This window comes from Triticum urartu, chromosome 7 (assembly GCF_003073215.2).
Source record: "Triticum urartu cultivar G1812 chromosome 7, Tu2.1, whole genome shotgun sequence".
Lineage (NCBI taxonomy): Eukaryota > Viridiplantae > Streptophyta > Magnoliopsida > Poales > Poaceae > Triticum > Triticum urartu.
This window is the reverse complement of record NC_053028.1, coordinates 508,787,507-508,859,595: the sequence shown is the minus strand read 5'-3', so window position 1 is coordinate 508,859,595 and position 72,089 is coordinate 508,787,507. Positions and strand designations below refer to the sequence as shown.

The following is a 72,089-nucleotide window of genomic DNA, read 5'->3' as shown; positions in this document are numbered from 1 at the left end:
CCCAAGGGAAAAAGAGGCTAGGTGGCAAATGTTAAAACCAAGGTTGGGCGTTGCTGGAGGAGTTTTATTCAAGGCGAACTGTCAAGGGGTTCCCATTATAACCCAACCGCGTAAGGAACGCAAAATCCGGGAACATAACACCGATATGACGGAAACTAGGGCGGCAAGAGTGGAACAAAACACTAGGCAAAAAGACCGAGCCTTCCACCCTTTACCAAGTATATAGATGCATTAAGATAACAAGATAATATGGTGATATCCCAACAATAAACAATATTACAACAAGGAACGATCTCCAAGCTTCACCTGCAACTAGCAATGCTATAAGAGGGGCTGAGCAAAGCAGTAATATAGCCAATCAACGGTTTGCTAGGACATGGTGGGTTATAGGTTTGACATGGCAATTTGGGAGGCATGATAAGCAAATGGTAGGTATCGTAGCATAGGCATAGCAAAAGAGCGAGCATCTAGCAAGCAAAGATAGAAGTGATTTCAAGGGTATGATCATCTTGCCTGCAAAGTTGTTAGTGTTGACTTGATCCTCGTAAGCGAACTCAACGGGCTCCTCGTTCACGAACTCGTCTCCCGGCTCTACCCAAATAAGAACAACAAGCAAACGGAACACAATCAACCACGTGCAATGCTCAAACAACATGATGCAAACATGGTATGATATGCGGGATGCGGTATGTGATGCATATGCAAGATTTGACAAGGAATGATTGAACCTGGCCTCAACTTGGAAATCCAAGAGTGCCACTGGAAAGGTGAGGTGATTTTGGTTGAAATCGATATGAAGATCACCGGAATCGGATGCACGGTTTGGAAATGGCAAGCAAAACAAATATGGCACCGGTCTGCGATAATCAGCAAATGACCAACTAAATACATCAAGATAAATATGCTACAACACTCAAACATGACAACAAAATACATGGCAGGGATCCACTCATGAAGCTTGACAAAAGATGAACACTGATCTACGGCTAATTCATCCCTTGACAGGTTCAAACAAGCATGGCAAAAGTGCAAATGATAACATGTTTCAGACTTGGTGAAATTAACACAAGTCTAGAATTTATCATCAGGAAGCACATTTTAGAGCATGAAAACTACATGCTACAGGAACTTAACATGGCAAAGCAAGGCATGGCATGAAGCTACTCAAAGCATTTAAGAAAAGTCATTTAGTGACCTTGAGCCAAAAGGGACTAGAAAATGCAATTGCAAGCATGTGAACATGGCAAAAACATAAACAGATTCAGACTTGGTGCAAATCAGTTAACGAGTAGGCATGTTTACGAGCTCGATGCACTCACTACAAAGCATGTCATGACAAACTAAGCATACACCCATCAAGAATACATGGCATAGAATCTAGACATGGCAAGAACAACAACATAGCATGCATGGATCAATAGCAACATCCTCGGCAAAATCGCTAAACATGTCAACAATCTGCTAGGATTCACTTTATAGCAAAAGTAGAGCTCGATTGACTCAAGCTAGCTTGCTCCATAAATGCAAACAAAGGCATGGATGGATAGAGCACCAGAATGTTAACAAAACATCCTTACTGATCATCCTCAAAAGAGGCACGTATCACTAGGAAACAACATGAACATATGGCATAACGACAAGAACAGAACAAGGACTTAGTGAAATTCTAAGTCCCTGAAAACAGCGTTACCGATTACGCTACTTTGCAAGCTTGTGCTAGTCACCACAAATATCACACAAATACATGGCAAGCACCTCTTTAAAGATGGCATGGCATATAACAGAACACATGTAAAGCTCAGGAGCATAGCATGCACACATTAAACATGGCAAAAATGACAAATAGCTATTTGCTGAAACAGATCTGACAAATTCACCACATAGCCCTCTTCCAACAGCATTTCGGGAATCAAGATGAGCTCAAATGAAAATGATCCAATGAGATGAAATGATGTACTCGTCTATACGAACATTTTGATATGCTACACGCACAAAGCAGAGCTACGGATGCAGAGTTATAGCATGCCAAAGTTTGCAAAAAATTAGGGTTCGGGGATGAAAAAGTCAACCGGGTGATACTCCAGATCCAGATCCGGATCGGCGCGGATTACGAGGTTCGCTGGAGCTGCACTATAGTGGACTTGCCGAGGTCGTCGACGGCGGCCGGAGGAGAGGGGTTCGCCGGAGGGCTCGACGCCGGCGATGGGGCGAGGGCGGCGCTGGCCGAGTGCGGTGGGGCGCGTGAAGGTCTCCGGCGCCCGAGGCGACGGGGTCGCGGGGCCGCGGCGGCTGGGCGCGGCGAGGTGGCGGCCGCCGTCGAGAGAGGAGATGGGCGGCGCGGCGAGGAGCTAGGCGGCGAGGCGCGTCGATGGCCGAGCGGCGCGGCGGTGGAGGCGAAGTGGGCCGGGAGGGCCCGCGGCGGGTTCCGGCGGACTGCGTGGGTGAGGAGGTGGCCGGGCCATGTGTCACACCTTGGTTGGGCGCGGACGGCAGCGGCGGTCCGTCCGGCGCGGAGCGGACACGTCCGGCGCACGGAGAGACGAAATTTAGGGTTAGGGTAGGAAGAGACCCGGGATTTTTGTGAGGGGATCTATTTATAGGCATAGAGGGAGCTAGGAAGCTCCAAATGAGGTGCGGTTTTTGGCCACGCGATCGTGATCGAACGCTCTAGACGATGGAGGGATTTTAGGTGGGTTTTGGGCCAAATTGGAAGGGTGTTGGGCTGCAACACAAACGAGGCCTTTTCGGTCCCTCGGTTAACCGTTGGAGTATCAAACGAAGTCCAAATGGCATGAAACTTGACAGGCGGTCTACCGGTAGTAAATCAAGGCCGCATGGCAAGTCTCGGTCCAATCCGGAAATTTTTAACCCCCACACACGAAAAAAGGTAGAAAGGACCACCGGAGGAGATACGAGAGCCGGAATGCAAAACGGACAACAGAGAAAATGCTCGGATGCATGAGACGAACACGTATGCGAATGCAATGCACATGATGACATGATATGAGATGCATGACAACGACAACAACACACAGAGACAAAAACCCAACACCGAGGAAAATAAAATAACTTATGCCGGAAACGGCAAGAGTTGGGATACATATAAGGTAAATTACATCTAGGGTGTTACAACACTCCACCACTACGAAAGGATCTCGTCCCGAGATCTAGGACTGAAAAAACGCCGGGTACTCAGAACGAAGGTGATCCTCGTGTTCCCAGGTGGCTTCACGGTCGAAATGATGTGACCACTTGACTTTGAGGAATTTGATAGACTTATTGCGAGTCTTGCGCTTAGTTTCTTCAAGAATTGCAACGGGGTGCTCATGATAAGAAAGGTCTTATTGGAGATCAATGTCTTCGAAGTTGACGGTGCGGTCAGGAGTCTTGAAGCACTTGCGGAGCTGAGAGACATGGAACACGTCATGCACGTTTGCAAAGTTGGAGGGAAGCTCGAGTTGATAGGCGAGATCGCCTCTCTTGCTGACGATCTTGAAAGGACCCACGTATCTAGGGGCAAGCTTCCCTTTGATACCAAAGCGACGAGTACCTTTCATTGGAGAGACGCGGAGGTAAACATGGTCTCCGATCTCGAAAGCCAAATCACGATGCTTACTATCATAGTAGCTCTTCTGGCGCGATTGCGCTGCTTTGAGGTTATCACGAATGACTTTGCACATCTCTTCTACCTCTGTGATCAAGTCATTTCCAAGAAGTTGACGTTCACCGGTCTCTGACCAGTTAAGAGGAGTAAGGCACTTCCTGCCATAGAAAATTTCAAATGGGGCCTTGCCCGAACTCGCTTGAAAGTTGTTGTTGTAGGAGAACTCGGCATATGGAAGACAATCTTCCCACTTCATACCGAAAGAGATAACGCAAGCCCTGAGCATATCTTCAAGAATCTGATTGACACGCTCGACTTGACCGCTAGTTTAAGGATGAAAAGTTGTGCTGAAACGGATGTTGGTGCCCATGGCCTTCTTAAAAGAATCCCAAAACTCCGAGGTGAAGATGCTGCCACGATCTGAAGAAATCAACTGCGGAATGCCGTGTAGAGAGATAATCCGAGAGGTATACAGCTCCGCCAATTGAGCTGCAGTGATAGACTCTTTGATAGGCAGAAAGTGAGCCACTTTAATGAGTTTGTCGATGACAACGAATATAGCATCATTTCCACGCTTGGACTTTGGAAAACCCATCACGAAGTCCATCTCAATGTGGTCAAACTTCCATTCTGTAATGGCAAGAGGTTGAAGGAGACCAGCTGGTCATTGGTGTTCTGCCTTCACTCTTCTGCAGACATCACATTCATTCACGAACTGAGCAATCTCGCGCTTCATTCGAGTCCACCAATACGCCTGCTTGAGGTCATGGTACATCTTTGTACTTCCAGGGTGGATAGAGAGGAGTGAATTGTGAGCCTTGTTCATAATGACTTTACGAAGGTCACATTTAGGCACAACAATGCGATCCTCAAAGAAGAGAGTATCCTTGTCATCAAGGCGATAGCACTTGTACTTGGATTAACTCTTGGCAATCCCAATCTTCACCTTCTTCACCATAGCATCAAGAAGTTGAGCCTCGCGAATCTGATCTTCCAAAGTAGGAGATACTTGAAGGTTGGCGAGGAAACCTTGAGGAACAACTTGCAGATTGAGTTTGCGGAAAGCTTCACAAAGCTCGGGTTGGTAAGGCTTGAGAATCAAACTGTTGCAGTAAGCCTTCCTGCTCAATGCGTCAGCAATTACATTGACCTTTCCTGGAGTATATTCGATACTCAGATTATACTCTTGAATCATTTCGACCCAACGAGTCTGTCTGAGGTTGAGATTAGGCTGAGTGAAGATGTACTTGAGACTCTTGTGGTCAGTGAAGATGTCCACTTTTCTTCCCAATAAGAGATGTCTCCAAGTCAAAAGGGCATGAACAACAGCCGCCAACTCAAGGTCATGAGTGGGGTAGTTCTTTTCATTGGGCTTCAACTGGCGAGAGGTATAAGCCACAACTCTCTTCTCTTGCATCAACACTGCACCGATACCTTGAAGAGAGGCATCACAGAAGACCTCGAACGGTTTGGATTCATCAGGAGGAGTCAGAACTGGAGCAGTGACTAATTTCTCTTTCAGGGTGTTGAAAGCGATGTCACATTCTGGAGACCAAACGTACTTGACGTGCTTCTGGAGAAGGTTGGAAAGAGGCTTCGTGATCTTTGAGAAGTTCTCAACGAACCTTCGACAGTAGCTTGCAAGACCAAGGAAACTGCGGAGTTGCTTCACGTTCTGAGGTGGTTCCCAATTCACAATTGCAGACACCTTCTCAGGATTCACCGTTATGCCCTTGGCAGAGATGATATGCCCAAGATAGAGAACCTCATCGAGCCAAACTCGCACTTTGAAAACTTGGCATAGAACTGATGTTCTCTGAGTTTATCGAGCACCAAACGCAAGTGCTTGGCATGATCTTTCTTGTTCTTGGAAAAGACCAAAATGTCATCGAGGTAGACCAAGACGAAATCATTTGTGTAGGGGTTGAAGATGAATTTCATCATGCGAGAGAAAGTCGGCGGAGCGTTGACAAGGCCAAAAGACATGACAGTGTATTCATATGAACCATAGCTTGTTCTGAATGCCGTCTTGGGGATATCTTGCTCACGAATTCGGATCTGGTGATAGCCCATACGGAGATCAAGCTTGGAGAATACTTGACCACCTTTGAGTTGTTCAAATAGCTCGTTGATGTTGGGAAGTGGGTACTTGTTCTTTATAGTCTTCTTGTTCAATGGACGGTAGTCAACACAAAGTCGGTCTGTTCCATCCTTCTTCTTCACAAAAAGAACTCCACAACCCCACGGAGAAGAACTAGGTCGGATGAGACCCATACGCTCTTGTTCATCGAGTTGTTTCTTCAGCTCCTTCAACTCTTTGGGTCCCAGCTTGTAAGGACGTTTGCAAACAGGTTCCGTTCCAGGCTCAAGATCAATGACGAATTCAACTGGCCGGTGCGGAGGCATTCCTAGAAGCTCTTCTGGAAAGACGTCTTGATATTCGCAAACGACTGGAATTTGAGAGATGGCATCCAGTTCATCCTTCCCATTGAGAGAAAACAGACGGATTGTATCATCCCTTGCGGCAAAGACAATTACATCCTTAGACGAATGAGTCAATTGAATCTGCCTGGCAGCACAATCAAGCTGAGCCTTGTGCTTAGAAAGCCAATCCATTCTGAGAATAAGATCAATATCTGAGTCACCAAGAACATTTGGAGAAGATAAGAACTTATAGTCACCCAATGTGATTGAAACATCCGGAACGCATACTCGAGAAGTCATCTGACGGGCCGGAGAGACAATAGCCAACGGTTTCGGCAACACTTGAGTAACAAAATCATGCTTAGATGCAAAAGGTCTCGAGATGAAACAATGCGATGCACCAATGTCAAAAAGTACTTTTGCAGGAACATCGTTAACAGGAAGGTTACCCATGACGACATCTGACGAGTCCTCTGCCTGAGCTGCATTCATCAAATTGACCTTGGCATGCTCGGGGTTATGCTTGACCACAGCTATACTTGCCGATCTCACAAGAGGAGGAGGAGGGAGACGCCTCTGATTGAAGCATTTGTTGGCATAGTGACCCTTCTGTTGGCACTTGTTGCACGTGACCTCCGAGAGCGGACGGTGATACGGAGCACTTGATCTTGGAGCTTGAGATGAAGTCTTGTTCTGAAAGCCAGGGTTGGGTGGGTGGGAAGATCCACTGCCACCTTTGCTCTTCTGCTGATAAGGCTGACGGAACGGAGGAGGAGGAAGCCAATACTTCTGCTGCTTAGCCACTTGAGTTGAGGAAGAAGGAGTTGCATCTCTGACTCGCTTCTTGGAAGCATTGCACTTCAGTTGAGTAGTCTCTTGCTTCATTGCCATGTTGTAGAACTCACGCTGGTAGAAAAAGGGCCTTTAGTCCCGGTTTGTAAGGGCCTTTAGTCCCGGTTCTGGAACCGGGACTAAAGGGTCGGTACTAATGCCCTGACCCTTTAGTCCCGGTTCAATCCAGAACCGGGACTAAAGGCCCTCCACGTGGCCGGTCCACCTTTAGTCCCGGTTGGTAACACCAACCGGTACTAAAGGAAATTTTCTGATTTTTTTTTGAAATTTTTTTTGAAATTTTTTTTATTTTCAAATTTCTGAATTATTTTAATCTCTAATCACCCCTCATCGCTGCTCAATTTAATCTCTAATCACCCCTCATCATTCCAAATTATCTAACTTCCCGAATGGTCACCCATCCTCTCACTACTCCAGCCTGAGCATGCTTAACTTCCGGGTTCTATTCTCCCTCGTTTCCAAGTCTGCACTTGTTGTTTTCCTGACAATAGTAAGATGTCAATCCTATTAACCCTCAGGAATTTAGCTTGAGCATGAAGTCACATATTTCACTGTTTGAGTTTAAAACTATTGTTCTAAAAAACAATAATTTTTTAGTAACACTAATATTTCTTGAATAAGTAGTTTGACCATTGTTTGACCACAGTTTGACCATAGTTTGACCATACTTTGACCAGATTTGACCAAAATTCAAAAAAGGTGAAATAATTATTTAATAACACTAATATTCTTGAATAATTATTTAGTAACACTAATACTTCTTTGAATAAGTAGTTTGACCATAGTTTGACCAGATTTACTGAAAATTTAAAAAAACTGAAATTTGAGCATAACTTTTTTTCCTTTTGGAATTTGAGGATTCTACAAATTTGCAAACAGGCCATAGGCGTCTCCATCGGATGTAACTTTTCGAGTAGATGATTTTTCATATAAAAACTTTTTAATCCGAGTTCGTATGCAAAAGTTATGCCCATTTTACAAATTCCAGAGAGATTTTGTAAATAAAGTCGAAATTCATATTTGTAAATTTTCCCAACAAGTAGACCACATATCACATGGAAAACTTATTTTATTTTATTTTTATTGACATTTCCATCATTTTCTTTTGTTTTTTCTAAAACTGAAAAGGCGGTCCACGGGGGGGGGGAGTTTGAAAATGGGACCTTTAGTACCGGTTCGTGCCATGAACCGGTACTAATGCCTCAAAGCACATTAGTCCCAGTTGGTGGCACCAACCGGGACTAAAGGTCTAACCTTTAGTACCGATTGGTGCCACCAACCGGGACCAATGGGCATCGCACCCTTTAGTCCCGGTTCGTGGCACGAACCGGGACTAAAGGGCCCAGGTGAACCGGGACTAATGCCTTAGCCGCACGAACCGGGATAAATGCACCCATTGGTCCCGGTTCTGGACTGAACCGGGACTAATGGGCTTACCCGGCCTGGACCAAAGCCCCCTTTTCTACTAGTGTCATCGTACCTCTTGGGCTCAAAGAGGACGAGAGCTAGCTGGATTTCTTCTCTGAGACCACCCCTGAACTGATATATCATGCTCTTCTCGTCAGGGACGTCCTGCTTAGCAAAACGGGCGAGCTTCTAAAACATTTTGTTGTACTCGTAAACAGACATAGTGCCTTGCTTCAGGTTGCGGAATTCCTCACGCTTGCTTTCAACCACACTCTGAGGAATATGATGAGCTTTGAAGTCTTGACGGAATTCATCCCAAGTAATCACACGGCCTCCTCTGGAATCTTTGTACTGCTGAAACCATTCTGCAGCTTGGTCTTTGAGTTGGAAGGAAGCGAACTTGACAAAGTCCTCAGGCCTAACGTTACTACACTCGAAATGCTTGCATATGTCCATGAGCCAATCATCAGCGTCTGTTGCCTCAACACAATTGTTGAAGGTCTTTGGCTGGTTAGCAAGGAACTGGTTGAGTGTAGCAAACTGATTCTGATTGTTGCCATGACCCTGGTTCCCTTGGTTGCGCTATTGAAGAGGTTGCATGATCAGCTGCGTGTTTGCATTGGTAGCGGCCATCACAGCTTGCCATGCCTCTGGAGGTGGAGGTGGTGGTGGCGGATCAGGATTCGGAGTCGTGCGCGTTGGAGGAGCCATCCTGAAGAGGTTGACATCCGTTAGCACATTGACAGACAAATATTGAAGCTGAATCAAACGGGTTGAAATTGCAACATATAGTCTTCTCATCCGAACAAAATGAACGAATGCATTCCAATCGAAATGGTCACATATCCATAAATTGAGAAGCCACTTAGAGTTGAGGTAGAAGAAAAAAAAACAAGGTATGGACAAGAATGAATACTTGGTGAGGATTACCCAATCCCAAACCAAATATCCACGGAAGAAGAACTAGAGCTACAAGAATTCCCACCTATGAAACTCCCGAACCTTTCCGGTTATGCAATCAGGTGTTGGGGATACAGGGGAAGCATAATATCTCACCCAAATCTAGCAAATCCTACATCCAGATGTATCCATCCTTCAACACATAACCGAGAAACCTTCGGAAATCATTTACCTCAACCTTCGAAAAGCATCCGTTATACGAGTTATGGCAATACTCCCGAACTCCCGCCCCAGTACTGGGTGGCGTCGAGGTTATCTCACCAATAACTGCATAAAAGAGATTTTCGATGTCGGCAAAACTCAGGTATTCCAAAATCTCAACGATAAAATTGTGACGACAACACCTCGGAGCTCAACTCCCCGGGACACTGCCACAACCCCTAAATGACAGGAGGCACCAAGAACAATGTTCTCGCCACAAATCGATCGATGTTCTCGCCACAAATCGATCGAAACGATTCCAAGATACCCGCGTGATCCTAAAAAAAAATTAGTGAAATTTGAGAAGAGAAGAGTCAAAACTCTACGTCAGCATGCCTTACTAGAGCGATGAAGGGACTGGAGAGTAAAAATAATTCCTAACTCTCCGATATATAATTCCTAAATGACTCAAAACATTTTTCTAGACTCAACAACGCCAACGATTCGATCAAGCAGGGGGCTCCTAAGGTCGGGGAAGGCTCTGATTACCAACTTGTAACGCCCTCGATGCGCAAATATCTCCTACGTGTCGAAGCACGACTTAGAGGCATAACCGCATTGAAAGCAATGTCGCAAGTAAGGTAATCTTCACAACAACCCATGTAAATAGATAAAAGGGGAAAAGGTACATAGTTGGCTTATACTTGCCACGTCACACAAATACATGAATAACATTACAATCATCCAATAAACTCATGGTCCGACTACGGTACCAAAATAAATATCAACCCCCACATGTGACAAAATCCCCGATCGCCCCAACTGGGCACCACTACTGATCATCTGGGAAAGACACATAGTAACGACGAGAGTCTTCATCGAACTCCCACTTGAGCTCAAGCGCATCGTATGGAACGGTATCATCAGTCCCTGCATCTGGTTTTGGAAGTAAACTGTGAGTCACGGGGACTCAGCAATCTCACACCCTCACGATCAAGACTATTTAAGCTTATAGGTAAGGCAAGGTATGATGTGGAGCTGCAGCAAGCGACTAGCATATATGGTGGCTAACCTATTCGCAAAAGAGAGCGAGAAGAGAAGGCAAAGCACGGACGAACAACTATGATCAAGAAGTGATCCTAGAATAACCTACGTCAATCATTACTCCGACACCGTGTTCACTTCCCGGACTTCGCCGAGAAGAGACCATCATGGTTACACACGCGGTTGATTCATTTTAATTAAGTTAAGTTTCAAGTTATCTACAACCGGACATTAACAAATTCCCATCTGCCCATAACCGCGGGCACGGCTTTCGAAAGTTCAAATCCCTGCAGGGGAGTCCCAACTTAGCCCATCACAAGCTCTCACGATCAACGAAGGATATTCCTTCTCCCGAGACATTCCGGTCAGGCTCGGCATCCCGATTACAAGACATCCTCGACAATGGTAAAACAAGTCCAGTAACACCGCCCGAATGTGCCGACAAATCCCGATAGGAGCTGCACATATCTCATTCTCAGGGCACACTCAGATAAGCAATCCGTACAACTAAAACCAGCCCTCAAGTTTCCCCGAGGTGGCGCTGCAAGGGGCTCTAGTTTGGACCAACACTCAGAGTCAGAGGAGCACTGGCCCGGGGGGGTTTAAATAAAGATGACCCTCGGGCTCCGGAAACCCAAGGGAAAAAGAGGCTAGGTGGCAAATGGTAAAACCAAGGTTGGGCATTGCTGGAGGAGTTTTATTCAAGGCGAACTGTCAAGGGGTTCCCATTATAACCCAACCGCGTAAGGAACGCAAAATCCGGGAACATAACACCGATATGACGGAAACTAGGGCGGCAAGAGTGGAACAAAACACTAGGAAAAAAGACCGAGCCTTCCACCCTCTACCAAGTATATAGATGCATTAAGATAACAAGATAATATGGTGATATCCCAACAATAAACAATATTCCAACAAGGAACGATCTCCAAGCTTCACCTACAACTAGCAACGCTATAAGAGGGGCTGAGCGAAGCGGTAACATAGCCAATCAACGGTTTGCTAGGACATGGTGGGTTAGAGGTTTGACATGGCAATTTAGGAGGCATGATAAGCAAGTGGTAGGTATCGTAGCATAGGCATAGCAAAAGAGCGAGCATCTAGCAAGCAAAGATAGAAGTGATTTAGAGGGTATGATCATCTTGCCTGCAAAGTTGTCAGTGTTGACTTGATCCTCGTAAGCGAACTCAACGGGCTCCTCGTTCACGAACTCGTCTCCCGGCTCTACCCAAATAAGAACAACAAGCAAACGGAACACAATCAACCACGTGCAATGCTCAAACAACATGATGCAAACATGGTATGATATGCAGGATGCGGTATGTGATGCATATGCAAGATTTGACAAGGAATGATTGAACCTGACCTCAACTTGGAAATTCAAGAGTGCCACTGGAAAGGTGAGGTGATTTCAGTTGAAATCGATATGAAGATCACCGGAATCGGATGCACGGTTTGGAAATGGCAAGCAAAACAAATATGGCACAGGTCTGCGATAATCAGCAAATGACCAACTAAATGCATCAAGATAAATATTCTACGGCACTCAAACATGACAACAAAATACATGGCAGGGATCCACTCATGAATCTTGACAAAAGATGAACACTAAGCTACGGCTAATTCATCCCTTAACAGGTCCAAACAAGCATGGCAAAAGTGCAATGATAACAGGTTTCAGACTTAGTGAAATTAACACAAGTCTGGAATTTATCATCAGGAAGCACACTTTAGAGCATGAAAACTACATGCTACAGGAACTTAACATGGCAAAGCAAGGCATGGCATGAAGCTACTCAAAGCATTTAACAAAAGTCCTTTAGTGACCTTGAGCCAAAAGGGACTATAAAATGCAATTGAAAGCATGTGAACATGGCAAAAACATAAACAGATTCAGACTTAGTGAAAAACTGGAGCATGCAAATCAGTTAACGAGTAGGCATGTTTACGAGCTCAATGCACACACTACAGATCATGGCATGACATATTAATCATACACCCATCAAGAATACATGGCATAGAAGCTAGAAATGGTAAGAACAACAAAATAGCATGCACGGATCAATAGAACATCCTCGGCAAAATCGCTAAACATGTCAACAATCTGCCAGGATTCACTTTATAGAAAAAGTAGGGCTCGATTGACTCAAGCTAGGGTGCTCCATAAATGCAAACAAAGTCATGAATGGATAGTGCACCACAATGTTAACAAAACATCCTTACTAATCATCCTCAAAAGAGGTGCGAATCACTAGGAAACAACATGAACATATGGCATAACGACAAAAACAGAACAAGGACTTAGTGAAATTCTAAGTCCCTGAAAACAGCGTTACCGATTACGCTACTTTGCAAGCTTGTGCTAGTCACCACAAATATCACCCAAATACATGGCAAGCACCTCTTTAAAGATGGCATGGCATATAAAAAACACATGTAGAGCTCAGGAGCATAGCATGCACACATTAAACATGGAGAAAATGACAAATAGCTATTCGCTGAAACAGATCTGACAAATTCACCATATAGCCCTCTTCCAACAGCATTTCGGGCATCAAGATGAGCTCAAATGAAAATGATGCAGTGAGATGAAATGATGTATTTGTCGAGGCGAACATTTTGATATGCTACACGCACGAATCGGACCTACGGATGAAGACTTATAGCATGCCAAAGTTTGCAAAAAAAAATAGGGTTCGGGGATGAAAAAGTCAACCGGGTGATACTCCAGATCCAGATCCAGATCCGGATCGGCACGGATTACGAGGTTCACCGGAGCTGCACTGTAGCGGACTTGCCGAGGTTGTTGACGGCGGCCGGAGGAGAGGGGTTCACCGGAGGGCTTGACGCCGGCGATGGGGCGAGGGCGGCACTGGCCGCGGGCGGTGGGGCGCGTGGAGGTCTCCGACGCCCGAGGCGACGGGGTCGCGGGGCCGCCGCGGCGGGGCGCGGCAAGGTGGCGGCCGCCGGCGAGAGAGGAGATGGGCGGCGCGGCGAGGAGCTAGGCGGCGGGGCGCGTCGATGGCCGAGCGGCGCGGCGGTGGAGGCGAAGTGGGCCGGGAGGGCCCGCGGCGGGTTCCGGCGGGCCGCGCGGGTGAGGAGGTGGCCGAGCCACGTGTCATGCCCTGGTTGGGCGCGGACGGCGGCGGCGGTCCGTCCGGCGCGGAGCGGACACGTCCGGCACACGGAGAGACGAAATTTAGGGTTAGGGTAGGAAGAGACCCGGGATTTTTGTGAGGGGATCTATTTATAGGCATAGAGGGAGCTAGGAAGCTCCAAATGAGGTGCGGTTTTTGGCCACACGATCGTGATCGAACGCTCTAGACGACGGAGGGATTTTAGGTGGGTTTTGGGCCAAATTGGAAGGGTGTTGGGCTGCAACACAAACGAGGCCTTTTCGGTCCCTCGGTTAACCGTTGGAATATCAAACGAAGTCCAAATGGCACGAAACTTGACAGGCGGTCTACCGGTAGTAAACCAAGGCTGCATGGCAAGTCTCGGTCCAATCCGGAAATGTTTAACCCCCACACGCGAAAAAAAGGTAGAAAGGACCACCGGAGGAGATAGGAGCGCCGGAATGCAAAATGGACAACGGAGAAAATGCTTTGATGCATGAGACGAACACGTATGCGAATGCAATGCACATGATGACATGATATGAGATGCATGACAACGACAACAACACACGCAGACAAAAATCCGACACTAAGGAAAATAAAATAACTTAGGCCGGAAACAGCAAGAGTTGGGATACATATAAGGTAAATTACATCCGGGGTGTTACATTTTGTTAGGGTTTGATCCCTAGTATCCACTATGTTCTAAGATTGATGTTTCTATGACTTTGCTATGCTTAATTCTTGTCACTAGGGCCCGAGTGCCATGATTTCAGATCTGAACCTATTATGTTTTCATAAATATATGAGTGTTCTTGATCCTATCTTGCAAGTTTGTAGTCACCTATTATGTGTTATGATCCGTTAACCCCGAAGTGACAATAATCGGGATACTTACCGGTGATGACCGTAGTTTGAGGAGTTCATGTATTCACTATGTGTTAATGGTTTGTTCCGGTACTCTATTAAAAGGAGGCCTTAATATCCCTTAGTGTCCGTAAGGACCCTGCTGCCACGGGAGGGTAGGACAAAAGATGTCATGCAAGTTCTTTTCCATAAGCACGTCGGAATACATGCCTACATTATATCAATGAACTGGAGCTAGTTCTGTGTCACCCTAGGTTGTGACTGTTACATGATGAACCGCATCAGGCATAATTCTCCATCACCGATCCATTGCCTACGAGCTTTCCATATATTGTTCTCCGCTTATTTACTTTTCCGTTGCTATTGCTATCATCACTACAAAATACCAAAAACATTACTTTTACTGCTGTTACATTTTGCTACCGTTACCACTACTATCATATTACTTTGCTACTAAACACTTTGCTGCAGATATTAAGTTTCCAGGTGTGGTTGAATTGACAACTCAGCTGCTAATACTTGAGAATATTCTTTGGCTCCCCTTGTGTCGAATCAATAAATTTGGGTTGAATACTCTACCCTCGAAAACTGTTGCGATCCCCTATACTTGTGGGTTATCAACCCACAATTCATCATATCTCGACAAACACACCACAAAAAGAATTACATCGAATAGATCTCCAAGAGAATCGAGGAGAACTTTGTATTGAGATCAAAAGAGAGACAACAATCCATCTAGCTAATAACTATGGACCCGAAGGTCTGTGGTAAACTACTCACACATCATCGGAGAGGCTATGGTGTTGATATACAAGCCCTCCGTGATCGATTCCCCCTCCGGTGGAGCGCCTGAAAAGGCCCTAAGATGGGATCTCATGGGTACAGAAGGTTGCGGCAGTGGAAATAGGGTTTCGTGGTGCTCTTGGATGTTTTCGGGGTATATGAGTATATATAGGCGATAGAAGTAGGTCGGTGGAGCCACGAGGGGCCCACGAGGGTGGGGGCGCACCTACCCCCTGGGTGCGCCCTCCTGCCTCATGGCTACCTTGTTGCTTCCGTGACGTCCACTCCAAGTCTCCTGGATTGCGTTTGTTCCAAAAATAACTCTCCCGAAGGTTTCATTCCGTTTGGTATTCCTTTTTAGCGAAACACTGTAATAGGCAAAAAAGCAGCAATTTGCACTGGGCCTTTGGTTCGTAGGTTAGTCCCAAAAATAATATAAAAAGGTATATTAAAGCCCATTAAACATCCAAAATAGATAATATAATAGCATGGAACAATCAAAAATTGTAGATACGTTGGAGACATATCAAGCATCCCCAAGCTTAATTCCTGCTCGTCCTCGAGTAGGTAAATGATAAAAATAGAATTTTTGATGTGGAATGCTACCTAGCATAATTCTCAATGTAATTTTCTTTATTGTGGCATGAATGTTCAGATCCGAAAGATTCAAGACATAATTTGTATATTGACATAAAAATAATAATACTTCAAGCATACTAACAAAGCAATCATGTATTCTCAAAATAACATGGCCAAAGAAAGTTATCCCTACAAAATCATATAGTCTGGCTATGCTCTATCTTAATCACACAAAGTATTTAGTCATGCATAACCCCGATGACAAGCCAAGCAATTGTTTCATACTTTTGATGTTCTCAAACTTTTTCAATCTTCACGCAATATATGAGCGTGAGCCATGGACATAGCACTATATGTGGAATAGAATGTGGTTGTGGAGAAGACAAAAAAAGAGAAGATAGTCTCACATCAACTAGGAGTATCAACGGGCTATGGAGATGCACATCAATAGATATCAATGTGAGTGAGTAGGGATTGTCATGCAATGGATGCACTAGATCTCTAAGTGTATGAAAGATCAACAAAAGAAACTAAGTGGGTGTGCATCCAACTCGCTTGCTCACAAAGACCTAGGGCATTTTGAGGAAGTCCATCATTGGAATATACAAGCCAAGTTCTATAATATAAAATTCCCACTAGCATATGAAAGTGACAACATAGGAGACTCTCTATCATGAAGATCATAGTGATACTTTGAAGCACAAGTGTGGTAAAAGGATAGTAACATTTTCCCTTCTCTCTTTTTCTCTCATTTCTCTTTTTTCCTTTTTTTAGTTTGGGCCTTTTCCTATTTTTTATGGCCTCTTTTTTATGGCCTTTTTTTCTTTTCTCCCTTTTTTTTATTTTCATCCAGGGTCTCATCCCGACTTGTGGGGGAATCATAGTCTCCATCATCCTTTCCTCACTTGGGACAATGCTCTAATAATGATGATCATCACACTTTTATTTACTTACAACTCAAAAATTACAACTCGATACTAGAACAAAATATGACTCTATGTGAATGCCTCCGGCGGTGTACCGGGATGTGCAATGAATCAAGAGTGACATGTATGAAAGAATTATAAAGGTGGCTTTGCCACAAATACGATGTCAACTACATGATCATGCAAAGCAATATGACAATGATGTAACGTGTCATAACAAACGGAACGGTGGTAAGTTGCATGGCAATATATCTCGGAATGGCTATGGAAATGCCATAATTGGTAGGTATGGCGGTTGTTTTGACGAAGATATATGGTGGGTGTATGATACCGGCGAAAGGTGTGCGGTATTAGAGAGGCTAGCAATGGTGGAAGGGAGAGAGTGTGTATAATCCATGGACTCAACATTAGTCATAAAGAACTCACATACTTATTGCAAAAATCTATTAGTTATCGAAACGAAGTACTACGCACATGCTCCTAGGGGATAGATTGGTAGGAAAATACCACCGCTCGTCCCCGACCGCCACTCATAAGGAAGACAAACAATAAATAAAGCATGCTCCGACTTCATCACATAACGGTTCACCATACGTGCATGCTACGGGAATCACAAACTTTAGAACAAGTATTTCTCAAATTCACAACTACTCAACTAGCATGACTCTAATATCACCATCTTCATATCTCAAAACAATCATAAAGAATCAAACTTCTCATAGCATTCGATGCACTTTATATGATAGTTTTTATTATACCCAACTTGGATGTTCATCACATTAGGACTAATTTTATAGCCAAAGAAAATTACCATTCTGTTCTATAAGACTCTCAAAATAATATAAGTGAAGCATGAGAGATCAATAATTTCTATAAAATAAAACCACCACCATGCTCTTAAAAAGATATAAGTGAAGCACTAGAGCAAAATTATCTAGCTCAAAAGATATAAGTGAAGCACATAGAGTATTCTAATAAATTCCGATTCATCTATGTCTCTCCAAAAGGTGTGTACAGCAAGTATGATTGTGGTAAAATAATAAGCAAAGAATCAAATCATTCAAGACGCTCCAAGCAAAACACATATCATGTGGTAAATAAAAATATAGCCTCAAGTGAAGTTACCGATGGACGAAGACGAAAGAGGGGATGCCTTCCGGGGCATCCCCAAGCTTAGGCTTTTGGTTGTCCTTGAATTTTACCTTGGGGTTCCATGTACATCCCCAAGCTTAGGCTGTTGCCACTCCTTATTCCAAAATCCATCAAATCTTTACCCAAAACTTGAAAACTTCACAACACAAAAACTCAACAGAAAATCTCATGAGCTCCGTTACTATAAGAAAACAAACCACCACTTCAAGGCACTATAATGAACTCATTATTTATTTATATTGTTGTTAAACCTACTGTATTCCAACTTCTCTATGGTTCATACCCCCCGATACTAGCCATAGATTAATCAAAATAAGCAAACAACACATGAAAAACAGAATCTGTGAAAAACAGAATCTGTGAAAAACAGAACAGTCTGTAGTAATCTATAGGTTTCGAATACTTCTGTAAACCCAAAAATTCTTAAATAAGTTGGTGGACATGGGGAATTTGTCTATTAATCATCTGCAAAAAGAATCAACCTAATCGCACTCTCTAGTAAACAATGGCAGCTAATCTCGTGAGCGCTAAAGTTTTTGTTTTTTACAGCAAGATAGAAAAGACTTCCCCCAAGTCTTCCCAAAGGTTCTACTTGGCACAAACACTAATTAAAAACGTAAAACCCCATCTAAACAAAAGCTAGATCAATTATTTATTACTAAACGTGAACAAAAAGCAAGAAACAAAAGTGAAATTGGGTTGCCTCCCAACAAGCGCTATCGTTTAACGCCCCTAGCTAGGCATAAAAATAAGAATAGATCTAGGTATTGCCGTCTTTGGTATGCAATCTATAAGTGGCTCTCATAATAGATTCATAAGGTAATTTAATTTTATTTCTAGGGAATTGTTCCATGCCCTTCCTTAATGAAAATTGAAATCTAAAATTTCCTTCTTTCATATCAATAATTGCACCAATCATTCTAAGGAAAGGTCTACCAAGAATAATAGGACAAGTAGGATTGCAATCTATATCAAGAACAATGAAATCTATGGGCACACAATTCCTATTTTCAAAAATAAGAACATCATTAATCCTTCCCATAGGTCTCTTAATGGTAGAATCCGCAAGATGCAAATTTAAAGAACAATCATCAAATTCATGGAAACCTAACACATCACACAAAGTTTTTGGAATCGTGGAAACACTAGCACCCAAATCACATAAAGCATAGCATTCATGATCTCTAATTTTAATTTAATAGTAGGTTCCCACTCATCATAAAGTTTTCTAGGGATATAAACTTCTAATTCAAGCTTTTCTTCATAGGATTGCATTAAGGTATCAACGATATGTTTGGTAAAAGCTTTATTTTGATCATAAGCATGAGGAGAATTTAGCACGGATTGCAACAAGGAAATACAATCTATCAAAGAGCAATTATCATAATTAAATTCCTTGAAATCCAAAATAGTGGGTTCATTGCTATGTAAAGTTTTGACCTCTTCAATCCCACTTTTACCAATTTTTGCATCAAGATCTAAAAACTCTGAATCATTGGGACGCCTTTTAACTAAAGTTGGCTCATCACTACTAGGAAAAGGGCTATAGATAGAATTGACACTAATAACGCACCAGACATGTGGTGCGCCATTACTATATACTAATGGCGCACCATGTGTTGGTGCGCCATTAGTGTCCAAATACTAATGGCGCACCACATCCACGGTGCGCCATTAGTAAAAAAAATTAAATTTTTTCAAAACTACTAATGGCGCATCGTGGGAATGGTGCGCCATTACTAGTTGAACTAGTAATGGCGCACCAATCCCACGGTGCGCCATTAGTAACTTGGCCACCACTTTCACCGAATGCACCCCCCCCCCCCCGGACCGCCTTTTCAGTTTTAAAAAATAAAAAAATGATGGAAATGTCAAAAAAATAAAAGAAAATAAGTTTCCCATGTGATATGTGGTCTAGTTGTTGTGAAAATTTACAAATATGAATTTCGACTTTATTTGCGAAATCTCTCGAGAATTTGTAAAATAGGCATAACTTTTGCGTACGAACTCGGATGAAAAAGTTTTTTATATGAAAAATCATCTACTCAAAAAGTTACATCTGAATTTAACTGGGGGAACCTCGTTAAACATTTTCAAAATCCTCAAAAACCTAACAGAAAAAAAGATACGGGGCTTTTAAGATCTGGAGAGGCAAAAAAGTTCAAACTTACTAATGGCGCACCTACCCATGGTGCGACATTACTATCTTCCCACCTTCAAAATTCAAAATAAGTCAAAAAAATAAAAAATAAAAAGTTAGTGATGGTGCACCTGCCCGCGGTGCGCCATTACTATGCCGTATATATGGCTGGTCGTGGTCCTCTCCTCCTTACCTCTTCATTCTTCTCCTCCACTCCACCTCTCCTCCACTCCATCTCCTCCTCTCCTCCACTCCATCTTCCCTTCTCTCCTCCACCATACTATCCTCCTCTCAGGCGACCTCCTCCTCCTCCTCTCCGGCGACCTCCTCCTCCTTCCTCTCCTCCCCTTCCCTCCCCTCACGGTTTCTCCTCCCTCCTCTCCGGTGAGCTCCTCCTCCCTCCTCTCTGGTGAGCTCCTCCTCCCTCCTCTGCTCCCATCCCCTCATGGTTTCTCCATCCTCCTCTCCGATGCTCCGGTGAACTCCTCTTTAGCGACCTCCTCCTCCTCCTCTCTGGAGAACTCCTCCTCCTCCTCTCCGGCGATGTAGGCGAGCGCCTCTCCAGTGACCTCCTCCTCCTCCTCTCCGGCGAACTCCTCTCCGGCAAAAGAACACGACAAAAGAACGTACAAGATCCAAAAACAGAAACAAAATTTGAAATAATATCGTGCCAAAAAACGAGCAAAAAAATGAGCAAAAAATGGGCAAAAAAATCACGATCCAGATCCAAATTCAAAATTCAAAAATAGCAATGGCGCACGGTGGGGGTTAGACGGTGCACCACTACTATTTTCCCGACTTCAAAATTCAAAAATACTAATGACGCACCAGTGGCCTATACTAATGGCGCACCAGTGGTGCGCCATTAGTATACCAGATACTAATGACGCACCAGTGGTGCGCCATTAGTAAAAAATACTAGTGGCGTGATACTAATGGCGCACCAGTGATGCGCCATTAGTAGGCAAAACTGTTGCGTCATTAGTAGCCCTTTTCCTAGTAGTGCATCTCCAGTCTCATCATTATCAATATTCATATTGGCAAACAAATATTTAATAGGAGACACATCAATCACTTTTAGATCTTCATCATTGTTACCATGAAAACTAGAAGAACACGCTTTTACAAAACAATCTTTTTTAGCATGCATCCTAGCGGCTCTTTCTTTGCACTCATCAATGGAAATTCTCATAGATTTGAGAGACTCATTGATATCATGCTTAGGTGGAATGGATCTAAGTTTTAAAGAATCAACATCAAGAGAAATTCTATCCACGTTCCTAACCAACTCATCAATCTTAGGCAATTTTTCTTCAAGCAAAGCATTGAAATTCTTTTGCCAAATCATAAATTCTTTAATACTAGTATCAAAATCAGAGGGCATCTTATTAAAATTTGCAAAAGAGTTGTTGTAGGAATTACCATAATTATTATAAGAATTACTAGGAAACGGCCTAGGATTAAAGTTTCCTCTATATGCGTTGTTACCAAAATTGTTCCTACCAACAAAATTCACATCATATCCATAGATACATTATTATTCTCAATCAAAGTAGACAAAGGCATATCATTAGGATCAGAAGAAACACTCTTAGTAGCAAACAATTTCATAAGTTCATCCATCTTTCCACTTAAAACATTAATCTCTTCTATTGCATGAACCTTTTTACTAGTAGATCTTTCGGTGTGCCATTGAGAATAATTAACCATAATATTATCTAGGAGTTTAGTAGCTTCTCCTAAAGTGATTTCCATAAAAGTGCCTCCCACGGCCGAATCTAAAAAATTTCTAGAAGCAAAATTCAATTCAGCATAAAAAAACTTGTATGATCATCCATAAAATTTAATCCATGAGTAGGGAAATTACGTATCATTAATTTCATCCTCTCCCAAGCTTGTGCAACATGCTCATGATCAAGTTGCTTAAAATTCATAATATCGTTTCTAAGAGAGATGATCTTAGCGGGAGGAAAATACTTAGAGATAAAAGCATCTTTGCACTTATTCCATGAATCAATACTATTTTTAGGCAAAGACGAAAACCAAGTTTTAGCACGATCTCTAAGCGAAAACGAAAATAGCTTCAATTTAACAATATGATTATCCACATCTTTCTTCTTTTGCATATCACACAAATCAATAAAGTTGTTTAGATGTGTAGCGGCATCTTCATTAGGAAGGCCAGAGAATTGATGTTTCATGACAAGATTCACAAGATTTAGCATCGGTAATAGGAGAAATCAGAGTGCTAAGAAAATCATTGTTGTTGGTATTGGAAAAATCACACAATTTAGTATTGTCTTGAGCCATTGTGACAAACAATCCAACACACAAGCACAGAAGAAGCAAGAAAAAGAGGCGAATGAAAAAAGAGGGCGGATAAAACGGCAAAGGTGAAGTGGGGGAGAGGAAAACGAGAGGCAAATGGCAAATAATGTAATGCGAGGGATAAGAGTTTGTGATGGGTACTTGGTATGTCTTGACTTGTGCATATATCTTCCCGGCAACGGCGCCATAAATCCTTCTTGCTACCTCTTGAGTATGCGTTGGTTTTCCCTTGAAGAGGAAAGGGTGATGCAGCAAAGTAGTGTAAGTATTTCCCTCAGTTTTTGAGAACCAAGGTATCAATCCAGTAGGAGACTATACGCAAGTCCCTCGTACCTGCACAAACAATCAAGAACCTTGCAACCAACGCGATAAAGGGGTTGTCAGTCCCTTCACGGCCACTTGCAAAAGTGAGATCTGATAAAGATAATAAGATAAATATTTTTAATATTTTTGTTGTATAGATTGAAAATTAAAGATTGCAAAATAAACGGCGACAGAAATAGCAAGTAGATAGGAAAATAATATGATGGAAGATAGACCCGGGGGCCATAGGTTTCACTAGTGGCTTCTCTCAAGATAGCAAATTCTACGGTGGGTGAACAAATTACTGTCGAGCAATTGATAGAAAAGTGCATAGTTATGAGAATATCTAGGCATGATCATGTATATATGCATCACGTCCGCGACAAGTAGACCGAAATGATTCTGCATCTACTACTAGTACTCCACACATCGACCGCTATCCAACATGCCTCTAGAGTATTAAGTTCATAAGAACAGAGTAACGCATTAGGCAAGATGACATGATATAGAGGGATAAACTCAAGCAATATGTATAAACCCCATATTTTTATCCTCGATGGCAACAATACAATACGTGCCTTGCTGCCCCTGCTGTCACTGGGAAAGGACACCGCAAGATTGAACCCAAAGCTAAGCACTTCTTCCATTGCAAGAAAGATCAATCTAGTAGGCCAAACCAAACTGATAATTCAAATAGACTTGCAAAGATATTAAATCATGAATAAAAAATTCAAAGAAGAATCAAATATTGTTCATAGATAATCTTGATCATAAACCCACAATTTATCGGATCTCGACAAACACACCGCAAAAAGAATTACATCGAATAGATCTCCAAGAGAATCGAGGAGAACTTTGTATTGAGATTCAAAGAGAGAGAAGAAGCCATCTAGCTAATAAATATGGACTCGAAGGTCTGTGATAAATTATTCACACATCATCGAAGAGGCTATGGTGTTGATGTAGAAGCCCTCTGTGATCGATTCCCCCTCCGGCGGAGCGCCGGAAAAGGCTCCAAGATGGGATCTCACAGGTACAGAAGGTTGCAGCAGTGGAAATAGGGTTTCGTGGTGCTCTTGGATGTTTTCTAGGTATATGAGTATATATAGGCGAAAGAAGTAGGTCGGTGGAGCCACGAGGGGCCCACGAGGGTGGGGGCGTGCCTACCCCCCTGTGCGCGCCCTCCTGCCTCGTGGCCGCCTCGTTGCTTCCTTGACATCCACTCCAAATCTCCTGGATTGCGTTTGTTCCAAAAATAACTCTCCCGAAGGTTTCATTCTGTTTGGTATTCCTTTTCTGCGAAACACTGAAATAGGCAAAAAAACAGCAATTTGCATTGGGCCTTTGGTTAGTAGGTTAGTCCCAAAAATAATATAAAAGTGCATAACAAAGCCCATTAAACATCTAAAATAGATAATATAATAGCATGAAACAATCAAAAAGTATAGATATGTTGGAGACGTATCACGCCCTTGGAAGGGTTCCCCAACGCCGACCGATGCCACGGATAAGCAACTCTTCTCGAGCCGTTCCTCAATACAGTTGGGTGATGGCCGCCTCGCACTCTTCTGGATGGATCGCTGGCTACATGGCGAGGCTCCTGGTTCCGTAGCCCCGGGATTTTCAAGCTTGCCCTTTTCAAGAGACTAACGGTCAGGGAAGCGATCACAATTGGCTGGTGGATGCGAAGGATGCAGAGGATGCGCATCGAGGCTCAGCTGGCGAGTTCGTCAGATTGTGGAATGCGGTACAGCTGGTGGTGCTAGCTGACTCAAAGGATCATATTGGATGGTCTCTAACTCCAAACGCAAAGTACTCTGCCTCCTGTGCCTATGCAATTCAATTCGCGGCCAGGATCGAGCAGCCGGGATTGGTGAAGGTTTGAAAGTGCAGAATGGAAGGGAAGATCAAATTCTATATCTGGCTGTCCCCGCAGAACAGAAACTGGACTGTGGGTCGGCTGGACGCGAGAGGATGGCCACACAACGAAAAATGCAGACTATGCGATTGGGAAGAGGAAACCGTTGTGCACTTAACACTACAGTGCTCTTTCGCGAAGGAAATGTGGTTCTAATTCCAGGGAAATCACAACACAATGTGCGATGCTGCATCGTTAGCCTCCTCAATTGGGGACTGGTGGAGGAGGCTATGCGCTGCCCCTGGGGCGGGACAGGGCCCATGAGGAGATCACATTGGCGGCATACATAGCATGTCATTTGTGGAAGGAACGGAATCAGAATGTTTTTGAACAAAAGGAAGTAACTGCGGTCATGCTCTTAGCGATGATCAAGGAGGATGTTTAACTGTTCCAAGCAGCGAGGGATACACTACTAGTTGTTGAGATGTAACCTGCCTCCCCTCTTTTCCTTTTCTGTGTTGTTTTTGCTTCAGTGCTAGAGTGTGCGTGAAGCTTCAGAATGGAGTGTGTGTCTTGTACTCTGGGTGTTTAAACCCCTCCAATTCTACTATGTAACTTTTTTCACCACTATAATGCAAAGGCAAAGCTTCTGTTGTTCTCGTAAAAAAAAGTGCTCCAACAATCCAACTTGAATTATATCCTAGTCGGGACACCATTTTTTTGATGTGGCAGCATATTTAGTGTGGGAATAGATGCTACCATATCTTATTCTAGATATAGTTCTTCGCACCAAAACCAAGATAACTCATTTCTTTTCTCTCTCAAAACATATTAAATAAGATCTTTTTTAGGTACAACAATAATAAAAAGATACTCCATATATAAGCTAAGTATTGGAGTGCATTAGCAGTACAATGCATTGAAGGGGCTATATCGAAGTGTATATTTTTTTAATAAAGAAAGTGTATATTTAATGCGTATGATATACATTTGGAGTACCTTTATGCAGTTCCTCGTGTCTGGATAAGCACGCAATTGTTGCAAATAGGCACGAAATCGCCAAACAATTAATTGTTGTCAAATACAATAATTTCTACTCCCGCCGGGCGACCGCGGAAAAGCCATAAATAGAGGAAATCCAGATTTTTGGGACCATCGAACAACACCAGGCACTACAGACAGCGTTCCCTTGAGGCTTGAGTGAACTGAGCGGGCTGGGCATCACGAACCTAACTTGATCGCCATGGCTGGTCCTGCGTTGGTGCACTGCCTGCTCGCCGTCTCTCTCCTCTCCGCCGTTGCCCACGCAGAGCTCTCGACGAGTTTCTACGCCAGGTCCTGCCCCAGCCTGGAGAACACCGTGTGGGCGGTGATGAAAGAGGCCGTCGTCAAGGACCGGCGGATGGGCGCCTCGCTTCTCAGGCTCTTCTTCCACGACTGCTTCGTCCAGGTGATGACTCGTCGCAGTGCTTGACTACACAGTCTATACTTGAGCTCGCATGATGATAATTCTGACATGCATGTACTGCAGGGCTGTGACGGCTCGGTTCTTCTCGACGCCGGCGGCGAGAAGGCCGCCGGCCCGAACGCCAATTCCCTCCGTGGCTTCGAGGTCATCGACACCATCAAGGCGCGCGTGGAGGCCAGGTGCCCCGGCGTCGTCTCCTGCGCCGACATCCTCGCGCTCGCGGCGCGTGACGGAACGTTCCTGGTGCGTCCCCGTCCCGGCCGGCCAAACTTAGCCAGCGGCTCCCGGAGTGATTTGCTCCTTGCAACTTACCAATTTCCATTGTTAGAATCTGATTAATGTGTCTGCTTTGTTTGTAGCTGCACGGGCCGACCTGGGCAGTGCAGCTCGGCCGGCGAGACTCGACGACGGCGAGCCAGTCCCTCGCCAACAACAACCTTCCCTCGGTGAACTCCAGCCTGGCCACGCTCCTCTCCATGTTCGCGAGGCAAGGGCTCTCGCCGACCGACATGACGGCGCTGTCCGGCGCGCACACCATCGGCCAGGCCCGCTGCACCACCTTCCGCGACCGCATCTACCACACATCCAACTCCAACATCGACGCGGCATTCGCGAGGCGGCAGCAGCGGACCTGCCCCCTCGCCGGCGGGGACAACAACCTGGCGCCCCTGGACGTGCAGACCCCGAGGGCGTTCGACACCGCCTACTACCAGAACCTCATGGCTCATCGCGGCCTGTTCCGCTCCGACCAGGAGCTCTTCAACGGAGGATCGCAGGACGCGCTGGTGCGGCAGTACAGCGCCAACCCCGCGCTCTTCCGGAGCGACTTCGTCAAGGCGATGGTGAAGATGGGCAACATTAATCCTCTCACCGGCACCGCCGGACAGATCAGGAGAAACTGCAGATTCGTCAACAGCTAGATAGATGGAGAGCCGAGACGATGTGACGGAACTCTCAAATGTTGCGTCGTAGCAAAACATAGTATACCATGTTGGTGTAGAGAAACAAGTGATGCACTCTTACAATCGCAACAATTGCATGCATATTCAAATCGCCCTTTTGGTTTAGTCTTTTTTTTTTAAACAGTTCCTCCCACCGAATCGTGCATCACCGGAAAATTTAAAATAAATCCGAAATAAATACGAGCAACACGATTTGAACCCCGATGGGCTGGGGATACCACTTCCCTTCTAACTATCCAACCACACAGGTTAGTTCGCCGCATGTATTATAATTGTTGTACAAACTTATCACACAATGAGAGAAAAGGTAATCATATTTGAAAATAAATGTATGATATGTGTTTTATATTGTACAATGAACCAACCATATATGGTGCACAGAAAAATCTATAATTTGGAAAGTGAGGAGATTAAATCTGTCAAAAGAATCATTTCAATATATTATACTGACCATATATATGTAGCCAAATTTACCCTTGATCAATCGATGGTTGGGATTGAATTTTTCTCTTACCTCTTAAGGAGATCTTAAAATCTTTCTATACAGAAATAAGCTGCTTCTAGAAAGACGACGATGCTTTCTCGTTTAAATATTTATATCTCTCTTTATTGCGGATATAATGTTTATTGTATTTATAATTTTTACCTCCACTTTAAAGATTTTGTATATGTTTTAAAGGTGGTGCACTAATGACTTAAAATTAATGCATCTCTTTTGATTTTTTAAGTTTTCATATAAAGATATCATCATCGTCAATACTGAAGAGTAAAACGTGACCATCTCTATCTTTACATCGAATTTTTTATGAGGCTCGTTTACAAGAAATTAGTATTGGGATGGCATGAATCTTGATGTAGGAAGCCCTTTGAAACTCATAACAAGACTTGATAGGTGTTATCCCACGGCAAGCGTGATCAGCAATCATCAAATATTGCTATATAAGACTTGATAGGTGTTGAGGAAAATGGTGGGATGGATAGGGTTTTTACAGGTTGGACCTAAAAATCTAACCGCTACACTTTTTTTCCTACAGCTTGGAGACATCAAGTGATAAGTTTAGAAGCACCAAAAAATTAAGTGGCGACTTGCATAGGCTTGGAGGAACTTACCAAAATATGACTGGAGGCTCCAAACTGAAAGGCAAACAAACTGCAAGGTTCTGACCAAATGTGGTTTGAAAGACCTGGACGACACTTAGTACGCTGCAACCTCTGTTTTAGAGGTTCTAAATGGTACATACCTGAAGGATCCGAATGGTGCAAGGCTCGGCATGGAAAGGATTCAAAGGCTTTGAATGGAATTTTGCTGGATGTTTTGAACAATTGAAAAAAACAGAGATATATGCTAGAAAGTATGAGACAATGGAATTAAGCACTTTGCAGGAAGAGGTTCACCTCATAACCCTTAATCTCTTTTTGATAACATCAATATACTTATGGAATCGAGCTTATCTTGGATCACAAACAGCTATGAAATGACCCCTAGTCATGTCAGCACTTGATCCATAAGAATTGAGGGGGTCAAAAGTCATCTTTCCAACTCACATTTTTTGGGACCTAAGCTGAAAAGGCACTTAGAGTAAACAGTATCCCCTCGTTTTTATAGAACATCAAAACCCCACTAGGGGCAATGGATGCACTTGCAAAGGCCCTCTCGCAAATTCACCGGAAACCCGACGATTGCCATTTCAAGATGGTCTCATGAAGGTGGTCAATTCTCTTTTTTTACACTTTCTCCATCAAGGATAGTTCCTGGATTTGATTTTGTGAGGGGTGAATGTTGGGAAATGCTCCACTATGGGTGTGTTCTAGACTTTTCCAGATGGTGAGGCATAATTATGCACACTGGATAAGGTCCTAGGAGTCTTGCATCGGGATGTCTCCTTTCATCGGGCCCTAGTATGAATCGGATTGGAGACTTGGAACACTTTATTTGGGAAGTAAGAGTTCGTTCATCTTATGCCAGGATCAGATGAATTTTGTTAGAATGTAAAAAAAGATGGGACCTGGTTAACTTATTATATCTTGCTTCTGTGCATTGTAATGCTCCCATCTTCTATCTATAAAAAAACTATCCTTCACTAATCTATTTGTCTCAACGGACAAGCATGCCACCTCAACATACAACATATATGAAAAAAGGTCAACCCTCAACATGCAACCATGCATAGGAATAAGACCACCTCAGCATGCAAACATGCATGATACTTTTCATTCTCTTATGCTATTATATTTAATAAATATTTGAAAATCAATCACAATATATGATTATCCAGAAAATCAATCACAATATATGATTATCCAAACATTCATTCCATACAGCCAAATCTCACTAAAATTTATTGTGAAACATTCCGCAACAATGTGCAGGTATCATGTGGTAAATGATAAAAATCCTTGGAGGTTAAAACTCCCAGCTAAGATCATCCCATGGTAACTTCATAGAGGTGTGGTCTTGACTAGGGATAACCTTACTAGGTAAAAGTTGCAAGGATGTAAAATATGTGTTTTTTGCCACCACAGGCAATCCATTAAACTTCTCTTATTTGAGCTCTAGCAAAGCCAGCTTCTTCCACAGTGGCGCGATCATGTATTCTTGCCATGTCAGTCTGGATCGTGTCTCCTTCCGGCAGTGTGCGCCCTCTGTGTGACCGTGCAACGGGCATCGACATTCCTCAAGTGAACTATGTGTTTGGGAGGAGTGATGCTGCAGTTTCTCCCTTATTACCAGGAGGGAAAGTATCTAGTGTTTCCAGGCCTAGGGTGCTCCCGGTGCTCCGATGCGAAAAACATTTTTTAAAATATTCAAAAAATTCTGAAAAAATGCAGCACATCAACGGAACATCGATGTCTCTTGTCACAAAATTTCAAATCAAAATTCGAAACATTGCTCGAGATACAAAAATGACAAATTTGACATCAATGTGATAATGGGCCAAAACTAAAACCCAACTTATGTTATGTACAAAAATTTGTCATTTTCGTATCTCAAGCAATGTTTCGAATTTTGATTTGAAATTTTGTGACAAGAGACATTGATGTTCCGTCGATGTGCTGCATTTTTTTCAGAATTTTTTGAACATTCTAAAAATGTTTTTCGGACATTTGAAGCACCGGGAGCACCCCAAGCCTGGGAGCACTAGATACTTTCCCATTACCAGGATGCCATGTACTCATTCGGGTTCAAGTGTGAACCACTTCACTTGCCAACGTGGCAGCGTCCCTCGACTCAGGACGAGAAGGCAAAGACCTTTTTTGGCGGTGAAGACGGATGGTACGGTGCTCATGTTGTGTGGAGGACGAGGGCTCGCTCCTTTCATTTATTTTCTTCCTCCATTCTCTGTGATGTTCTGTTGGCGATGATTTCTTTGGTGGACAACGACCTCGAAGAATCAAGCTCAAGTTATTTTTCCTTTTCTTTCTTGGTGGTTCGCTTATGATGTCTTTGGGTTGTGCGTTGTTTTGTTGGTACCTTGTCTCTGCCGCTTGGGGATCTCTCACCTCAGTTTTCTTTTCCTGTGATTTTCTTCATGTTGGCACTGTGTGATCCATGGGCGGTTGATGGCTTCTTTAATTCAAAGTTGTGTTCTTTTTAAGCGCCAAATCCTATTCGGCGCCTTATGCACCTGTTTAAAGCCCATTTGGTACGCAACGCACACACCCCTCTCTTCGCTTGATCTAAATGAGCCGGCCCATCTTAACGCACCAGAGGGAAGCTTCCTAGCCCGGTTTTGGAAAGCTTCTAGAAGTTACGGTCAGTTTTTCTTTCTTCCTTTCTTGGTTTCTGGTTTTTTTGTCTTCATTTATTTCTTTTTTTTCTCCTTTATTTTTTTACCAAATGCGTAAAAGGTTTTTCAATTTGAAATTTTTTAAAATTCTTGAACATTTTTACAAAGCCCCTGCATTTTTTCGAATCCGTAAACTTTTTTGTGAATCCGCCAACTTTTTCCAAATGCACGAGTGTTTTTCAAAACCATGAACCCTTTTCAATATTTACGAACTTTTTTCAAAATCCACAAACTTCTTTCAAATTCGTGATTTTTTTTCAAAATGCATTTTTAGGGGTATTTTTTTTTCAAAATGCATGAGAGGTTCAGGTTGTAAAATCCTCACCGGTCGCGATTTGATTCCTAGCCGAAGCCCATCTGAAAGATGAAAGAACGGTCCATCGCAAGGAAGGTCCAGAGCCGCTTTCGGATGAGCACGGGCCAGCTATAGTCGGACAATATAAATCGTACGTGCAGTGATTCCCATTTCTGATTGGGCTCCGTTTTCGTCTCCCCTCCCAAACCCCCATCAATAAATTGCAGCAAGAGCTTACGAACCAACCTTCAAACCAGAAGCGACGGAAAAAGCGAGAGAGACACACACGATCGAGAGCTAATTCCCAAACCTGCGAACTCCCGTCGCTGCTCCGTTCCGCGTCGATCTGTCGGCGACGTCTTGGATCCGCCTCGACTCTGCCTGTCGAGATCGCCATAATGAATCCGGAGATGCTGCGGGTGGCGGAGGAGCAGATGCGGCGCATCCCCGCCGACGACCTCGCCAGGATGCAGCGGCAGCTCATGTCCAACCCGGACCTGCTGAAGCTCGCAACCGAGAGCATGAAGAACATGACGGCCGACGACTTCAAGAGGGCCGCCGAACAGCTGAACCGCGCGAGGCCAGAGGAGATGCTCGACATGACCGAGAAAATCGCCAAGGCCAAGCCCGAGGAGCTCGCCGCCATGAAGTCCCAAGCCGACGCTCACACCTCGTACGCGATATCCGCCGCCAAGATGCTGAAGCGGCAGGGGAACCAGCTCCATGGCCGCGGGGGGTACGCCGAGGCCGCCGCCAAGTACAGACTCGCCAGGGATAACGTGAAGAACAGCGTGCCGTCGGCAGCCGGGCGCGCTCTGCAGCTGCAGTGCAGCGTTAATCTGATGGCCTGCTACCTGAAGCTCAGCGAGTTTGAGGAGTGCGTCCATGAAGGCTCGGAGGTTTTGAGCTATGAGTATCACTCGGGCACTGCCAAAGCGTACTACCGAAGGGGTCAGGCGTACAAGGAGCTGGGAAACCTCCAGGCTGCTGTTGCTGACCTGAGTAAAGCCCATGAGATGTCTCCGGACGACGAAACTGTCGCTCAAGCTCTGACAGAGGCTCAAGAAAAACTTGAAACCGGAGGGGGAGCAGCAGACCAGCCAAAGAGAGTTGTCATTGAGGAAGTTGTAGAAGAAGATGTTAGTTCTGATCTGCCAAGCGCTCAAGGGAGTTCTTCTTCTACTGCTGTTTCACAGCCACATGATGGAGCACGAAACTCGACACAATCTGACTCTTTAGGAAGCTTGGTAAATACTACGTCTCAGGTTGCTTCTTCATCAAGCGGAGCAATCCCTGTTGCTCCAGATTTGGGATCCAATGTGCCAGGAATTTCACCTGGCATGGTCAGTATGGCAGACCCTGCTATGTGGGAGATGTTTACATCCATGGTGGAGAACATGAGCCCTGATGCGATGTCAAACATGAGTGAGCTGTTCGGTATCAAGTTGTCCAGGGAGGATGCTGCCAACGCTCAACAAGCTATGTCTTCATTCTCTCCACAAGATTTACAAAAAATTATGAAATGGATCGGCAGAGCACAGCGAGGAGTCGAAGCAGCAAAGAAGACGAAGGACTGGCTACTAGGCAGGAAAGGCTTCATCTTTGCCATTGTCATGCTGATCTTGGCGTTCATCCTCCATCGGCTTGGATTCATCGGGTAGGTGAGGTGATGGCCTACACATCCGAGAATCAGCAACAACAAAAAATACTGTGCTCTTTTTCCTGGGGCCAGAAGCGATAGTGGGCGGATGACAACAATGTGGAAGCAATAGTTGAACTGGGCCTTTCTTGTACCATTGTTTATTCTTTCAGCATATGTGTTTGTAAAATTGTAACAGATTATAAGTAACTGGCCGAGTGTTTTGATAACTAGCAATGGTGCGGGGATCGACTTTATTTCCTTTTGAAAGTAATGATGAGAACAAAGTTAGGGGTGTAACAATCTAAAGTTAATTGAGCCGGTACCCAATTTTTTCTCTTTATTAATGCTGAAGTGTTAGGGTACACCAATAATCCTTCCCTTCATGTTGATTTTGTTTTGTCATTTTGAACACCCATGTATATGTGAATATCTGAATCCGTCACCAGCCTTGTAGTCCTCGTGGTACTCTTTCGACGAAATAAGCTTTCGCCCCAGTATATAGATATAGTAACCACCCGATACAACAAAGAGTCCAATGCTGGGGCAAACAGCACAAGCATGCCCAAAAGAAACAAAAGAGAAAGAAGAGAGAAAACAATGTTAACAGCGTCGGATCGACAAAAATGATGATAACCTGAAACTATTGCGCCCACCGAAGATATACCACCTCGCTCCAAGCACCTCGAACCTCCGCATACCAAGCAGCACCTTCAGAAAAGAACACAACGACGACGACGCTACTGCCCGGACAGGCTCTAGGGTTTCCCCCGGTATGCGAAGGGGGCCCCGGGAAGAGGAAGAAGGAGATAGAGCAAAGGTCTCCTCTTCCTGTCCGCTCTTCCTGACATGTAGAGATTCGATTGGGCTTATAGTTTAATTGGTTGAAACGTACCGCTCATAACGGTGATATTGTAGGTTCGAGCCCTACTAAGGTAAATTTAACTTTCTCACGAATTCAGCAATTAACAAATCCAAATCCATTTCCAGGTAACTTCATCTTTTTCAGCTCTACTTCCGAAAAGAGAAAGGAGACTGATTTGTAGGTCGGCGTTGGTTTTTCCAACGAAAGCCTGATTTAGCATGTAACGTGAACATGAGCGGGCGTCGCCGCGTTGGTGTCGGCGAGCCGGCATGGATTTCTCCCATCCGCCAAACACCCACATCCCCGAACAGTCTGACGCGCTCCACCAGACACGTCCTTGCGGTACTCCTTCATGCGTCTTCTCTAATTCTTTGTCAAGTCTTGTTGGAACAATTTAATATTTTTCCACGGCAGTGTGTCTTAATAATCAATAGTCCCCCATGTACTAAGGAACGTGTGCCTCTTGATTGCAACTCTATAATCTTTGAATAAACTCCTATTACCCCGCAAAAGAAAAGAAAAAAAAAAGCTTGGAGTAATGAACCACTCCACTTTGCATTTAGGTCAGTGCTCCTTTTTTTAGGTAAAGGTCAGTGCTCCTACTTCCGCATTAAGCAAAGAATGGTACGTGGGCTGGGCCATACAGATTTCCCGTTTCCTTTTTCACTTAACATATTTTAGGAGAAATGTGTGAAAGTGATTTGAATAGTACGTAAATCATGTAGTTTTAATGCATTAAAAAATGTTCACATATTTATAAAAATCCCATACGTTTTAAAAAGTCTACTTATTTGTAAAAGCCGTTTGGAATTTTGTGTTTACAAAAATGTTGATGTATTTCAAAAAATATTCATGTATTTTAAAACAATTACTTTTTAAAAATATGGTTTTTTAGGGGACAATGCTGCCATTTATTATCCAAGCAGCCTCTGCCGCAACAATGTAACGAATACAAAGTGGAAAAATAGTAAACCAAGTCTTGCACTTATTTACACTTACTAAATACTTCCTCCGTCGCAAAATAATTGTCTTGACTTTGTACTAACTAGTACAAAGTTGTACTAGACGGAGAGAGTAGTAAATTGTATGGTTTTTAGAAAATTGTTATTGCATGACTAATTGTTTTTGGCTGATACAATTTAAGAAAATATTAGGGTATTTTTTCCCTTTCATTCACTCTGCATATTAGCTTGGATTCACCGTGGCGGATGACAATGTGTAAGAGCATCTCCAGCCGCGCTCCCAGAAAAGCCTATCTAGGCGTTTTTTTTCGCGCCGGCGCTGAAAAATCGGCCCACTCGCGCTCTCAGGAGCCTGATTTTCGCCGGCCTGGGCCGAATTTAGAGCCGGCGGACCCAGGACGAACCCGGCACGCCGGGGGCGCCGGGACGAGCGGTTTTGGTGCGAAAGAGCCGTGGGCCCGCCGTGTCAGCGACACCCCGCGTCTTCTTCCCCGAAAGCCTCGGTTTCCCGCGGGGAATCAATGGCAAGGCTGCCGCCGGTCAGCCTTACCAGTGATTCCTCACGGACGACGCGTTCACGGGGCAGCGAGCCGACGCCTCCCCTCCCTCGCACGCGCACACACGGGGCGGCGCCGCTATATAAGCCAGTGGCCTCCCTCGCCTCTGGCTACACCAGCCACACCAGCCCTAGCCCGCCCTCTACCTCTCCCGAGCGCCGCCGCCGAGCCCTGCCTCTCCCGAGCGCCGCCGCCGAGCTCTCCCTCTCCCGATGGCCGAGCGATTCCCCGGCGATGAGGCCGCGGCCAACGGCTTCGGCCGCCGATCGCTCCGCGAACAGGAGTCTTGGCTCATGTTTCAGGCGAACATCCCGGTGCCACCGGACATGCGCGCCGGGCCAACGGGGTGGGGACTCAGCAACGGGGGGTTTCCCGACGTCGTGGCGAAACCGGACTACTTCGCCGACGAGGTCGACGTCGTGCGCGCCTCCCTCACCGCCGCCCAACTCGCCCTCCCTGAGTACGCCGCCGACAACACAGCGGCGTGGACGGCGTACTTCCAGCGCCGGCATCAGCAGAGGCTGGCATCCACCAACGGCGCGCCGGTGGTGGCCAGCCGAAGAACAGCGACGGACGCCGCCTGTGGTGGGGTGTCCCCGGTCGGACCCTCGAGGGCGTTCTGACGTACCTCGAGGGCGGCAACGACCCGCCGTTGGCATACCCCCCGGCGAGGGCGGCTGCCACGGCCACGGCTCACCGCCGACGCGACGGGCAATGGTTGCCCAGGAGGTTCGGCGCCTCCTCTTCTTCCTCCTCCTGCTCTTCCTCACACTCGTCCGGCGCTCCGGCGCTGCTCGGCGTCAAGGCCGAGCCCGCGGCGGAGACGCCGCTCGGCCGGCGCACTTGCAGCGCCGGCATCGTCATCAATGAGGGCGGCCGGCGCGCCCCCTCGTCGGCTCCTCCGCACTTCGTCAAGCCCAAGACGGAGCCGGGCTGGCACCGATGAAGACAGAGCCAGGCCTTCCCGCAGTGAAAACGGAGCACAGCGCCGACGTCGAGCTCGACGACGACGCGGCCCTAGAATGGGCGCGCGCGGACTCCCTGTAGATGGCGAGGGAGCGCAAGTGCGCCGCCCTGCGGCGATTCACGCAGCGCCGCCGGGGCCGTGACGAGGGAGGAATCGCCGTCATTGAGGACAGCGACGACGACACCACGCCGCCGCCACCAGCCCGCATAGGCGACGCCGGTCAGGGGTCCACCACAAGGAGGAAAAGCCGGACAACGACAACAACGACGGCGGCGGCGACTACTTGGCTTTTAGCCAATTCTTTTTTAATTATATATGTAATAAAAACCCACTTTTTAAATGTAATATATGCCGAACTTTGAACTCTGCAACATATTTAAATTTTTTTTACCGCGCCTGGGGACGGCCCTGGGACCAGCGGCTGGGGACGAACTCGGCCCTGGGGCCAAGTTTTTACGCCAGCTCACCCCCAGGGGCGATTTTAGGCGCCCCCTGGGGGGCCAACAGCTGGAGATGCTCTAAGCACCGAGGGAAGAGCTTGCGCATTTCTTGTATCACTGTTTATTCTTTCATTACTTGTGATATATTTGTATTCTAATCACTAACCACTAAGGCAAGCAGAAAACAAATCATTTCATCATTCAATAGCATGCCTGCCTTCAGCTTTGAAATCCTTTGGACGAGAATGTCAGTTCTGTTCATCGCAGTACCCAGGTGCCATAGCATGATGCCAACGCTAAAACGAACGCTAAGTACAATAATAAAAACACTAAAGTGCTAAGTTGAGTTTCCAGCCTCAGCCACTGAACTAGAGTTGTCACATGTTCGACTCTAATGATTGGGTACAATTATCAGCAAGCCATGTCGGATGAGAGTTAGGTATCACGTGATTTAGTCTTCAGGAAGTTGGGGGGATGTCCTCCATGGCCCCTTTACCATCAGCATCGTCGAAGTAAAAGAAATTCTTGATCGGATCGCCCTTGCAAGATATTGATTTGATCACCTCCTGTTAAATCCAAAAACAAAGTATCAATCCGTGACCAGTATGATATAGAGAATATTCACACATAAGTAGGCTTTAAATGGAAGGGCAACAGGAAGAGGATGCAACTTGTCTGTCTGGTAGGTCTAGTGAAATGCTTTTGGTGTTGGTGCATGTAAATAAAAATTTCAGCAAATAGCATGTGACATATGGACTAAAAGTTAATAGCTTGGGCCGCCTGAACATTGCACATTTGTGTTCTCAAACTTGTACAGCTGAGCCAGGACAAGTCCGGTTTAACTGAACCTTAACGGACAAATGTTAGATATAACATACCACGGTTACTTTACATGACATGAAATCTTTGTGTGACCAACAAAGATATGATGATTTCGATTTAACATATCATGAAGAGATTTTGCTAGTTTCACAGTGATTTTATTTAGCTGAAAAAAGCATATTCGAGCTTTAAATAAATCATAGTTAGTTGAAGTCTCGTTTGGACTTGCGTTGACTCGGTTAATTTAAACTTGGAATTCTGTGTAGTGAGGGCCAGCCCATCAAACGTGGAGTCTTATTCCTTAATTAGGGTCATAGTTGGTTTAGCAAGTTTGTTTGGAATGAGTCCAGTCAGTTCATAGATCGTATTAGAGTTTAAATAGAGTCACCAGCTTGTCGGTCAAGTCGTGTCCAACTATATGAAGGAGCCGACCCCTCAATAAATCAGAGAAGAATATTGTCGCTTACTGTTATCAACTTTACAGTAATTTGTGCTATGTCAGTAATAGATCCTACCATTATGTCAAAGTGACTGTATTTAAAGTATCATCTCAATATGTCACCTACTTTTGCCAAGTAATAATGACATACACATTGCTTGAGATGACTATATTTCCTGTTGAGCTATTATGTTACACATGAAAAAAAAAAGATAGTATACGTAAACGTAAATGAATTAAATTACTGTGCTTATTTTCCAGCTAGCACAAAAACTAAAGAATAGAAGAAACAGAAAATCAAGGGTGGAAGATTGGACCTACCTGACCAAGAATGCCACCAAGGATTGCACATACAGGAGGATGTTCCTTTTTCCCAGCTGCTAGAAGCCGTTCCAGAAGAGACGTAGGAATTTTAGACTCGTCCACAGACTGCAGTTTAAAGTGCCATGTAAAATATCTGAAGAAAAGTGACTCAAATACTCAAAGTACAACAAACGGCCAAAGCTGTACCATTCTATCACACATATCCTTCCTCCGAGCCAAAACTGCAGGTAGATCAGAAAGTGATGTCTCACCAGGGTCGCGCCCTTCAGATGATTCATAACTTTCCAAGACTACAAACAGACATGTTTATGTTAGTTACAAAACCAAGACAGGGAAAAATACGGATAGGTAACAGTCAAAAGGGTTCTTGGTGGCAGTTCAAGTGAACATGCAAATCAGTTATTTTGGTGAAAAACAAATATAGAAGTCCTAAAGAAAATCTCAGAGAACCAGTTGAACATGGGATGTTATATTCTATGTCCGCAGAGGAGCAAGCTCATTTGCTTTGTGAGATATGAAAAAAAAAACTTAGTGAAATAACGATACAATTTGATCTGTTCTACTAAATATTTATCATCGATGTACGTACAAATGAAACACATTGATCCCAATTTTCGCCTGATATTTGCCCAGGAAAAAAAGGCCAAGAAAGTAAACAAACACAGTTACCACTATTAGACAAGCAAAACCTTAGGAACAGTATTTTAGGTTATCATATCATCACCTCTCATTGCGTAGTACAATTTAGTTGTTCTTTTGGACAGATCCTTCCAGGGCACAGAAATAGCTTCCTGTATAAAAAAAACAAATGTAAATGCACTCATTGTAATTCAAATTGTAATACTTACTAACATGAAGCATCCAGAAGAGTGTGATACTGATTTGTAAGCAAGTCATATGAGGTTCAGTAGTAGTGTACAATTGCAATCGTTGGAATTGAAATTTTATATTTGGCAATCAAAGCATCCAAAAGGTGGTGATATCGGTTCCTGCAGGTAAATCATATGCAGGTATTCCGGTAATATTGTACAGCTGAACTACAGGAGTAACAGGATAGGAGTAATATAGCACCATCAGTACAATAACCAGATTGAACCAGTACTTAAGTGGCAACAAACACATAGCAAGCATGCATAAGTACTTGCATGAAACAAACAATTTAAGGAAGTACAGAAGCAGTATAAAAAGAACAATGAACAGAGCTGCCTTCAGCATATGTATTACCCAAAAAAGAAATTGCAGGCCTTTCCAAATAAGGGTAGATGGGCATCACAGAGCCACATCAGAACAAGATGAAAAACGAATTGCAATAAAAGCACTTATTATCTTTTTTTCTTCTGCTGCCATGAAACACTTCTGTGTATCATGTAATTTGTATAACCTGCATAGTAAATACTCCCCAGAAAAGCACATGGCAGCAAAACATGGATCGCCAACTTGAGGAGTACAAAACAAGAGAGCACAGCTACTAAAAGACTTTATCTCTATAAAGACCAACCTACAAAAAAATTCAAAAAAAAAATTCCATACCTGCAGACTAGGATATTTCAACTCCTGCTGTTCAGGTTCTCCTCCAGGCTTCTTCTGAAAAATAAAAACAATTTCAGGGATGTACATTTTAAGAATGAACTGAAGACAAAAATTGCATGCCGCAGTTATCATAAATATGGAAAGCATTCTAAGCATTCTGAGTATCACCACCAGTAGCCCCCACTTTAGAGCCCCTAAAGGCCAAATCCGAAATGGGGGCTGCCCTTATTTCCTGAGCCCACAAATAACAGATCCAACTCCAGCAGCAACCCCCATTATGTTATGTACTTATTGACAATGGGAGTGATTGCCATTGAGCCCAGTATTTTTTAATATTTTTTAAGCAAATAAGAAGGCGTACATGTTTTTGGCTTGTGAACAAAGCAAGTAATACAATGCTAATCAACAGATCTATAGACTAGATGTTACAAGTCCTTAACAAATACATACCTGAAGATAGCTATGGTCCTGCAGATCAACAAATATTTCACCACAAGAATCCTTGCACTCTACAGAGTAGAAGGCAATATGCTTGCTTCTCTTCCGGCAGTTGTCATTAATAAACAACTAAAAATATAACACAGATGTAAAAATAGTAAGGATGAGAAACGGAATGTGACAGAAAAAACTAAAAGTTATGAAAATACTACTTCAGAGAAGGATCTACACCTTTGTTTTAAGAGATGCGCAGCTGACTACAATAATGTCGAACATGTCAATGAATGTTCCATCAATTAGTGATGGGTTACCTGGAGAAAATAACATAATAGTTAGAACTTTTCCAATCAACAACAACAACAACAACAAAGCCTTTAGTCCCAAACAAGTTGGGGTAGGCTAGAGGTGAAACCCATAAGATCTCGTGACCAACTCATGGTTCTGGCACATGGATAGCAAGCTTCCACGCACCCCTGTCCATGGCTAGTTCTTTGGTGATACAAATAATGTCGACCAACTCATAGTTAGAACTTTTCCAATCAATACTGTAAAAATAATCTCGGATTTTATGGCCAACAAAGAATGGTTAAAAATATATCTTACAGAAACAATATTAGTAAAACAGTGTACAATACCATAACAACTGATTGTTCCTATCATTAAATGATCTTTCTTGCAAGAACTTTCTCAACAATAGCAGCATTATGAGTGCATTATCAGTTAACACAATAAATTGAAGACACTCCTGCCAGTAATTTTGGAACAAACCAATTCAAGAATACAAGACATGATCACTGTACACAATATATATTTCTTAACTATAACCAAGCTTAAGGAGAACGTGCATCAAACTATACAGCTACCTTTTGCAACAGCAACTCGGACCATTGGATTGAAATCTTTTAAGGACTCGCAGCAAACCTCTGCCCGTGATTTACCACCATACACACTCTCATCATGAGGAATTAGGAAGTTTGAATTGAGATCATCCTCTGTGACCATGTGATCGTCCATCAATGATAAACTGCCAACTCCTGCTAGAACAATGTTCTTGCAGAACTGCGGAGTAGGAGAGAAATCAACTTTAGTGTATGTGATTGCCTTCACTGAATTAACTAAACTGTAAATATCATGTGAAAAGTTAAAATACTGAAATTTAATCAATGTCAAGAAGAACTGTGGGCCTCTGTTTGGAAAATCAGTATGGTTTGACAAGATAGAACATGAGTGAGAATCAAAGGAACGGTAAGTTATAATGTAATTATTTTTATCTTGCAACGAAAAAGATTTAGCACTTAAAAAGAAAACTAGCAGGCTAGCACATAGACAGTTTAAAGAAACTCAAAATGACAGAGTTGGACATTATAATTTCAGCAATGCAAAATACAGAACATTAGTCCAATCCACACATACTAGTTATAACAACCTTGAACCCTGATACAGTAATTACTATCGTAACAGCTTGAACCCTAATTTCCATGCTATTTTCAGATATAATCAATAGCAGACCATTAAAGATTAAAACGAAAAGATAAATTGTCTGTGAAGTACAATAATAGAAGGCAATTTTAGTGACCCACCTCAATAGTAGTACCGTTGACGCCGCACACAAGCACATGCGCCTTACTTAGCCTGCTCCAAGCAAACACAAATATAACAGTCAGGTAAAAAGAGATGAATGCACCCAAACAAAATTCTACCGAACCTACAGGGGAAAAGAGGAAGAGGCGAAATAGAACAAAGAACATTGGCAGAAGAAATCAAGTCCAAAAAAATCCTACCGAAAGCATGAAACCGGGTTCACATAAAAATTAAAATCCACGGTCATAACAGAGGAAAAGGCTTGATACTGTGCAAAAGGCTGAATCTCGGCTTGAAACTCCCGGGAGCCCCAGAAGACCACAGGACGTGTTTTTCGAGACAAAACAAGACGCGATAACCCAGCAGAAATACAGAAAATAATGCGGTAAACGGAAGGGGGGGAAACGGGAGCAAGGGTGGGTTCTTGGGAGAGGGGAGGCACCTCTTCTGGGCATCGACGCCCCAGACGCGGATCTGGCGGTCGTAGAGCGCCGTCTCCTGCGCCGTCAGCTCCTCCTCCGCGCCGCCGCCGCCGCCGCCGCCCATCGCACGGAACGCCCGGATCCCGAGCCTGAGACGCGAATCCGGTTAGCAGCCGAGCAAGGGGGAAAGCCGCAAGGTCCGGATTTTTCTCTTGTTTTGCGATGTGGTACTACAAGAAAAAGACGAGAAGGGGAGTAGCCGGGAGGGTTTTGGAGAAAATGAGTTTCCTTTCCCCTCTCTTCCCCCTTAATCCTCGTGGAGGCAGCAGCATCCCGCTGGTGCAAGGACGGCCGTCCATCCTTTGGTGAACGGTCTAGGTTTGTTTTGGAAACATCAAACCAAACATGCTAACACTAGATTAAAAAAAGGAACTGGCCTACTTTTATTAACTACTCCTTCTGTAAACTAATATAAGAGCATATGAGATCCGTCCACTGCAGTACACATTATTTTTACATACCTACGGAAGAAGCATATGAGATCGGCCACATACTTGGACAGATCCATCATGCGACAAGCCAGCTAGGAGGAGGGGAAGCGAGGCGAGAAAAGCAGCTGCTCATGGCAGGACGGCCCGGGCTCGCTGGCTCTGCGTATGCTACGATCGATTCGCTCTCTTCCTCTTCCCGCGAGACGATGCTGAGCAACTGTGTGTGGTGTGTGTAGGCCACATCCCAAGAGCAATGCGAGCAATTTAAAGTTACACCGGAGTGGAGGATTTGGGAGCGATTAATTTTGGCGAGTGCCCGTGGAAACCAAAAGGCGGACTTCTGGGTTACCCTCCACTGGTCACTCTTCCATGGGTGTTTGTGGAAGGCGTCGAAGCATACCTCGGCATACCTGGCCAAACGGGCCGGCTCATCGTAATCGTGCCTGGCCCGGCACGGCCTGCCAGGGCACGATTACTATACGGACCGTGCCGTGCCGGCCCGCATGCTGCGCCCCAGGCCCAGGCACGGCCCAGTTAGTAAACGGGCCGGCACGTTGGCCCGTTTAGCACGGTGGGCTGCATATTTTCAGCCTGTTATTTGACGCAATGAGCGTTTTTAGCTTATTTTTACATATTGGGCCATATATAGATATAAAAAAATAAAAAAAAACGTAATCGGGCCGTGCCGTGCCGGCCCGCGTGCCCAGCCTCCAGGCACGGCCCAGGGCGTGCCGGGTCTGGCCCGTTTAGCCCGTGACGTGTGTGGCCCAAGGCGGGGCGTGCCGACGTGCTCACGGGCCAGCCTGAAAAAAACGGCGCCAGCTATATACCTCGGTAGAAACAGCGATCTGGCACGAAGAGGGGCGAGCCAGGGAGATCGGTGGGGGCTTCGAGGGTGCGGCCGACGAGGCGATGGGTGTGTGTTGGAAATATGCCCTAGAGGGAATAATAAATTGGTTATTATTATATTTCCTTATTCATGATAATCGTTTATTATCCATGCTAGAATTGTATTGATAGGAAACTCAGATACATGTGTGGATACATAGACAACACCATGTCCCTAGTAAGCCTCTAGTTGACTAGCTCGTTGATCAATAGATGGTTACGGTTTCCTGACCATGGACATTGGATGTCGTTGATAACGGGATCACATCATTAGGAGAATGATGTGATGGACAAGACCCAATCCTAAGCCTAGCACAAGATCGTGTAGTTCGTTTGCTAAACTTTTCTAATGTCAAGTATCATTTCCTTAGACCATGAGATTGTGCAACTCCCGGATACCGTAGGAGTGCTTTGGGTGTGCCAAACGTCACAATGTAACTGGGTGGCTATAAAGGTACACTACAGGTATCTCTGAAAGTGTCTGTTGGGTTGGCACGAATCGAGACTGGGATTTGTCACTCCGTGTAACGGAGAGGTATCTCTGGGCCCACTCGGTAGGACATCATCATAATGTGCACAATGTGACCAAGGAGTTGATCACGGGATGATGTGTTACAGAACGAGTAAAGAGACTTGCCGGTAACGAGATTGAACAAGGTATCGGGATACCGACGATCGAATCTCGGGCAAGTATCGTACCGCTAGACAAAGGGAATTGTATACGGGATTGATTGAATCATTGACATCGTGGTTCATCCGATGAGATCATCGTGGAACATGTGGGAGCCAACATGGGTATCCAGATCCCGCTGTTGGTTATTGACCGGAGAGTTGTCTCGGTCATGTCTGCATGGTTCCCGAACCCGTAGGGTCTACACACTTAAGGTTCGATGACACTAGGGTTATAGGGAATAGATATACGTGGTTACCGAATGTTGTTCGGAGTCCCGGATGAGATCCCGGACATCACGACGAATTCCGGAATGATCCGGAGGTAAAGATTTATATATGGGAAGTCCTGTTTTGGTCGCCGAAAAAGTTTCGGGTTTTATCGGTAATGTACCGGGACCACCGGGAGGGTCCCGGTGGTCCACCAAGTGGGGCCACCAGCCCCGGAGGGCTGCATGGGCCAAGTGTGGGAGGGGACCAGCCCCATGTGGGCTGGTGCGCCCCCACCAGGGCCCAAGGCGAAGAGAGAAGGGAAAAGGGGGAAACCCTAGGCTCAGATGGGCCTAAGGCCCACCTAGTGGTGCGCCCCCCCTCTCTCCCCCCTTGGCCGCCCCCTAGATGGGATCTAGGGCTGGCCGCCACCCCTAGGGGTGGAAACCTAGGTGGGGGCGCAGCCCCTCCCTTTTCCCTATATATAGTGGGGGTTTTGGGCTGCCAGAAACACGAGAACATCTCCTTCTTGGCGCAGCCCTACCCCTCTCCCTCCTCGTCTCTTCAGTGCTTGGCGAAGCCCTGCTGGAGTACCACGCTCCTCCACCACCACCACGCCGTCGTGCTGCTGCTGGATGGAGTCTTCCCCAACCTCTCCTTCTCCCCTTGCTGTATCAAGGCGTAGGAGACGTCACCGGGCTGTACGTGTGTTGAACACGGAGGTGCCGTCCGTTCGGCACTAGGATCATCGGTGATTTGGATCACGACGAGTACGACTCCATCAACCCCGTTCACTTGAACGCTTCCGCATAGCGATTTACAAGGGTATGTAGATGCACTCTCCTTCCCTCGTTGCTAGATTACTCCATAGATTGATCTTGGTGTTGCGTAGAAAATTTTGAATTTCTGCTACGTTCCCCAACAGTGGCATCATGAGCTAGGTCTATGCGTAGTTTCTATGCACGAGAAGAACACAAGTTTTTGTGGGCGTCGATTTTGTCAATTTGCTTGCCGTTACTAGTCTTATCTTGATTCGGCGGCATTGTGGGATGAAGCAGCCCGGACCGACCTTACACGTACTCTTACGTGAGACTGGTTCCACCGACTGACATGCACTAGTTGCATAAGGTGGCTAGTGGGTGTCTGTCTCTCCCACTTTAGTCGGATCGGATTCGATGAAAAGGGTCCTTATGAAGGGTAAATAGAAATTGGCATATCACGTTGTGGTTTTCGCGTAGGTAAGAAACGTTCTTGCTAGAAACCTATAGCAGCCACGTAAAAACTTGCAACAACAATTAGAGGACGTCTAACTTGTTTTTGCAGCATATGCCTTGTGATGTGATATGGCCAAAAGGATGTGATGAATGATATATGTGATGTATGAGATTGATCATGTTCTTGTAATAGGAATCACGACTTGCATGTCGATGAGTATGACAACCGGCAGGAGCCATAAGAGTTGTCTTTATTTATTTATGACCTGCGTGTCAATATAAATGTCATGTAATTACTTTACTTTATTGCTAAAGCGTTAGCCATAGTAGTAGAAGTAATAGATGACGAGACAACTTCAAGAAGACACGATGATGGAGATCATGATGATGGAGATCATGGTGTCATGCCGGTGACAACGATGATCATGGAGCCCCGAAGATGGAGATCGAGAGGAGCAAAATGATATTGGCCATATCATGTCACTATTTGATTGCATGTGATGTTTATCATGTTTTACATCTTATTTGCTTAGAACGACGGTAGCTTAAATAAGATGATCCCTCACTAAAATTTTAAGAAAGGTGTTCCCCCTAACTGTGCACCGTTACGATGGTTCGTTGTTTCGAAGCACCACGTGATGATCGGGTGTGATAGATTCTAACGTTCGAATACAACGGGTGTAAGCCAGATTTACACAGCAAAAACACTTAGGTTGACTTGACGAGCCTAGCATGTACAGACATGGCCTCGGAACACGGAAGACCGAAAGGTCGAGCATGAGTCGTATAGAAGATACGATCAACATGAAGATGTTCACCGATGTTGACTAGTCCGTCTCACGTGATGATCGGACACGGCCTAGTTGACTCAGATCATGTTTCACTTAGATGACTAGAGGGATGTCTATCTGAGTGGGAGTTCATTAGATGAACTCAATTATCATGAACATAGTCTAAATTGTCTTTGCAAATATGTTGTAGATAAATAGCTCATGTTGTAGCTCCCTGTTTCAATACGTTCCTAGAGAAAGACCAAGTTGAAAGATATTGTAAGCACTGATGCGGACTAGGTCCGTAGTCCGAGGAGTGTCCTCACTGCTACACAGAAGGCTTACGTCTTTGATGCACCGCTCGATGTGCAAACCCCTACAACGTCGTCTGTGGATGTTGTGAACACCTGATAGACACATCCTGATGACTACTTGATAGTTTAGTGCACCATACTTTACGGCTTAGAAACGGTATTCCAATGACGTTTTGAACGCCATAGAACATATGAGATGTTCCAAGAGCTGAAATTGGAATTTCAGGCTCATGCCCATGTTGAGAGGTGTGAGACCTCTGACAAGTTCTTTTGCCAACAAGATGGAGGAGAATAGCTCAGCTAGTGAGCATGTGCTCAGAATGTCTGGGTGCTACAATCACTTAAATCAAGTGGGAGTTAAACTTCCAGATAAGATAGTGATTGATAGAGTTCTCTAGCCACTATCACTAAGCTACTAGATCTTCGTGATGAACTATGACATGCAAGGGATGGAGTTGATCCCGGAGCTGTTCGCGGTGCTTAAGACCGCAAAAGGTAGAAATCAAGAAGGAGCATCAAGTGTTGATGGTTTAATAAGACCACTGGTTTCAAGAAGGGCAAGGGCTAGAAAGGAAAACTTCATGGATGGCAAACCAGTTGCCGCTCCAGTAAAGGAACCCAAGGTTGAACCCAAACCTGAGACTAAGTGCTTCTATTGTAAAGGGGACGGTCACTGGTAGCGGAATTACCCCAAATGCATGGTAGATAAGAAGGCTGGTAACTTCAACAAAGTATATACGTGTTATTAATGTGTACCTCACTAGTACTCCTAGTAGCACCTGGGTATTGGATACTGGTTCAGTTGCTATTATTGGTGACTTGAAGCAAAAGCTACGGACTAAACGGAGACTGGCTAAGGGCGAGGTGACGATGTGTGTTGGAAGTGTTTCCAAAGTTGATGAGATCACCATCGCACGCTCCATCTGCCTTCGGGATTAGTATTGAACCTAGATAAATGTTATCAGGTGTCTTCGTTGAGCATGAATATGATTAGATCATGTTCATTGCAATACGGTCATTCATGTAAGTTAGAGAATAATGGTTATTCTGTTTACATGAATGATACCTTTCATGGTCATGCACCCTATGTGAATGGTTCATTGAATCTCGGTCGTGGTAATACACATGTTCACGCCAAAAGATGTAGAGTTAATAATGATAGTACCACTTTCTCGTGGCACTGCCGCTTAGGTCATATTGGCGTAAGATGCATGAAGAAACTCCATGTCGATGGATGTTTGGAGTCACTTGATTTTGAATCGCTTGACACATGCGAGCCATGCCTCATGGGCAGGATGACTAAGACCCCGCTTTCAGGTACAATAAAACGGGCAAGTGACTTGTTGGAAATCATACATGCTGATGCGTGTGATCCAATGAGAATTGAAGCGTGCGGTGGATATCGCTATTTTCTCATCTTCACTGACGATTTGAGTAGATATAGGTATATTTACTTAATGAAGCACAAGTCTGAAACGTTTGAAGAGTTCAAGCGATTTCAGAGTGAAGTTAAGAATCATCATAACAATAAGATCATGTTCCTACGATCTGATCAAAAGGGGATTTTCTGAGTTATGAGTTTGGCAATCACTTAAGACATTGTGGAATTGTTTCACAGTTGAAGCCACCTGGAAACCCACAAGGTAATGGTGTGTCCGGACGTCGTAATCGAACCCTATGAGATATGGTGCGATCTATGATGTCTCTTACCAATCTACCGTTTTCATTTTAAGGTTATGCGTTAGAGACAGCTGCATTCACTTTAGATAGGACACCATATAAGTCTGTTGAGACGACGACGTATGAACATTGGTTTGGCAAGAAACCAAAGTTGTCGTTTCTTAATGTTTGGGGATGCGATGCTTAGGGCTTCAGCCGGAGAAGCTCGAACCCAAAGCGGACAAACACATCTTCATAGGATACCCAAGGGTGACAGTTGGGTATACCTTCTATCTCAGATCCGAGGGCAAATTGTTTGTCGCTAAGAACAGGTCCTTTCTCGAGAAGGAGTTCTCTCAAAGAATTGAGTGGGAGGAAGATAGAACTTGATGAGGTTGTCGAACCTTTACTTCAAGCAGAGAGTGATGCAACACAGAAAGATGTTTTCTGTGGCGCCTACGTCTGTTGAAGAGGAAGTAAATGATAGTGATCATGAAGCTTCGATCTGCTATCGAACCTCGTAGGTCGACAAGGATATGTACTACTCCTGAGTGGTACGGTAATCCTGTCTTAGATATCATGTTGTTAGACAACAATGAACCTACGAGCTATGGAGAAGCGATGGTGGGACCGTATTCTGACAAATGGTTAGAAGCCATGAAATCCGAGATAGGATCCATATATCAGAACAAAGTATGGACTTTGGTGGACTTACCCGTTGATCGGCAAGCCATTGAGATAAATGGATCTTTAAGAAGAAGACGGACGTGGGCGGTAATGTTACCGTCTATGAAGCTCGACTTGTGGGAAAGAAACTTTTCACAAGTTCAAGGAGTTGACTACGATGAGAATTTCTCATCCGTAGCGATGCTTAAGTCCGTCGGAATCATGTTAGCATTAGCTGTATTTTTCGATTATGAAATCTTACAGATGGATGTCAAAACAAGTTTTCTTACCAGTTTTTGTAAGAAAAGTTGTATGTGATACAATAAAAGGTTTTGTCGATCCTAAGGATGCTAAAAGGTATGCTGGCTCCAGCAATCCTTCTATGGACTAGAGCAAGCATCTCGGAATCGGAATATATGTTTTGATGGAGTGATCAAAGCTTTTAGGTTTATACAATGTTTGTTAGAAACTTGTATTTACAAGAAAGTGAGTGGGAGCACTACAACATTTCTGATAAGTATATGTGGATGACATATTGTAGATCCGAAATAATGTAGAATTTCTGAAAAGCATAAACGGTTGTTTGAAGAGTGTTTTTCAAAGGAAGACCTGGGTAAAGCTGCTTACAAATTGGGCATCAAGATCTATAGAGATAGATCAAGACGCCTGATGATACTTTCAAAGAATGCACACCTTGACATGTTTTTGAAGGAGTTCAAAATAGATCAGTCAAAGAAGGGGTTCTTGCCTGAATTGTAAGGTGTGAAGTTGAGTAAGACTCAAAGATTGACCACGGCAGAAGAAAGAGGAAGGACGAAGGTCGTCCCCTATGCTCTTGTCATAGGATCTATACGGTATGCCATGCTGAGTACCGCACCTGATGTGTGCCTTGCCACATGTCTGGCAAGAAGGTACAAAGGTGATCTAGGACTGGATCACCAGATAGCGGTCAAAATTATCCTTAGAGGAATAAAGAAATGTTTCTCGGTTATGGAGATGATAAAGAGTTCGGCGTAAAGAGTTACGTCGATGCAAGCTTAACACCTATCCGGATAGCTCTGAGTAGAGATACCGGATACGTATAATGGAGCAACAATTTGGAATAGCTCCAAGTGGAACGTGGCAGCAGCATCTACGATATAAAGTTTTGCGAAATACATAGGGATCTGAATATGGCAAGACCCGTTGACTACAACCTCTCTCACAAGCATAACATGATCAAACCCAGAACTCATTGAGTATTAATCACATAGTGATGTGAACTAGATTAGTGACTCTAGTAAACTCTTTGGATGTTGGTCACATGGCGATGTGACCTGTGAGTGTTAATCACATGACGATGTGAACTAGATTATTGACTCTAGTGCAAGTGGGAGACTGTTGGAAATATGCCCTAGAGGCAATAATAAATTGGTTATTATTATATTTCCTTGTTCATGATAATCGTTTATTATCCATGCTAGAATTGTATTGATAGGAAACTCAGATACATGTGTGGATACATAGACAACACCATGTCCCTAGTAAGCCTCTAGTTGACTAGCTCGTTGATCAATAGATGGTTACGATTTCCTGACCATGGACATTGGATGTCGTTGATAACGGGATCACATCATTAGGAGAATGATGTGATGGACAAGACCCAATCCTAAGCCTAGCACAAGATCGGTGTAGTTCGTTTGCTAAAGCTTTTCTAATGTCAAGTATCATTTCCTTAGACCATGAGATTGTGCAACTCCCGGATACCGTAGGAGTGCTTTGGGTGTGCCAAACGTCACAACGTAACTGGGTGGCTATAAAGGTACACTACAGGTATCTCTGAAAGTGTCTGTTGGGTTGGCACGAATCGAGACTGGGATTTGTCACTCCGTGTAACGGAGAGGTATCTCTGGGCCCACTCGGTAGGACATCATCATAATGTGCACAATGTGACCAAGGAGTTGATCACGGGATGATGTGTTACAGAACGAGTAAAGAGACTTGCCGGTAACGAGATTGAACAAGGTATCGGGATACCGACGATCGAATCTCGGGCAAGTATCGTACCGCTAGACAAAGGGAATTGTATACGGGATTGATTGAATCCTTGACATCGTGGTTCATCCGATGAGATCATCGTGGAATATGTGGGAGCCAACATGGGTATCCAGATCCCGCTGTTGGTTATTGATCGGAGAGTTGTCTCGGTCATGTCTGCATGGTTCCCGAACCCGTAGGGTCTACACACTTAAGGTTCGATGACGCTAGGGTTATAGGGAATAGATATACGTGGTTACCGAATGTTGTTCGGAGTCCCGGATGAGATCCCGGACGTCACGAGGAATTCTGGAATGGTCCGGAGGTAAATATTTATATATGGGAAGTCCTGTTTTGGTCGCCGGAAAAGTTTTGGGTTTTATCGGGTTTTATCCACCAAGTGGGGCCACCAGCCCCGGAGGGCTGCATGGGCCAAGTATGGGAGGGGACCAGCCCCAGGTGGGCTGGTGCGCCCCCCACCAGGGCCCAAGGCGAAGAGAGAAGGGAAAAGGGGGAAACCCTAGGCTCAGATGGGCCTAAGGCCCACCTAGTGGTGCGCCCCCCCTCTCACCCCCCTTGGCCGCCCCCTAGATGGGATCTAGGGCTGGCCGCTACCCCTAGGGGTGGAAACCTAGGTGGGGGCGCAGCCCCTCCCTTTCCCCTATACATAGTGGGGGTTTTGGGCTGCCAGAAACACGAGAACATCTCCTTCTTGGCGCAGCCCTACCCCTCTCCCTCCTCGTCTCTTGCGGTGCTTGGCGAAGCCCTGCTGGAGTACCACGCTCCTCCACCACCACCACGCCGTCGTGCTGCTGCTGGATGGAGTCTTCCGCAACCTCTCCTTCTCCCCTTGCTGGATCAAGGCGTAGGAGACGTCACCGGGCTGTACGTGTGTTGAACACGGAGGTGCCGTCCGTTCGGCACTAGGATCATTGGTGATTTGGATCACGACGAGTACGACTCCATCAACCCCGTTCACTTGAACGCTTCCGCATAGCGATCTACAAGGGTATATAGATGCACTCTCCTTCCCTCGTTGCTAGATTACTCCATAGATTGATCTTGGTGATGCGTAGAAAATTTTGAATTTCTGCTACGTTCCCCAACAGTGTGTGTGCTTAGGGTAAAGGAGGGATTTCTTCTGGCAGGGAAAAAAGAAAGAATAAACGGGAGGAGGCGAATAATAATAAATCTTGATGGGCGACGCTACGATAGTCGTCCGATCTAGTGTCCGTGTTCCATATGCCCACTCATTATTCCCGCAACAAATGCTCTGTTGCAGAAACAACACTTCTGCCGCTGGCTCCGACAGAGCTGCACCCCACGCGGCGCCACGGCCAACCCACCGCAAAATCTGCCCGCCGCTGGCGTGCGGGAGCTACTCCAGCGCATCATATTGTGTGTCAGATGGTTGGACCTGACACAAATTGAGCTCACCGACTGGCCCTACTTTGAGCACAGGCGCGGCCTCTACTCCGGCATGGCGGCGACGAGCTCCTACGCCGGAAACTCCTTTGCGATTTCTACAACTGGAGCTATGTTTCTGAAACACGCGTCATGTTGCAATTCTTGGCCGTGTACGCTCTAAGATCGTGTGCTTCTTCAACGCTTTCTGTAACCGGGCCTATGTTTCTGAAGCAGGACCCTTGTTGTAGAAAAAAAATCTTTGCTTTTTTTTTCTGAAACAAGACCTGTGTTGCAAAAACTTTCTAAAATTAGACCCTATTGTTGAAAAAACACTTCACCACCAGATAATTTTTTTTTATTTCTGAAACAAGGTGTTTGTTGTAAAAAGGATACACACCTGCTGCTTGTGCAGCCGTCAGCGACCTCAGATCCCGTCGTCATCGCCATCGCGGCTGGTCTGCTGCGGTTGCCTAGCCGCCGTCGACCACCCAGCTGCCGCCTCCGTCCCAACCGCATGGTGCTCCGCCTCCCCGCTGCTGGATCTAACCTCCACAGAGCCCCGCAACGAGCGCTCTGTTGCAGAAAGCGTTTCTAAAATAGCAGCTCAGCTGCAGAGCCGTGCGCGTGGGTACGGGTGCTATCGGCCGTTGGATCAAAAGACGATCCGACGGACACGGAGCCGACGGACGTGGGCTCGAAATCGACCGGCAGAAGGTAAGCTTTTCCCTAAATCTTTCCCTCCCTAATAATAAGGAAAACTCTTGGCTTCTACCGGCAGATCCCACGCGAGCATCCGCTGGCTCGTCCGTATGACATGTGTCCCCTGGGAGCGGTCTATTTTCTTTCTTTCGGTCAACCTGGCCACTGCTCATTGCTCGTTGCTCACTGCTCAATGCCCACTACGATGAGTTTCCGCAGCAAGGCCTCTGTTGCAGTAAAAACTGCAACAAGATCTCTATTTCAGAAAAAATAAATTTACAACGAGACCTTTGTTGCAAAAAAACTAAATTGCAACAAAACCTCAGTTGCAAAAAAAGAAACAAGACCTTTGTTGCAAAAAAAAAACTAAATTGCAACAAAACCTCTCTTCAAAAAAAATCTTGCAAAAATTTCTACAACATGACTCGTGTTGTAGAAATTTCTGGCAACATGACCTATGTTGCAATGATAAAAGGGTGACGCTAAGTCGCTTAATTGTCGGATCCGATGCAATTTCTTTTTTGAAACAAGGCCTCTGTTGCCAGAAAAACTGTAACAAAGCTTTTGTTGCAAAAACAATTATTTTGCAACAGGCCTCTATTGCAAAAAAAATCTGCAACTTGACTTTTTTGCAAAAATTTCCGTAACATGATCCGTGTTGCTGGAATTTTCCGCAACACCACTTGTATTGCAGTAATAGAGAATGACGCTCGGTCACTAAATTTGCCAGATCCCATGGCTCGCGAGGCGGAAAAGATCTGCCGGCCGACGCGTAGCGTTGCCCTAATAATAAAGCACAGATTGACTTTGTCGGGTTTATCGTCACAATACGTTTTGTTTCCGTGAATTTACGCTTTCAGTTTGAATTCAAAATATATACACGAGGTGGTACTAAAGCGTTGATTCACCGTTGTTCTCTTTTTTTACGGGCGCTTCTTTCAAAAACGGCCACCGTTGTTCTCTTTTTTTATGGGCGCTTCTTTCAAAAAATCTGCAACTTGACCTTTTTTGCAAAAAAATCCGTAACATGATCCGTGTTGCTGGAATTTTCCGCAACGCCACTTGTATTGCAGTAATAGAGAATGACGCTCAGTCACTAAATTTGCCTGATCCCACGGCTCGCGAGGCGGAAAAGATCCGCCAGCCGACGCGTAGCGTTTCCCTAATAATAAAGCACGGATTGACTTTGTCGGGTTTATCGTCACAATACGTTTTCTTTCCGTGAATTTACGCTTTCAGTTTGAATTCAAAATATATACACGAGGTGGTATTAAAGCGTTGATTCACCGTTGTTCTCTTTTTTTCGGGCGCTTCTTTCAAAAATGGCCACCGTTGTTCTCTTTTTTTACGGGCGCTTCTTTCAAAAACGGCCACACATCAAAAGTTGATATTTTGAGGATTCGAACGCAGGTTGCCAGAAAAGCGCATAGAGCAATCGACCAACTCAGCTAGCCCATCGTATGTTTAAAATAACAAGGGTTGCCCTCTTAGGGCCTGTTCGGAAGCTCTCCAGCTTCAGGAAATTCTCGTCTCCTGCTTCTCTCGCCAGCTTCCAGCTTCTCGCCAGGAGTAGCGTGTGTTCGGCAGGCTGTGGCCAGTTTCTCTCCACGCTGCATGGGCTGGTGTTGGGCTATAGGAAGATGGCCCGTTAGGGAACTTAGATGGTCACATGGGCTGCAGGCCCGGTTCGTTGTGGATGACCCTGATGCGTCCACGTCTGCTGCCTTGTTCGTGCGGGAGCTGGGGAGAAAACAGATCGAATCGGTACGCAACTTAGCGGTGGCATACCCACGTAATTTTGACGAACTTCACCTTCTCGTTTTTGTGAAGCGGGGCTTCCGCTGCTCCTCGTCTCCGCGGAAATTACACGGGCCGATTCTTGTCTCCGGGAAGCCAGCTTCGAGAAGCTGGGGCGTTCGGAGTGGCTTCACGTACCTGTTTTGGGAAGCTGGCCCATGGAGAAGATCCGAACGGGGCCTTAGTCTATCATGCCGGGAGGATTTTTGGGCCGCCAGGCCACATTAATCCGGCCCACCCAACCGAACAGGGCTAAGCTGGCCCACAGCCTGTTGCAAAAAAGTATTTGGTGGCGTCCTGAATCGAATTCTGAACCACGGTGTGTTATATTTAGACAGTTGATTCACCTTTTAAATAGTCCCATACCGTTTCCTTAAACTCAATCTTTGTAATTTATATACATCTAAGTGTTTTCTCGGTACCAAGGAGCCATCTCAGGAACCATTAAAAAAGGAAATAAGTCTTTCCATAATAAGAAAGGAAAGAGAGAAAAATAAAGAAGGAAAGATGAGGGATTTCATGTCTCTTGACAGAATAATAAGGAATAAAAGAGACAAAAATAAAGAAGGAAAGATGGCGGGGGATTTCATCTCTAGACAGAGAAAAAAAATGAAAAGTGGAAGTTGTCCCCCATAATAAGGTAAGGAAGGAAAATACAGAAAACTAAAAAAGGAAAGAGAGGGTCTCCAAATGGGATATAATGGCACTAAGGTCTTCGTGCATGGAATACCAATAGTAGCAATGGCATCAGGCAAGTTGAACTACTTTTTATATCTAAATTGTTGACGTCAAATTATACTCAAAAGCAAATTATGTTGGAATTGTTTAACATGCGCATAAAAAAATACTATGTCTAAATTACAATAAACATGACTCATTCTATATTGGTCATGTACAATATTTTTCTGAGAACAAAAGAAATCTTTGCTCTTATTTTTCTGCTTGACACGCTAGCGCCCGTCACAAACCATTCCAATGCTCCTAATAAAAATAATTTTGGTCACCAAAGCACAAGCAGTCGGACTCCCTGTTGTGTGCGACACAAACTCCGCACTTTACTTTGTTATATATATTAGCCACTGATGGAGGATCTTTGTACAATGCTTCTAATATCATTACCCTGCAAAAAATGCTTCTAATATCATTGCCCCGCAAAAAATGCTTCTAATATCATTGGACGCAATCACACAAATAGTGCTATGCTACCCAGTCCTAAACCTAGCCAACACTGGTTCATGGAAATCTTTGTTGCCTCCATAGTGAAGCTAGAATGTTGTACTAAGACTTTACTATTTTTATTATAGTGCGATATTTGGGGGGGTCACTAAGCAATGTCAACAAATACGTGAAGAGATACTCGCGACCATGTAGATATTTCTGTGATTTAAATTGCACACACCTACAGTACAATTACGAATTCCTTTCACGGTTATGTTTTTGCACAACACATCTTTTCAGTCGTGGGAGGAGGAGGAGGAGGAAGGGTCTTGAGCTATTGGGTTCAGGAAGTATGGTTTTTCTTCTTCCGTTGCAACGCACGGGCATTTCTGCTAGTAATAATAAAGCACAAATTGACTTTGTCGGGTTCACCGTCACAATACGCTTTCTTCTCGTGTCGTAATACGCTTTTACGATTCGTATGGACAAAATTGTAATATAAACGAGGTGGTACTAATTTGGGGATGTCCTATATACATATGAGAAAATGATTCATATACGTCGCAGGTTATTTGTAGCATCAACCAGCCTCCTCAAAGACCAACAACAACCCGTGAGAACGGTGGGGGCAAAAGGACGGGAACTATGGGCTGGTTGAGATGAGATTCTTGGTCGAAAGCCGCGACAGGAAGGACAGCCAGGGGCAAATTCGGCGCTAGAGACGGGCGGCCAGAGGATCTTGTGGCGGAGGTCGCCGGCGCTAGGGACAGCCGACCAGAGAACTCGGGGAAAGTTTCCTGGCAGGACGAACAGCTCGAAGGTCGCCGGTGCTAGGGATGGCCGGCCAGAACTCGGAGAAGGTTGCTGGCGGGGCGAAGAGCTCGCCGGCCGATGCCGCGACTAAAGGAGGTGAAGCCTGCGCTCGGGGTGAATGGCCAGACCAGACCTCGGGGAAGGTTGCTGGCTGGCAAATAGCTCGCCGGCCTACACCGCGGCTAAAAGGAGCCGAAGCAGACACTTGGGACGGTCGCCCAGATGTTGGGAGGTGCTGGCGGGGCGAAGACCTCTCGCGCCGGCCGACACCGCGGCTATAGGAGGCGAAGCCGTATGGGGGTCGTGCAGGTGGGGGGCAAAGAGCTTCCCGGCGCGAGCCTTAAGGAGGCGTCGTCTCTCCTGAGTGTGGCGGTGCGGAGGGAAGAGACGGGAGAGGGGTGAGGAGCTGCGCTGGGTGTGTGTGCGTGTGGCGGCGCAGAGGGAAGGAGGCGAAGAGAGTTGTGGCAATCGGGTTGGTTTAGAGGGAGCTAGCTGGGCCTGGTGGGCTGACAACCCACAAGTATAGGGGATCGCAACAGTTTTCGAGGGTAGAGTATTCAACCTAAATTTATTGATTCGACACAAGGGGAGCCAAAGAATATTCTCAAGCATTAACAGTTGAGTTGTCAATTCAAACGCACCTGAAAGACTTAATATCTGTAGCAAAGTAATATGGAAGTAGAGGTAACAGTGGCAAAAGTAACAGTATTGGTTTTGTAGTGATTGTACAAGTGGCAACGGAAAAGTAACTAAGTAAAGATCAATATGTGAAAAGCTTGCAGGCATTGGGTCAGTAATGGATAATTATGTCGGATGCGATTCCTCATGCAACAGTTATAACCTAGGGTGACACAGAACTAGCTCCAATTCATCAATGTAATGTAGGCATGTATTCCGAATATAGTCATACGTGCTTATGGAAAAGAACTTGCATGACATCTTTTGTCCTACCCTCCCGTGGCAGCGGGGTCCTATTGGAAACTAAGGGATATTAAGGCCTCCTTTTAATAGAGTACCGGACCAAATCATTGACACTTAGTGAATACATGAACTCCTCAAACTACGGTCATCACCGGTAAGTATCCCGATTATTGTCACTTCTGGGTTAACGGATCATAACACATAATAGGTGACTATAGACTCGCAAGATAGGATCAAGAACTCACATATATTCATGAAAACATAATAGGTTCAGATCTGAAATCATGGCACTCGGACCCTAGTGACAAGCATTAAGCATAGCAAAAGTCATAGCAACATCAATCTCAGAACATAATGGATGCTAGGGAACAAACTATAACAAAACTAACTCGATTACATGACAAAACTCATCCAACCCATCACCGTCTAGCAAGCCTACGATGGAATTATTCACGCACGACGGTGAGCATCATGAAATTGGTGATGGAGGAAGGTTGATGATGATGATGGCGATGGATTCCCCTCTCCGGAGCCCCGAACAGACTCCAGATCAGCCCTCCCAAGAGAGATTAGGGCTTGGCGGCGGCTCCGTATCGTAAAACGTGATGAATCCTTCTCCCTGATCCCCCCTGAACGTGAATATATGGAGTTGTAGTTGAGGTCGGTGGAGCGTCAGGGGGCCCACGAGGCAGGGGGCGCGCGCCCCCACCCTCATGGACAGGGTGTGGGCCCCCTGGCCTTGATTCTTTCGCCAGTATTTTTTATAAATTCCAAAAATATTCTCCTTTAATTTTCAGGTCATTCCGAGAACTTTTATTTCTGCACAAAAATAACACCATGGCAATTCTGCTGAAAACAGTGCCAGTCCGGATTAGTTCCATTCAAATCATGCAAGTTAGAGTCCAAAACAAGGGCAAAAGTGTATGGAAAAGTAGATACGATGGAGACGTATCAACTCCCCCAAGCTTAAACCTTTGCTTGTCCTCAAGCAATTCAGATATTAAACTGAAAGTGATAAAGAAAAACTTTTACAAACTCTGTTTGCTCTTGTTGTTGTAGATATGTAAAGCCAGCATTCAAGTTTTCAGCAAAGATTATGAACTAACCATATTCACAATAACATTTAGGTCTCATGTTTACTCATATCAATGGCATAATCAACTAGCGAGCAATAATAATAAATCTCGGATGACAACACTTCCTCAAAACAATCATAATATGATATAACAAGATGGTATCTCGCTAGCCCTTTCTGAGACCGCAAAACATAAATGAGAGCACCCCTGAAGATCAAGGGCTGACTGGAAATTGTAATTCATGGTAAAAGAGATCCATTCACAGTCATACTCAATGTAAACTAATAATAATACATGCAAATGACAGTGGTGCTCTCCAACTGGTGATTTTTAATAAGAGGATGCTGACTCTAACATAAAAGCAAATGGATAAGCCCTTCGCAGAGGGAAGCAGGGATTTGTAGACGTGCCAGAGCTCGATTTTGAAATAGAGATGAATAATATTTTGAGTGGTATACTTCCATTCTCAACATAACAACCGAGAGATCTTGATATCATCCATGCTACACACATTATAGGCGGTTCCCAAGCAGAATGGTAAAGTTTATACTCCCCCACCACCAACAAGCATCAATCCATGGCTTGCCTGAAACAACGGGTGCCTCCAACTAACAACAATCCCGGGGGAGTTTTGTTTGCAATTATTTTGATTTGGTTTGAGCATGGGACTGGGCATCCCGGTCACCAGCCATTTTCTCGTGAGTGAGGAGCGGAGTCCACTCCTCTTGAGAAAAACCACACATGGAAGATACAGACACCCCTAGTTGATACATGAGCTATTCGAGCATATAAAACAGAGTTTTTATTTGAAGGTTTAGAGTTTGGCACATACAAATTTACTTGGAACAGAAGGTAGATACCGCATATAGGAAGGTATTGTGGACTCATATGGGATAACTTTTGGGGTTTATGGAGTTGGATGCACAAGCAGTATTCCCGCTTAGTACAAGTGAAGGCTAGAAAGAGACTGGGAAGCGACCAGCTAGAGAGCGACAACAGTCATGAACATGCATTAAAATTAATCAACACTGAATGCCGCCATGAGTAGGATATAATTCACCATGAACATAAATATCATGGAGGCTATGTTGATTTTGTTTCAACTACATGCATGAACATGTGCCAAGTCAAGCCACTCGAATCGTTCAAAGGAGGATACCACCCTATCATACCACATCACAACCATTTTAATAGCATGTTGGCATGCAAGGTAAACCATTATAAACTCCTAGCAAATTAAGCATGACATGGGCAACTATAATCTCTAATTGTCATTGCAAACATGTTTCATTCATAATAGGCTGAATCAGGAATGATGAATTAATCATATTTACAAAAACAAGAGAGGTCGAGTTCATACTAGCTTTTCTCATCTCAATCAGTTCATCATATATCGTCAATATTGCCTTTCACTTGCATGACCGAATGGTGTGGATAATAATAATAGTGCACATGCATTGGACTAAGCTGAAATCTGCAAGCATTCAATTCAAGGGAGAAGACAAGGTAATGTGGGATCTTTGTTAGATCAACAATAATGCATATGAGAGCCACTTAACATTTTCATTATGGTCTTCTCCTCTCGACCCCTGCTACCTCTTGAGCACTGCGTTGGTTTTCGCTTGAAGAGGAAAGGGTGATGCAGAAAAGTAGCGTAAGTATTTCCCTCAGTTTTTTAGAACCAAGGTATCAATCCAGTAGGAGGCCACACGCAAGTCCCTCGTACCTACACAAACAAATAAGAACCTCGCAACCAACGCGATAAAGGGGTTGTTAATCCCTTCATGGTCACTTGCGAGAGTGAGGTCTGATAGAGATGATAAGATAATGTTTTTGGTATTTTTATGATAAAGATTAAAAGTAAAGATTGAAAAATAAAATAGATTGAAAACTTATATGATAAAAGATAGACCCGGGGCCATAGGTTTCACTAGTGGCTTCTCTCAAGATTGCATAAGTATTACGGTGAGTGAATAAATTACTGTCGAGCAATTGATAGAAAAGCGAATAATTATGAGAATATCTAGGCATGATCATGTATATAGGCATCACGTCCGTGACAAGTAGACTGATTCCTGCCTGCATCTACTACTATTACTCCACACATCGACCGCTATCTAGCATGCATCTAGAGTATTAAGTTCATAAGAATAGAGTAACGCATTAGGTAAGATGACATGATGTAGAGGGATAAACTCAAGCAATATGATATAAACCCCATCTTTTTATTCTCGATGGCAACAATACAATACATGTCGTTTCCCTTTCTGTCACTGGGATCGAGCACCGCAAGATTGAACCTAAAGCTAAGCACTTCTCCCATTGCAAGAAAGATCAATCTAGTAGGCCGAACCAAACTGATAATTCGAAGAGACTTGCAAAGATAACCAATCATACATAAAAAGATTTCAAAGAAGAATCAAATATTGTTCATAGATAGACTTGATCATAAACCCACAATTCATCGGATCTCGACAAACACGCCACAAAAAGAGTTACATCGAATAGATCTCCAAGAAGATCGAGGAGAACTTTGTATTGAGATCCAAAGAGAGAGAAGAAGCCATCTAGCTAATAACTATGGACCCGAAGGTCTGAAGTAAACTACTCACACATCACCGGAGAGGCCATGGAATTGATGCAGAGGCCCTCCGTGATCGATGCCCCCTCCGGCGGAGCTCCAGAAAAGGCCCAAGATGGGATCTCTTGGGTATAGAAGGTTGCGGCGGTGGAAATAGGGTTCCGTGGTGCTCCTAGATGTTTTCAGGGTATATGAGTATATATAGGAGGAAGAAGTAGGTCGGTTGAGTCACGAGGGGCCCACGAGGGGGGAGGGTGCGCCCAGGGGGGTAGGCGCGCCCCCTGCCTCGTGGACTCCTCGTTTGTTTCTTGATGTCCACTGCAAGTCCTCTGGATCACGTTTGTTCCAAAAATAACTCTCCCGAAGGTTTCATTCCGTTTGGATTCCGTTTGATATTCCTTTTTTGCGAAACACTGAAATAGGCAAAAAAACAGCAATTTGCATTGGGCCTTGGGTTAATAGGTTAGTCCCAAAAATAATATAAAAGTGTAAAATAAATCCCATTAACATCCAAAACAGATAATATAATAATCAAAAATTATAGATACGTTGGAGACGTATCAAGCATCCCCAAGCTTAATTCCTGCTCGTCCTCGAGTAGGTAAATGATAAAACATAATTTTTGATGTGGAATGCTACCTAGCATAATTCTCAATGTAATTCTCTTTATTGTGGCATGAATATTCAGATCCGAAAGATTCAAGACAAAAGTTTAATGTTGACATAAAAATAATAATACTTCAAGCATACTAACTAAGCAATTATGTCTTCTCAAAATAACATGGCCAAAGAAAGTTATCCCTACAAAATCATATAGTCTGGCTATGCTCTATCTTCACCACACAAAGTATTTAAATCATGCACAACCCCAATGACAAGCCAAACAATTGTTTCATACTTTTGATGTTCTCAAACTTTTTCAATCTTCACGTAATACATGAACGTGAGCCATGGACATAGCACTATATGTGGAATAGAATGGTGGTTGTGGAGAAGACAAAAAGGAGAAGATAGTCTCACATAACTAGGCATATCAATGGGCTATGGAGATGCCCATCAATAGATATCAATGTGAGTGAGTAGGGATTGCCATGCAACAGATGCACTAGAGCTATAAGTGTATGAAAGCTCAAAAAGAAACTAAGTGGGTGTGCATCCAACTTGCTCGCTCACGAAGACCTAGGGCATTTGAGAAAGCCCATCATTGGAATATACAAGCCAAGTTCTATAATGTAAAATTCCCACTAGTATATGAAAGTGATAACATATGAGACTCTCTATCATGAAGATCATGGTGCTACTTTGAAGCACAAGTGTGGAAAAAGGATAGTAACACTACAAACAAAATACACTTCCGTGATGATATGTGTTTGTCACAATAGGTCGATTTTTTTGTCATGCTTGTACATCCATGACAAATTTATGACAGAATCAAGATAGTCATACTTGTGCTGTCGTAGAAGTGTTCCATGACATTACCAAAATTATCATCACGAAAGTGTCCACTTCCATGACGATAAATCGCGCGTCACAGAAGTGCTTTCATCAAGGGTGACTGACACGTGGCATCCACCGTAATGGAATGCCCTTAAGCTATCGAGTTAGGTTTTGGATCCGATAACCCGTTAACAGCCCCGACCAATGGGAAATTTCCACGTGTAAAATTCTTATTGGCCGGACGAAACATGCGTCAGCTCGTCAGTGGGTCAGATAGGCGCCTATGATACGTCGACACGTGGCACGGCCTAACAGAGGCCCATTCCTGTGAAAAGGCCGGCCCGTTTGACTTGGTCAAAAGGTGGCAGGCCGGCCCATGGAAAGCCTGTTAACGGCATGTTCGCATATAGCCCATTTACAGCCCGCTAACCTAAGGCCTGTTACGCCCTATCCGAATTAGGCCCAGTAGCGTCATCTGGGCCATCCAATATGATTCCAGCCCGTTTTCACTTCTGGCCCATGTATGGCCCATGACGTCTTTCGGCCCATATGAGGCCCTATGTAACTCTTGGCCTATTAACGGCCCATGGTGAAACTGGCCCGTAATGAACAGTGTATCAATTTATACCCATTAACGGCCCATTATTCCGTTGGGCCGTTTCCAGCCCATGTTATCTTTCGGCCTTCTCAGAGCCCATTTACTCTTGGGCTCATTTCCAGCATTCGTTTACTTATGGCCCGTTACTGTCATTTTCTGCTTGTGGGCCAAATTCAGCCCGTGGTTATAGTCGGCCCGTTTGTGGTCCGTTAATACGTTGGGCTATTTTCATAGCGTCATCAAATACGGCCTATTAACGGTGGCCCGTTACGGTCGGCCCATGAACGGACGATTCCAACTCTAGCCCGTTTACGGCCATAATGCGGCCTGTTATTGGCCCATGTTTGGCCAATCGATCATACGGCCCGTATAAGGCCCATTGATGATACGGCCCGTAGAAGGCCCATTGTTTCTACGGCCCGTAGAAGGCCTACTGTTTCTACAGCCCGTAGAAGGCCCACTGTTTCTACAGCCCGTAGGAGGCCCAGTGTCACTACAGTAAATATTAGCCCATGGTTATTGTGGCCTAGTTTTAAAAAATAGGTTATTGCAGCCACTAGTTAACCGCGGAAAAAGAACTGCAATGACTACAAGCAAACAAATAAACAAGACAACAAGGAAATAAATAAGCAAGCAACTAACGCTAGGCTATCACGGCTATTACACATATTACATCCATTGGGCATCAAAGTTCGCCACCAGTGCAAATATAGGGAACAAAGCAGCATATCATATACACTGGCCGTCAAAATTGGCCACTAGTGCAAATAAACGCGACAGCAAAACAAGAGCATAACTGAAACAACTTCAGAAGAGCTCAAGAAACGTTATCCTGGGTATCCACCATGCTCGCAATAAGCTTAGCAAGCTGATTAGCTTTGTCCTGTTTGGCGCTAAAATCCTCCAACGCTTGCTGTTGCACCAGAAAGTATGCATCTGAATGCTCCAAGGATTTCCGCAGTCCTTTCGCTTCTTGTCGCAGCACAGCTGAACGATGTCTTTCAGCTTGTAGTTGAGAGTCAAGAAACCGAACTGATTCAGACAGTGAGTTTGAATAGCTTGTGCAAGCGGTAGTGGCCAGTAACTCCAACACTAAACCAAGACAGGATGTGTCACTATCCTGAACCTTATCTGCATTACTTCCTTTACCGTTGCTTAATAAGGCACTCTTCCCCAATATTCTGTCAACATTCTAAAAGAAGAAACAAGCAGACACATAACAAGTTTAGCATGTACTAGTATATGAAACTCATTTCGGTGAACCAGTTCATTAGTAAGGTGGACATGATTAAACTACCAAGTCTTCTATTGCCAAGTACTAGTACATAATAAAAGCATCAAACAAACATATATCTATGTCCTATGGTAGCAATGAAATCTTAAATTAGAAGAGTTATTCTTCAGGTTTAGGCACTTGTTCTACATGAACAGAGTACAGTAAGACGCAAGAATATAATACTTAAAATAGAAAATGAGCTCATAAACCTTACCACATTCTTGGTTCGGGACCAGTACAGAACAAGGCGTTCCCAGTCATCGTCCAGTAAATGTGTCTTAGGAGAACGTAAGGGAATTTGATGAGTTTCTTTGCCGGTGAAGTATGTTTTCTTCAGGTAATTCCGATACTGCCACCAAGCATTCTTGAAGATAGCAGAGGTATTAGCACAGGTTACCTCATCCTGAGTTTCCAAATCGGTCCTTCTCTATAGAGAAAAATGGGAAAATTTGCTGTATTATAACCATCATGGAGGTAGGATGTATGGGACGAAGCAAAGTAATTGCCATGAATAACATTACTTACACATAACTCCTGGACAAACACCTGCAACTGGCATTTTCCTTCATCTTCAGTATAATATTTCCAAGATGGGAAGATACGCACATACGATTTAACAACATCAAATGCGATAGATGCTAAACTACGACTAGCTGGTTATGCTTCCTCCACAGGAATAGGCGTACTAACTGGTGGAGTTGGGGTTCGCCGTGATAGTACTGGCCCTTTGGGCACTGGAGCTGCCTTATTAACTGCTCTTGTTTGGGAGCTCTGTGGTGGAGATGGTGCTGTGTCAACAGGAACTGGGTTACTATCGGCTGGGGTTGGGGTTAGATTGGGTGAAGCTGGTTCTCTGTCCATCGTAGTAGGGGTACAATCTGTGAGAGTTTGGGTTATGTGTGGTAGGGCTGGTTCTTGTGCATGTACAACCGGGGTGCTATCTCCACCAAGAGGTAGCACTGTTTTATTTGAAGACCGTGTTTTTAGTCCGCTAGATACTGTCATCACCCACTCCAATTCAAATGGCTGATAAACAGGAAACATAGTTGAATGTACAGACATTGTATGAGAGACAGATGCAATAGATAGTGTGGAAAAAAGAGGGCATGAAATAGTTTACATGTATATTGTTTAACTAAAACGGATAGCATGGCATAATTTCACATATATGATGTCTATCTAAACTGGATAGCATAGCATAACATAATTCAAAGATATGATGAATAACTAAACATGAACGCATGACATAATTCACCTACATGTTATCTAAGTAATCAAGATCGCATCATTTAATTCACATATGTGATTTATATGCTAAACAGAGGGCATTCGATATGATGTCTGAACTAAGAACATGGTGTTGAATATTGTGTATATGATGTCTAAACTATGCAATGCAAGACACCGTATGCATGATATGAGCAGTATAACCGTGCCAAGTTAGAGCATACACCTCAGTGGGGGAATAGGACTGGTCATCTGTCTCTGAATCCATCTCCAAGGAGCTATCGGGACCCAACAAGAGATCTGCTTCGACAGGTAGCACTGTCTGCTCTGAAGGCCTTGTTTTCACTCCAGATTTTTCCATCTCCCACCCAAATGGCTGATTCACAAGGAGAGTAGTTTAATGTACAAACATTGTTGACAAATGGAAATGTAATGAAGAAAAGGATGGGCAAGATATCATTCAAATATATGATGCCTGGTTAAACAGGATGGCATTGCACATTTCACATATATTATGGCTGGCTAAAAGACATGAGACTGCATAATTCCCATATATGATATAGAAACTAAACAGGTGGCATTACAGAACATGTCTAAACTAAGCAGATGACATATATGATGTCAAAAGTAGGCACTGCAAGGCAACATATGCATGATATGACTAACATCATCATGCCAAGGTAGAGCAAACACCTTGGGGGGTAAATAGGAGTGGTCAGCGGCGTCCGAATCCGCCTTAGAACAGATATCTTCCTCTGGATTACAATCTAGAGAGGGGTGGGGAGGGTTTGCCATTGAACCCACCATGGAGCGATGTCTGCATGACATTGTATTGCCGCGCAAAACTCTTCTCTTTTTCTCTACATGTTCAACATGACTGTGTACAATATCTGACATGCATACGAAAAAAATATGGTGAGATTATGTAAGGAGAGCATGCAGAAATTTAGAGTGATGGTAACAACCAGTGGATCGATGTTTTTCCGTTGAACCAAAATAGCCCTAATGGATTGACGTGAATGTATAGTAATAAGTGATGCAACAAGTGTACAACCTCTTTGCCGTAGCCGTGCCGACCTCAGCATCATTGGGTTGGTCGCTGAAGCAGTTGAGGCAGAGGTGGCTGTCAGAGGTGTGGAGGAAGATCTGAGGAATCTATAGACGGCGTCCAGGGCACTGCTCTGTTGTGATGGATCATTCTGTCGTTGGAGCAGCTTCGGTGAGCCGTAAGACGTCAAGGCTGAAGTAGCACAAGACAGACATCGTCAATCTCAAGTGGGATTCTAATAGCATCTCCAATAGATGATGTAAAATGGATGTAAAATTAACATCACCAAAAACCACCTGACTACAACAGATGAGGTAAAAACTGTTGACTCTGAACTTAACTGTCGAAACTGGAATTTACTGTGGAATCTGAATGCTACTGTCGAAACTGAACGCAATGGTAGCAGAGAGGCACTTGACATGTAGTTTAGGGAGGGCCTGCAGTTCATTTTCAACCTGCACCACCCTAAGCCGCCAGCCACCACCGGCCGAACCGCCGGCCCCAGCGCCGCCTCGCCGCCCCGAAACAACTCGCCACCATCGCCCCGGCCAGCCCTCTAGGCCCCTCGCCCCCACCCTGAACCCTAAGATAGATAGTGGGGTACCTCTCCAGCGAGCCCACGTCCCCGCTGCGGGTGGTTCTTCCTTAACTCCGGCGAGCCCCCCCAACCCCTGAAAATTGACTGACCCAAAAGTCGATTCAGTCGACTGAAGTGTGGCTTAATCGGAGCAGAGCAACAACACGAGCGAGGGGGAGAGCAGCAGCAGCTGGGCGAGCGAGCGATCGAGCGAGAGCCGGAGCAGCAGCAGCAGATCCGGCTGGTATGGACGCCGCCTCCGAAGGGGCCTCGCACTGGGGGAGAGCCGCCGTGGAGATGTCGCCCACGGCGCCGGCTTCAAGGTAGCCGCTCCATGGGGGTGCGGGATGGAGCACCGTCAGCGCCGGGAGGTCGAGTTAAGGAGAAGGTGTGATGCGATGAGTGTACAACCTCTTTGGCGGCGCCGAGTAGGCCTCGGCTTCGTTCGAGGAGTCGGTGAGGATGTTGCGGTTCTAGTGGAGCAAGTTAAGACGGCGCTGTGGGGATGGAGCAGCCGCGATAGATGAGGCGATCGTCGGAGCAGCTCCTTGGAGGTGGAGGACGGGGCGGCTGAACCGGCGGGACGACAAGATGGACGACGAATCCTCATCCGGAGAGGTGGACGAGGGACGTCGAGCTGTTGCGGTGGACGACGTCGTCGGGGAAGAGGCTCCGGCTGGGCAGCGGTGATGTGGCGGACGGAGGAGGGTGGGGTTTCGCGGCTGGAGCGGAGAGGTTATGGCGGCCTGGGATTTCGAATGGTGAAAAGGGGGCGATGGGAGGGGGTGAAGCATGACTTAGGAACACACTTGTCCAAAATGTAGGGTGTGTTACAAAAGTACCCCCCACCGATTTGAACTAGCGGCCCTTTCGGCTCAGGGTTAGAAGGGGGATTTCGCGTGTCAGGATTTGGCAGCTGGAGGGAGTTTTCGCGCGCGTTGTAATTTCGGGATAGCAAGGCGCAGGTTGTGAAGGCGCCAGTTTTGGGAGCATGATATCTGAATTTTCGGGATATAACAAGACGCGGGTTGAATTTTAGGGACAAGCCTAACATGTAGTATTATTGTACTTGTACGTACCAAATCAATTCGCACTTCCCTCAACCAAAAAGAAAATGAAAAAAATAAAACTATTCACACCACACAAAGAGAGAGTCTTGCCCCGTTTTACTATACAAATGCTATTCAAAGCTACTCCATCCTTCCATCTATATAGGGCCTAATGCGTTTTTCGATGCTAACTTTGACCAAATATTAGAGCAATGATATATGACATGCAACTTACACAAAGCACACCATTAAATTCGTCCGTGAAAGGTTCTTTCAATGATATAATTTTCATGTTGTGCATGTCATGTACTATTAATCTTGTCAATAGTCAAAGGCGGTCTTAAAAATCTCATTACGCCCTAAATAGATGGAAGGAGGGAGTATGAATCCATGTTATGTCCGATTAATTTTTTTCGCTTGCTGTATAATGCATGTAACCTACTCATACCAACATTTTAGTGCATTCCAAATGTCTATACTACCGCTGCAATTCGAACTAAATTTGAATTCGTTTCTCTATTTCAATAAGAATCTACAATCATGATTGTTGCGAACTTCAACCATCATAGTTTCCTTGCTATCCGCCAGATATAAATCAGACGACCTATAATGCGGGATGGCAGGCATGCCATCATCAACAACTCCGTTTTTTAATAAGAGTAGAGATAAAATATATTAAATGTAGTATACCATGTTCATAACCACACCATGTGTATCACCGTTATATATATTCACACATCCGTCGGTTTGAAACACTGTGATAAATTCTTCAAATATCTGAATTCGCTTTTTATAATGAAGTATTTATGATCTCTATTTGTCATTTACACCCACACAACCCTCTTATCTTTGTAGCTAGCGCTAACTTTCTCTTGTGCATGCACACACCCGCATCCCTCTCACCCTCCCTCAGCATTCTCTAGCTCCATCACGCAAATTCGTCTTTTCACTTTAGGTCGTTCACCCACGGTGTGTGTAGGCCCCCCAGATCCTTCTTTACGGCACACATCGATCGATATGCCTCTCTAGCCAGGTGTGCCTAGCACAAACACAAGCTTCCCCTCTTCTCTTGTCACCGTCCATGCCTCACTCCCACCACTCTTTTCATCGTTCTCGTACTCGCACACTCCTCCCCCTCGATATAGTATGCCTCTCGTACCACCTCCTACATGCATCCCTCTTTCTCTATCCTTCTCCTCATGCCTCATTTGCTTCTAACACACACATGCATGTATACCGATCGATCTCCCAACATATACCTAGATCGACTTTAACTACCCCCCATCAATCGACGTACCTCACAAGTTATGTCTCTCCTTTCTCTTACAAAGGGCGATTGATCTTCCTATGTAGTTACGTCTGCTTACCACAGCCACATCGTCCCCCCTCATCATTCGTGCATACCTCCTGACCCGTCTCTCACACGCACGTGCACAGACAACAAGCAACCATCTCCTCTCTTATTGATATTGCGGGCGTGCCCTCCGTTTGTCTAGCAAGCCTATCCCACCATTTGTTAGAAGCAACTCCACTACCACCCCCTCCAACACTCTAGCCCTATCTCTCTCCCAACCTTATTCATCTCCTGCACATATGCATGGATGCCGATCGATCTCCCTTAATACATGAGGCAGATTGATCTCCTTAATACATGAGGTAGGCCTCTCTCCTCCTCCACACATATACCAGCCATTGTACCTCTATAGTTAATTGGGCCTCCCTCTTCCCCCACCACACACCGATAGTTGAGCGCTGCAGGTAGGTATCCATGCCACAGAGACAAACTGCACATGTCCCATCTCACGTTCCAATAGGCCAACCACTCTATATCTTTGACATGGGCACACACAAATTCGATGGCACTCTTTATCGATCGCGCGCGCGCACACACACACACATCATCCCTCTCTTCAATTCTATGGACACCTCAAGCCGATGATACCTCCACTCTCTTCTCGTGGATCGCCCCCTCTATATATATGTTATATCCAGGACTCTATTTCACACACATTGCATATGTTAAATTTTTTGATTGACCCCCCCACAAAAAAACTCTCAAGAACCCACACACTATATCTCTCTAGGTTTGTATCTCTCTCACACAACCCCACATAGGTGGTGTACGTATAGAAGAAGAGAATAGGTGCACCGTGCACGTACTCACGCTTCGTGCCCAGCCACACCTGCGCGGGTACACGCTGGAGCTCATTTCTTTACGAAATGGCAGCCCACGTGCTAATTTGAAGGCCTGTAATGGTTGTTTACCTAGGGAGGTCGTGTACCACGCGTGCACGAAACAAAGTTCGACTTGACGCGTTGCCATGTTATTTTTAAATAAAGTTATAGCGCTCAATGGCACGTACACAGAATATAAAACGATTTTTATGGAGGAAAAGGTAGTCCGCTCTTCAGAGTATCTCACACAAGGCTCCGGTGGCCTCTCTCTCTCTCACCGTTGGTCACTGATCCGACCGCATCCCGTCCGCCAGGGGAAAGGGAGTGCGGTGGCCTCTCTCTCTCACCGTTGGTCACTGATCCGGCCGCATCCTGTCCGCCGGGGGAAAGGGAGTGCGGTGGCCTCTCTCTCTCTCACCGTTGGTCACTGATCCGGCCGCATCCCGTCCGCCGGTGGAAAGGGAGGAAGTGCATCGTTTCTCCGTTCGACGGCGCTGAGGCAGCACGTCCCGATCTGCGGTACACGCCGTTATCTCTGACCAAGCTTCGGTGTGGCAGGGCCTACGCCACCTGCTCGCAGATTCCGCCCGCCGCCGCTCACCTAGTTACATCCCGATGACCTCCAGGTATCCCCTCCGGCCTTGCTCCACTGCCCGTTTTCCCACGTCGCTGCATGTGGATCTTCCATAGTTCTTTGCCCAAAACGTAGCTCGTCCAGCGTACTTTCCATATTGCATTCTCATCCTCACACCGTTTTAGACAAACACAGCCGTGTTGTTATCTTCCCTTAGGACAAGGAATATGCTTCTTTTTTGTCGTCGCATGTGTCATCAACTGTTATTGGCCAGTAATTCTTTCCTTTCTACCTCTTTTTTGCAAACAGGGCTATCCATTTCACGTTGTTGCTATTGCGACCTTTTGGTGAACTGCACAAATCACTTTTTTCTTAAGAGTGTTTTGTGCAGTTGTACTAAAAGGTCACACGGGCAACGTCTCTACATTTCAGTGCGACTGCACAAAGGGAGATTGGTTTTGCTCTATCCTCCTCATCCAACTCCGAGCCTAATCTTCTCCAACTAGTTAGTCTTAAGAGAGACTACAAAGGTGACCAGCTTCTATTTGTGTGTTTATTGTTTCATCAGCAGTCCTCTATTATCGTAATCACACTTGATATCTTTGGAACAGGGACGCCCAGCTCTATTTTAGTGGAACTGCACAAAATGATCGGAATGTTGCATGCTCCAGACAGCTACTTTTTTCCCAACATGCCTTGTTGATTTAGACAGAGCTGGGGGGACGTTGCTGCCAATGAAAGCATGGATCAATTTTAATTTAACACCTTCTCACAACTTTGTCTTCAGTTGTGATGT

The 72,089-nt window shown here is 44.8% G+C and overlaps 3 protein-coding genes across 3 annotated transcripts; 2 read left to right on the top strand and 1 right to left on the bottom strand.

Annotated features, from left to right (window-relative positions):
• Positions 1-25,696: 25,696 nt before the first annotated feature.
• On the top strand, positions 25,697-27,098 carry LOC125521629 (peroxidase P7-like). The gene is made up of 3 exons (XM_048686691.1): positions 25,697-25,934; positions 26,016-26,195; positions 26,312-27,098. Exons 1-3 carry the CDS (start codon positions 25,728-25,730, stop codon positions 26,870-26,872), a joined length of 948 nt encoding a protein of 315 aa, XP_048542648.1. The 5' UTR covers positions 25,697-25,727; the 3' UTR covers positions 26,873-27,098.
• Positions 27,099-31,263: 4,165 nt separating this feature from the next.
• Positions 31,264-32,779, top strand: LOC125521628 (outer envelope protein 61-like). The gene has a single exon (XM_048686688.1). It carries the CDS (start codon positions 31,396-31,398, stop codon positions 32,656-32,658), a length of 1,263 nt encoding a protein of 420 aa, XP_048542645.1. The 5' UTR covers positions 31,264-31,395; the 3' UTR covers positions 32,659-32,779.
• A 3,828-nt stretch (positions 32,780-36,607) lies between these two features.
• On the bottom strand, positions 36,608-42,268 carry LOC125520697 (SUMO-activating enzyme subunit 1A-like). The gene is made up of 10 exons (XM_048685663.1): positions 42,004-42,268; positions 41,561-41,612; positions 40,844-41,039; positions 40,212-40,291; positions 39,993-40,109; positions 39,543-39,596; positions 38,737-38,803; positions 38,199-38,302; positions 38,010-38,117; positions 36,608-36,993 (listed from the first exon to the last, which is right to left on the bottom strand). The coding sequence occupies exons 1-10, from the start codon at positions 42,105-42,107 to the stop codon at positions 36,886-36,888; spliced, it is 990 nt and encodes a 329-aa protein (XP_048541620.1). The 5' UTR covers positions 42,108-42,268; the 3' UTR covers positions 36,608-36,885.
• Positions 42,269-72,089: the final 29,821 nt, after the last annotated feature.

What these genes read in the sequence shown, in the direction of transcription:
- LOC125521629 (XM_048686691.1), top strand. Translation starts at nt 25,728, where the DNA reads ATGGCTGGTCCTGCGTTGGTGCACTGCCTGCTCGCCGTCTCTCTCCTC. An exon ending in TCCACGACTGCTTCGTCCAG is followed by an intron (nt 25,935 to 26,015) that starts GTGATGACTCGT and finishes CATGTACTGCAG; the next exon opens with GGCTGTGACGGCTCGGTTCT. An exon ending in CGCGTGACGGAACGTTCCTG is followed by an intron (nt 26,196 to 26,311) that starts GTGCGTCCCCGT and finishes CTTTGTTTGTAG; the next exon opens with CTGCACGGGCCGACCTGGGC.
- LOC125521628 (XM_048686688.1), top strand. Translation starts at nt 31,396, where the DNA reads ATGAATCCGGAGATGCTGCGGGTGGCGGAGGAGCAGATGCGGCGCATC.
- LOC125520697 (XM_048685663.1), bottom strand. Translation starts at nt 42,107, where the DNA reads ATGGGCGGCGGCGGCGGCGGCGGCGCGGAGGAGGAGCTGACGGCGCAG. An exon ending in ATTGTACTACGCAATGAGAG is followed by an intron (nt 38,303 to 38,736) that starts GTGATGATATGA and finishes GTCTGTTTGTAG; the next exon opens with TCTTGGAAAGTTATGAATCA. An exon ending in AGGATATGTGTGATAGAATG is followed by an intron (nt 38,118 to 38,198) that starts GTACAGCTTTGG and finishes TTTAAACTGCAG; the next exon opens with TCTGTGGACGAGTCTAAAAT.